The 72,089-nt window shown below is 35.4% G+C and overlaps 6 protein-coding genes across 6 annotated transcripts; 5 read left to right on the forward strand and 1 right to left on the reverse strand.

Annotated features, from left to right (window-relative positions):
* The first annotated feature begins 15,612 nt into the window (after window positions 1–15,612).
* Window positions 15,613–18,372, forward strand: tmsb2 (thymosin beta 2). The gene is made up of 3 exons (XM_056472210.1): window positions 15,613–15,814; window positions 16,410–16,514; window positions 16,945–18,372. Exons 1-3 carry the CDS (start codon window positions 15,628–15,630, stop codon window positions 16,980–16,982), a joined length of 330 nt encoding a protein of 109 aa, XP_056328185.1. The 5' UTR covers window positions 15,613–15,627; the 3' UTR covers window positions 16,983–18,372.
* Window positions 18,373–21,302: 2,930 nt separating this feature from the next.
* wnt8a (wingless-type MMTV integration site family, member 8a) lies at window positions 21,303–23,510 on the forward strand. Its single transcript, XM_056472523.1, has 6 exons — window positions 21,303–21,388; window positions 21,508–21,541; window positions 21,655–21,793; window positions 22,477–22,602; window positions 22,699–22,841; window positions 22,944–23,510. Exons 1-6 carry the CDS (start codon window positions 21,318–21,320, stop codon window positions 23,508–23,510), a joined length of 1,080 nt encoding a protein of 359 aa, XP_056328498.1. The 5' UTR covers window positions 21,303–21,317.
* A 797-nt stretch (window positions 23,511–24,307) lies between these two features.
* Window positions 24,308–26,592, forward strand: LOC130240863 (protein Wnt-8a). The gene is made up of 6 exons (XM_056472524.1): window positions 24,308–24,375; window positions 24,473–24,506; window positions 24,644–24,782; window positions 24,870–24,995; window positions 25,169–25,311; window positions 26,038–26,592. The coding sequence occupies exons 1-6, from the start codon at window positions 24,308–24,310 to the stop codon at window positions 26,590–26,592; spliced, it is 1,065 nt and encodes a 354-aa protein (XP_056328499.1).
* Window positions 26,593–30,387: 3,795 nt separating this feature from the next.
* On the forward strand, window positions 30,388–39,357 carry lcp2b (lymphocyte cytosolic protein 2b). Its single transcript, XM_056472472.1, has 15 exons — window positions 30,388–30,627; window positions 31,057–31,119; window positions 33,347–33,393; window positions 35,187–35,252; window positions 35,364–35,392; window positions 35,486–35,520; window positions 35,608–35,806; window positions 35,914–35,987; window positions 36,073–36,136; window positions 36,703–36,780; window positions 36,859–36,913; window positions 36,989–37,055; window positions 37,339–37,413; window positions 37,601–37,756; window positions 39,047–39,357. Exons 1-15 carry the CDS (start codon window positions 30,559–30,561, stop codon window positions 39,170–39,172), a joined length of 1,203 nt encoding a protein of 400 aa, XP_056328447.1. The 5' UTR covers window positions 30,388–30,558; the 3' UTR covers window positions 39,173–39,357.
* A 1,464-nt stretch (window positions 39,358–40,821) lies between these two features.
* Window positions 40,822–41,255, reverse strand: syce3 (synaptonemal complex central element protein 3). The gene is made up of 2 exons (XM_056471753.1): window positions 41,147–41,255; window positions 40,822–41,032 (listed from the first exon to the last, which is right to left on the reverse strand). The coding sequence occupies exons 1-2, from the start codon at window positions 41,253–41,255 to the stop codon at window positions 40,848–40,850; spliced, it is 294 nt and encodes a 97-aa protein (XP_056327728.1). The 3' UTR covers window positions 40,822–40,847.
* Window positions 41,256–43,180: 1,925 nt separating this feature from the next.
* foxi3b (forkhead box I3b) lies at window positions 43,181–45,348 on the forward strand. Its single transcript, XM_056472325.1, has 2 exons — window positions 43,181–43,933; window positions 44,288–45,348. The coding sequence occupies exons 1-2, from the start codon at window positions 43,339–43,341 to the stop codon at window positions 44,842–44,844; spliced, it is 1,152 nt and encodes a 383-aa protein (XP_056328300.1). The 5' UTR covers window positions 43,181–43,338; the 3' UTR covers window positions 44,845–45,348.
* The last annotated feature ends 26,741 nt before the right edge of the window (window positions 45,349–72,089 follow it).

A 72,089-nucleotide genomic window follows, 5' to 3' on the forward strand; every position in this document is an offset into this window, starting at 1 on the left:
AGCAATCTAACATTAAAAAAATGAATAAATAAAAATAAGAGAGAGAGAAAGAGAAAGAGAACAAAAATATGCAAGTCAGTGGTTAAACTGTTTGGTTACTACCCTAAATTTGTGGTGGAAAGAGTACTGAAAATCATACTCAAGTAGAAGTACCATTACTTGCCTAAAAATGTAGTGCGAGTAAAAAGTATCGGTTGTAAATATTACTTAAAGTAGGAGTAAAAAGTAGCCCTTTCAAAAGTACTCAAGAGTAGCGAGTAGTGAGTATTACGCTGTTAAAAACCGATGCGTTTACATGTAATTTGTGGATGTGTGTAAACGTAACATTCTGTAGTGCATCTAACTATTGCCCAGCAGGTACACAACAGCATAAGACATTGTTATTAGGTTAGATTTAGGTTGTGATATCAGGTGACCAAAATTCAACGTCTAGCCAGCGTCTAAGGACAATTTTATTTTGATGTCAAATAATGACGTCAATAGACGTTGATATTTGATTGATTTTAGGTTGTTAGAATGTAACCAAAATCCAACATCAACCCAACATCTAAAACCAACATCATATTGACGTCAAAATACTGACATTTATTCATCAGGTATGGCAACCAAAATCCAACGTCTGATAAATGTCAATAGTGGTAACGTTCACACAACGTCAAGCTGTTACATCATTAGACGTTGATATTTGGTTGGTTTTAGGTTGGACATTGACGTTGGCCTGATGTTGAGTTCTGACATCAACTCGATTTTCATTTCCAAACCAAATGCAACGTCCCCATTACGTTGGGGTACAGCGTCATTCTGACATGATGTTGACGTCTTGTGCCTGCTGGGTGTTTAAAGCCATTTCGTTCATCATACAGTAAACAGCAGTCATCTTCTCATCAGTAACATGCATCTAAACAGTCTCTGGGTCAATCCGTGTAAAGACTTTGGACATCTTCTTGGACACTTTGAATACTTCTAAACAGTTTGCTGCAATTATAAATTGCCCATGTCTTGAGGTAGTTCATTATGATGCAATTTACCTTCTATGTGTGATTAGATTGGACTTGCAGGACCGATTTTTCTAATCCCCATAGACAAGAAAAAAAGAAAAAAAAAAGGGAGGTTGCAGGTTGATAGAAAGTAGTGGAGTAAAAGTACAGATACAGCATAAAAATGTACTCAAGGGAGACTAAAAGTACACATTCTTAAATCTACCCAGTAAGTTACAATCCCATAGAAAAACTACTTACAGAAATTTGAGTGTTTGTAATTAGTTACTTTACAACACTGGCAGTCAATGAAAGTCTTCTAAAACATCTAAAAATAGGCCAAAACTAGACTAGTCATCAAATAAACAGAAATGAATGACTACACAAAGTCTGTCTTTTTGACGGCAAGTCTAGTTTTGAGCTATTCTTCGATGTCTATTAGATTTTTACTGACAGCCCAAGTTTAGCCTTGTTTTAGCCAAGCTGTCTACATTTCGATGTCTATTAGATTAAACACAAACTTGTTTGCTGGGAAACATCTTTATTGTTTAGCAAAAGGAACAAACTTGCAGTTTTAGAACAAGTGTTGGGTGATTACATGATGACAATTTTCATTTTTGGGTGAACTATTCCCATAGTATGATGGCAGAGAGAGCTCAAACACACTGAAAGTTAAGAAAACCCATGCATAAACAAATTGATAAAAAAAAAATTCAATGACAACACGCACATATTCTCACAACACTTGGAAATACAGAAAAGCAAAACCAGGCTGCTTCCGATTTAGAGTTGGCAGTTCATTTAACAATATTGTGCAATTCGTCTTATTTTCTTTTCGGATTAGTTCATTTATTAACAGGGGTCGCCACTGCGGAATGAACCACATATGTTTAACAGCATATGTTTTACGCAGCGGATGCCCTTCCAGCTGCAACCCATCACTGGGAAACACCCATACACACTCATTTACAAACATACACTACGGACAATTTAGCTTACACAATTCACCTGTACCGCATGTCTTTGGACTAGTGGGGGAAACCGGAGCACCTGAAGGAAACCCATGTGAACACGAGGAGAACACGCAAACTCCACCGAGAAATTCCAACGGACCCAGCTGAGGCTTGAACCAGCAATCTTCCTGCTGTGAGGCGACAGTGCTACCCAATGCACCATCCTTCGTCAGATTATTACGGCTAAAATTTATAAACGACAAGGAACCAGATGACCAGGACGCTAAATAAAAAAAATAAAATAAAAAAAATCCTCACCTATCAGATCTCCAAAAACAAAGTTGACTCTGAAGAGGAAGCAGGCCCCTGTTCTTTATGTATGTGTTTTCTTAACTTGCAGTGCATTGCTTTATATATATTATAAAATATTAGCGATATTTTCTGTTTGTTAGTATATTTATATTTGCTATCATTTTTTTTTTATCCTGCAGCATGTTTGAGCTCTCGTCTTGTCAGATGTGAATAAATCAACCTATACACTTATATTACATTTAGAAAAACATTAATAATGACCAAAAAAAATTACAGCCCAAATAATAGACTGGTTTTAACAGGATAACTTCAGCTCTGCAATGAATTTTATTTCTTTTCCCAAATGATGTTTAGCAGAGCAAGGAATTTTTTATTTCCTATAATATTTTTTTCTTCTTGAGAAAGTGTGGTGGCCAACAATATGGCCACATAAGACTGAGGATACCAGAGGGTGCAGTGGAGGATGACTGGTGAAGCTGTGGTCTGCTGAATTGGCTGACGTGTTTACTGGCAAAGGGCTGATTCGCACGTGCGTCAAAGATTTATTACTGGGCGGTCCCACGTGGCAGAACCAACACGATGTAATGATATGGAAATTAATTTGCAATATGATTTGTATATTGTTTTGTTTATTTCATTTAAATTATATGTTTATTTTGATCAATTTTTTTCCTTTTTGTAAGCGTCTTATTTAGAACTAGTTTGATTAGTAAATCAAAGTAAAAAAAAAAGTATTTACTTTCATTCAAAAGTTGTATTTTTGTTTAGTTGGCCTCAATTTGTTTTCCAACTACTATTTGTGTTGGATTCAAATTATTATTTTGAGCTAAATAAATATTTTTGTCCTTAAATTTCCTGTGTCCTCATGCTTTACCACTGGGCTATCTCACAAAAAGTCTTATTTCGGCTAGAATAAAAGCAGTTTTTATTTTTTTTTAAAACCATTTTAATCATTATACAGTGACTTGCCTAATTACCCTAACTTGCCTAATTAACCTAGTTAAGCCTTTAAATTGCATTATTAATACGTTTTAAAAATATCTAGTAAAATAGTATGTACTGTCATCATGGCAAAGATAAGAAATCAGTTATTAGAAATTAGTTATTAAAACTTATGTTTAGAAATGAGGTGAAAAATATTTTTGTTAATCAAAAATTGAAAAAAAATAATAATAATTATATATATATATATATATATATATATATATATATATATATATATATATATATATATATATATATATATATATATATATATATATATATATATATATATATATATAAATATATAAATATAAGGGTTAATAATTTAGGAGGTTTAAATTAAGTGTCTTTTTTCAACATTACACATGGTATTGAATCTGGGAAATTAAAAGTTTAAAATGTGCACTGCCCATCCTGCATGGCACAATCCTTTCATTTTGTTCTTTCATTGCAGTTTTTTAAACAGCTTGGCCCCTGCAGTGCCAATCATTTATCCACAGTCCACGTTAGAGCACAGCACCATTTGTACTACATCGTTCTAACCTTGAGCTTGACAACATACCAATGAGCGGAAAGAACACCTACATACAGGGCATAACAATTGTCCAACTGCCACTTAATGTCAGTTTTCCAACACTCACAACGCAGTAAGTATCTAGGCTAGAAATGCACAGAAAAACAGAGCATTTCTGCGAAAGAAAGTACATTTATGTGCTGTTATATAACACACTCAGGACTTTTTAAATCCTTCAGTTGAAAATAAGGCACAATAAAAAGTCCTCAGATCCCCTGTGAGACTCCAGGGCCTTTAATTCATTCATCCTTATGCACTTTTATTGACTCCATTTGCAGTTTACGAACATATTGTGTCGCCATTCATAATTGTCTTTACAAAGGCTTTATCAGGTCAACAGATAACAAAACGTGCATATGAGAGGTCACAGACTGCACTCACTGATGTGGGAAACATTGCTTTGCTCCAAATCTTCGCTTCAATGATCCCAGCAGTGGAATGCCATGTAAACCCGGGGTCAAAAAGCAGAAAATTGAGGGAAACAGTGAAGAGCGAACAGGAGAGGATTGTCCATTGATGTGTGGGGATGTCTATAATCTCTTAAACGCTGCCAGGCTTTTATTGTTTCTAAACCTCATGTGTAAATACCAGTGGCCTTTCTCCATTTCCACCGTAACCTTCACTACTGTCAGGTCAGCACATCGTAATTCTCTTAGTGGACACAGCCTTGCAGCAATACACGGTCTAAACATAGGGCAAAGACTAAAAAGTTTAGCTGAAAAAAAAAATTACTTTTGCACATAAGAGTCATTTTACTTTCGATTTAATCCACGTTCTGACAAAATAAAAGCCTAGTTCACATAATAAAATGTAATTTGACCTATTCAGATACCCAAAAATGGGCTTTCTGATTCTGAATGACAAAACAACCATCTGAAGTTAGTGCACTAGATGACTTAAAGGTTCAGTTCATAAGTACATGTGTATAAGTGTTCATGTGTATAAGTGCATAGTGTGTCAATCAAAAGAATGGCTAGGTTTCAATCCACCAATTTTTATGAGCATTTTGAAATGTGGATAAAAATTGCTTAAAAAGACATACTTTTTATCTGGAAATAGAAAGTATGCACAAAACAGTTACAGAATAAACTCCAGCATTCCCATTTTTTTGACAGATTATGTAATAACGAGGTGTCACGGTGGCGCAGCGGGTAGCACGATTGCCTCACAGCAAGAAGGCCACTAGTTCAAGCCCCAGTTGGGTTAGTTGGCGTTTCTGTGTAGAGTTTGCATGTTCTCCCAGTGTTTGCGTGGGTTTCCTCCGGGTGCTGCGTTTTCCCCCACAAGTTCAAAAGACATGCACTATAAATGAACTGAAAAGGCTAAACTGTGTGTATGTGCGTGAATGCAAGAGTGTATGGGTGTTTCCCAGTGTTGGGTCGTGTAAAAGATATGCTGGATAAGTTGGCGGTTCATTTCGCTGTGGCGACCCCAGATTAATAAAGGGCCTAAGCTGAAAAGAAAATGAATGAATGTAATAACAGCAGCACAATGGCTCAATGGTTAGCACTGTCGCCTCACAGCACGAAACTTACTGGTTCGAGTTTTAGCTGGGTCAGTTGGCATTTCTGTGTGGAGTTTTCACATTCTCCCCGTGTTCATGTGGGTTTCCTCCAGGTGGTCTGATTTTCTCCACAGTCAAAAACATGCATTATAGGTGAATTGGGTAAACAAAATTGGCCGTAATGTATCAGTGTGTGTGTGTGTGTTTATGAGCGCATGTATGGGTGTTTCCCAGTACTGGGTTGTGGCTGGAAGGGCATTCGCTGCGCAAAACATATGCCGGAGTAGTTGGCAGTTTATTCCGCTGTGGCGACCCCTGATAATCAGAGACTAAAATAAAGGAAAATTAATGAATTAATAAATTAATGAATATGTAAACAAAAACATGGGCACAACATTGCACATTGCACAACATCTGAAATATTGTTTTGATAATTCAAAAAGGTCCAAAGTGGCTTCACTTACAACAGTATAAACATTTTTCATTTTTGATATTTGAGGCCAGTTTGTCAGGAAGTGACTATAATGTTCTCTTTAACTCACAGGATGGAAATGGTGCTTTTTTAAAGAGCCTATATTATGGGTTTTTGAAAATGCCCTTCCATGTAGTGTGTAACATAGCTCTAAGTGAAGTAAAATATCCAGCTAAGGCTTAAATCAGAAAGTGTACAGTGTTTAAAACTATTGATTCATCTATAAAAGAGTCGACTCATAGTGCTTCAAACGAGTCGTCTTGATAACGAGTCATTAGGTGTTTCGTGATGACGCGGCTACGAAACACAAGTAGTTGCGCGCAAACCCGGGACATTTGAAACCTGCGGCCCCGCCCACTAACACAAAAAAAGCCCCCCCTCCCCCCCCACACACACACACAGAGAAACACACAGTCACCGGTCGAATGAAGTCACGCTGTGCAGATGGATATTATTGACAGTTCCCCCAAAGATGAAACCTCAGCAATATAGTCTAGCCTTGAGCAGTTCAGTGCTTCTGGAAACTACATGCTTAAAAAGAAGACTTCATTGGTTTATAAAAGGAAGGATCAGTAAAGACTGTCAGAACATGGATCAGTGCATCATGGATCAGTTTCTTTCCCCATTTCACAAGTGTACGTGCGATTAAAACTGTTGCCTCGTTTACTCTAGCTTGCAAATTATGTATTTAGTTGTGTTTTGTTACTTGTAACAGCGTGTACTGTATCAGGTTAACTCTTTATTTTCTCATATCGCGTGTAAAGCCACGTTGAAAACGCGAGCGTGCCGCTTTGTTTACGGATCGCCAGCTATTCCTACACACATGCAACAGTCAAGTTTCAAAATATTTCAGCTCAGGTTCGAGGGAGCTGTCTAAATTGCACCCAGCAAGCTGAACTGACGCTCTAGTCTAGGCGAACGGTGTGTGTGTGTGTGTGTGTGTGTGTGTGTGTATGTTGCGCAGGGCCGGTTCAGCAAGCTGAACTGCCGCTCTAGGTTAAGGACGATCACGCCACCCTCAACCCGAATGTGAAAACGAAAGTGACCCGTTAGCAACGTAAGGACCCGGGGGTGTCGCAGATATAACCGAGGACGCGGGTGGTGAGGGAGGTGTCGCGGACGTCTCCCTCTCTATTGGTGTTGTGTCTTCTAAGGAGGAGGAGGAGGTGTGTGTGTGTCTGTGTGTGTGTGTGTGTGCGTGCGTGCGTGAGTGCGTGAGTGTGTGTGTGTCTGTGTGGAAAGAGCAGGTGACGTGCTCCTCGCCAGTTCTTGGAGTTTTTGCTATAAAATAGTTTGTCGTCTGTTTTTTTAAGTCCATCGTCTGTATTTACATTCACCCACTGGCAGCCAAAATCGACACCTTACACTATGAAGCGTGTATGCACTGTGACTACTTTTATATTGTTGATTAGCTGCTGGGCATTTCACTCTGTCTCACGCTGAAGGCTGTCAGTTTCGACCAATCACAACAGGCTGTCATCGGTCCAATCAGCGCAGATTAGCTTCGCGCTGAGGACGGGTTTGGGTACAAATGAACCGCTGAACGATTCATATGGGAGTCGCTGGGATAATTAGGTAAAAATAAATGCAGATTATAAGACCATGAAAGTGTTGTTTGACCTTGCATGCATATTAGATTGTTGTTGGAGACCCTTAAAACCTAAATATGACCCTATTTCATGTATAATATGGGCTCTTTAACAAAGGTTTTGTGAAATTTCAGTTTTGCCCACAAATCTAATTTGCATCCAGAGACTATTGCAAAGAGGAGTATGTATAAGAGCTCATAAATGTCAAAATGACTGAGATTAAAGGTGTTAAAATAAAACAAATAAAAGGTGCTGGGCCTGACTCTTTACAGACAAAGCATAAACTCCAGTGCGACTGCTCAATTTTTAAAAGGCGAAAGAGTGCGAGGTAAGAAGTATCTAAACATTCATTTAGCCCACTGTGACAACATAAATGTAAAACAAGCAAGTACATTATCCCATAGACATTTCCATTACATGTCACCTACGCTATTGTTGTCTATTTGTAAGGAATGCGTCAATAGACTAAATAATTTTAGTACAGTGTAGCGCTCCTTTGAAATGAATGAGAGACCAAGGTGCAGTGGAGGACTGGCCATCCAGAGCCAGAGATACATACATATAAATCTATGATCGGGAGTTTTCCTGGTGGTCAGTTCGCAAATATATATATTTTTTTAAATTACGAAAATTATAATTTTACATAATTTTTTCCACATTGAGGGCCATTGTTGACAAAGAGCATGTGTTTGTGTGCATGGAAATGTATTATTCTCTTAAATTTTAATCCGTGCCCTGAAACACACTTCCTCTCCTGCTTTCACTTCTAATGCTAACGGAGAGAGCGATTCGTTTATGAATGAATCTCCGTAATGAACAACTCATTCACTTGACCAAGTTTCTGGCACCGCAGCATCTTGTCATATTTCATTTACATGGTTTGCAGATTTTATTCGACAAAACTAGCATAAGCCGAGTATTTAGTGCAAGTTGGTGCTACTTTGCCTTATGGGCAGTAAGAGACTGTATCATCGTCAATAACGTTACTTGTTTAGCACAAAAAGTCGTAACATACAAAAACGTAATAAATTAAATCGTACCTATAAAATTCTGCCTTTATGCTTTGTTTGCTCATTACTACACCCGTACACAGCGCTAAATTCCAGCATCTTCAGATTGGCTTTAGTCTTGATTAGTGCAGTTGAGTGACATTTGTCTTGAGAGCACTGTACAAATATGGCGGCACCATAGTGTATTATAGTGCATTTATCTATGGCATTATACTGTGATACAAACTACGAGTGTTCTTTTCACCATTTACGTATTAATTCACCAAAAAAATGTATTGTCATTCACCTTCAGACCATTCAAGATCAAGGTGACTTTTTCTGTAAAACATTTTGAAATTTTTAAAAGAAACGGTTCATTAAATGCAAGTCAATGTCTACCAGCTCTTTGAGAGTCAAAAAAAAAATAAATAAATAAAATAAATAAATAAATAAATAAAAATATTCAGGCAAATTCAAATTCATACCCGTGAAACCTGAGAAAATTCACTATGGGAATATGAAGTGTAGGGATCAGTCTGGGGAAGAAACCAAACATGATTTACCACCTTGCGTCACCTTTTAAAATGTGTCCATTTTAGCATAAATTAAATTGTATGAATGAGAACTAATTAGACTCTTTTCTGTAATTATTGTAATAATTACTTTTTCATTAGATCAGACTGGTTCATGATAATCCAGAGCAAGAGCTCCTTGCTCCACTGATGCCGCAGTTTCAGAAACAAATCTTTAATGTTCTAAAAATCCTGGAAGGCATGAGGCTGAATAAACTAGCAGTAAATTAATAGCTATTCCTCTATACAAAAAAATCCTTCCTGTGATCCAATGCATGTCATAAACAAAAATAAAACGAGAGAATAAGAAAATAACCTTAAACTGACAACATAATACCATAGAAAAAGCTCCTTTGAGGGCATTCATGAGCAATGCATTTAACAGAGCTCTTCAGTGCTGCCTCCGTTTGAGTGAGCTCTTTGTACAGAGACGCCCACTGCTCATGGGGATTGATGGCATGCTGTGGGACTTGGTTAGTACAGCAATTACATATGATTTTGGGTGGCTGTTTAAGAATCCATCTAAATAAGGGTTTACATGCTGGAGAAAAAAGTATTCAGGATTGATTATTAATATTACACTTTGTTCATAACATCACATTCAGCAAAAATACCTTTTGAATTACGGCAAAAGTGAAGCTGATGTTTTTCATTTCATATGCTAGTGCTTTTTGTTCTGTGATTGTACGGTTTTTACCACATAGAAATCTGATATATGGCAATATCCAAATTACATATAGACATACACATTCACATTTGGATTTCAAATATTTAAAATCTCATATATGCATTTTAAATATTGCAAAAATACTGCTTTCATTCACACATACATACATGCATGCATGTCCAACTGCTTGTTAATAATTTCTAAATCAGCCAATCACATGGCAGCAACTCAATGTATTTAGGCATGTAGACATGGTCAAGACGATCTGCTGCAGTTCAAACTGAGCATCAGATTGAGGAAAAAAGGTGATTTAAGTGACTTTGAATGAGCATGGTTGTTGCAAAAGTGCCAGACAGGCTGGTCTGAGTATTTCAGAAACTACTGATCTACTGGGATTTTTAAGCACAACTATCTCTAGGGTTTACAGAGAATGGTCCAAAAAAGAGAAAATATCCAGTGAGCAGCAGTTCTGTGGGTGCAAATGACTTGTTGATGCCGAGGTTAGAGGTAAATGGCCAGACTTGTTCAAGCTGAAAGGCAACAGTAACTAAAATAACCATTTGTTACAACCGAGGTATGCAGAAGAGCATCTCTGAACACACAACCGGGTGCCACTCCTGTCAGCTAAGAACATGAAACTGAGGCTACAATTCGCACAGGCTCACAAAAAATGGACAATAAAGATTGGAAAAACGTTGCCTGGTCTGATGAGTCTTTATTTCTGCTTTAGGATTCGGATGGTAGGGTCAAATTTGGGATCAACAATGAAAAAAAAAATGGATCCATCCTGCCTTGTATCAACAGTTCAGGCTGCTGCTGGTGGTGTAATGGTGTGGGGGATATTTTCTTGCCACACTTTGGGCCCATTAGTACGAATTGAGCATCATGTCAACACCACAGCCTACCTGAGTATTGTTGCTGACCATGTCCACCCCTTTATCACAGTGTACCCATCTTCTGATGGCTACTTCCAGCAGGATAACGTGCCATGTCAAAGTAGAATTCATCTCAGACTAGTTTCTTGAACATGACGATGACTTCACTGTACTCAAATGGCCTCCACAGTCACCAGGTCTCAATCCAATAGAGCACCTTTGGAATGTGGTGGAACGTGAGATTTGCATCATGGATGTGCAGCTGACAAATCTGCAGCAACTGCGTGATGCTATCATGTCAATATGGACCAAAATCTCTGAGGCATACCTCTAATACCTTCTAATACCTAAAGGCAGAAGGGGGTGCAACCGGGTACTAGTAAGTGTACCTAATAAAGTGGCCAGTGAGCGTATATACATTTATACATACATAAATTTATATTATATTTCCCCCCAACCATTGGAATTACAAATGTGTAAGTGTTCAAATATTAGCTGGAATTATGCGTTCATATATGAACATATATGCATATACATATGTATTTTTATATATGTAAAAGCAGCCATTTTTGCAATATCTGAAATATATGTCGTATGACATCTTATAAATGTAAAATTAAAATCTGAAATGTTATGTGTAATTTGCATATATTTACATGTATGAGATTTATTTATGGGTTGTGTCTGAAAATCCAAAAATAACTGAATAAATATATAAAAAATAAATTAATAATTCCAAGTATTTATCGTACATACTAACAAACTGTAAAAGAAAGTCAATAGATAATATTTCACAAGTGACAACCAAGAACCTTACACTTTTTAAAAGCTCGACACACCTTCTAGCCACATGATTAAGATAACTATACTTACACTGCCACCATGTGGTCATATGCCATATAATCGCTTACAAGAAGTTACTCAAGTGCACTTCTAATTTGAGAGAAGTTGATATGAGCGAGTAACGTAGCCGTGAGTTAGTGTAAGCTGACAAAACACTAAAGACAGGGAGATTCTGTTGGTTTGTTCTGGCCTTTTCATGAGGTAAATTGGATGTCTGATTGACCTTATCAATGGACTCTGGCCCCAAATCTCCAAACCGCTAGCATTTACAGCTCAAAGGTTAATGGAAGGAGCTGGAGCCAGACTGAAGGTTATGGATGGAGCTTTTAGCCTCCTGCCAGCTCAGACTTTAGACAACAAGCGGGATCTGGCACGTCCTGATGTCTCCAGCTTAGAGGAATTGCAAACTCCCTAACTGAGAATTAATGAGACTCGCAAGAGGATATGTATTCTCGAATTTGCAGAGATACATGGGATAATAGTATACACAAAAGGCATTTAGCTTGATAACTAGCTTTAAATCAGATAATAATCTGTCATTAATTTTTTGTGATATTTATTTAGTTTCATTTAAATCCAAAGCAATTGTTTACATTTAACATGCAGTTATTAGTTTGGAAACAGAACTTAACATAAAAGGGATTAAACAAAAATGAACTCAAAATGGATTTTAGAATCTGTAAATATAGTTTGGAATGGATAAAATGCCAACAGATTAGTACACAAACAGGTCATGCTACAAGTTTTAAAACCTTCACTACACATTTAGCACCATTTTCATCAAAACAATTTCCAAAAAAAAAAATTTTTAAAAAAGTTTATTAGTTTAGTAAGGGAATAGGATTTTGCGAATGCTTTAATAACGGAAATAAATGTTTTAAATTAATATAAACTACAGACAGACAGAAAGAAAGAAATTCATGTTTAGGTAATTTTGGATCAGAATCATCGTCCAAATCATCTGAAATTAAAAAGTTATATTTCATGACTTTTGATGTTTCTTAAACACCATATTTATAAATAAAATGGCACGCAACCATCAATTCATTCCAGTTGCTAAATAGTTCATTTTGACATTGAAAGAAAACTATTTCATAAATGTAGTACATATTGATCAAAAAATATGGTAAAAATATAAACCTTATGAAATATTAAGAAAAGTACATTTTTTTATTTTTTTATTTAATAGGGGTTTGCACAAAAATACATTAACCTCAAAAAGGAAAGATGCGTTGTGCCAGGTTTTAGCAAAGTAGCTATTTTTCACCTGCAGTCCCCGGACACATAAATCTTAATAAAATAATAATAATAATAATAATAATAATAATAATAATAATAATAATAATAATAATAAATAATTTATTTAAAAATAAAATAAAAATGTATTTTAAAAAAAAAAGATACAAAACATACAGACTAAACAGACAAATTAAACATAACACTCGGTGTGTACAAATTTGTTTTGACAAAAAACATCTCCTGGTCAGGCATGAAAACGTCAGTCTGTGCATGTGATCAATTCTGTTGGAAGAGACTTGTGGCTCTGTAACAAAAGACAATTGGCCAAAAGAGGTTTTACTTCTAGGGACAATACATTCCCGTCTTACCATGGAACGTGTCGCCCAAGATGTTTTGTCAGATCTTTTTTTCTTAACGTGTCATTATTATTCAGTAATCCCTATAAAAATGATTACACATACACTTTTGGTCAAAAGTTTGGGGTCAGTAGGATTTTAAAATAAGCTTATCCTGCCCACAAAGGCCACATTTATTTCATCAAAAATGCAGTACAAACTGTAAAATTGTGAAATGTTATTGGACTATAAAATAACTGTTCAAAATAGTTATGAGAATACAATTGACTTAAAGTTGGTATATTGTTAATTTGCTCATTATATATGGAAAACTTTTTATTTATAAATATATGGGCAGTGAAAAAAACTAATATAACTCACTTTAAAATAGGTCATTACCTACCTACAATAAAAGAAACTAAAAATACCAAAGCAAGAAGAACTTAATTATTATAAAACGATAAATATTCTCTTTAATATAATTGTTTTGTTTTTTTATATTGTATTATTTTGATGTGAGTTTAATGTTATGTTATTGCCCTTGTTTGTTCTGTGTTCGAAAATTGCAATAAAAAAAAAAAACTTTTTACCAGTAGTGTACAATTAATATATTATATATAATTTATATTATATTTTATATAATAATTTTTAATAGGAGTAATATTTAATAACAGGAATAATGTAGTATACCCATGCTAAAAACAATAACCTTTTTTTTTTAATTCATGCAAAGTTGCTGATAAGATACAAAATGGGTTACGCAGAAATGCACTGAACTGCGCTATGCTGCTGAAATGAAATATCGCCATCTTCTGGTCTAGTGTCACACCGTCATCTACATTGGACCTTGATCAAAACACAAGTGCATACATGTATTACCTAAAATGGTATTTTCAGTACAATTTTTTTATTTGTATTCTTTTTTAGACACATGTAAACACATTCTTGTGGGAAAGAAAGAATTTGTAATTACAAAATTGTATCTACACAATCCTATCGAGCTTTGGAGCTATTGAGTTCCTATATCAAGCTCGACTGCAAAAGCTCAAACAATATCTAAAGTTTTAGCATTCTCTCAGAACAGATGAACAGAAGATGAGTTTATGGCAAGATTATTGTAAAGAGGACAGGCAAGTGAATTGACAAATAAATGCAGGAAAAAGATCTGGATTAAACTTATGTATTGGACAAATCAAAACAATTAACAAATGGGACTGGTGTAAAGAATACAATTTAGCAAATATACTCAAACTGTAAGAACAAAATTAATGTTAGAGTCAAATTTTTAATTTACAATTGAAAGATGTCGGTTCATGAATGTCTGCAAATAAAAGTAAACAAAGGGTGTTCAAGTATCAAAAAAATGATAAAATGTCAATCATTGTAACTCTCTCATACTCTCTTTGCTGACGTATTTTATATTTTAATAAGTAGGGATGCTCTAATCAGGATTTTTGCAGCTGATACTGAGTACCAATTCCTTGTCATAGTGATCGGCCGATACAAAGTACCAATTCTGATGCTTTAAGCTTTATAACGCATAAAGCACATTTACTCTTAAAGTATGATACTAAAATGGTGATCTCTCCTTACCTAAGAGAATCAATTAAAGATGTTGCACGTAACTCCTCTAACAGGTCTCTTTTAACCATTGAGTGCGGAAATGTAAATTGTCAGAAGCAGCTTTACAGAAAATAGGATAAAACAGATGGAAAAAATTGGTAAGGAGAAGAAAAAAAAAAATCACTTATCTATCTATCTATCTATCTATCTATCTATCTATCTATCTATCTATATGAAAAAATGTCCTTTTATGTCCTCTGCTTGTAAACTCGTAAACAAACAATTGTGATTGGTTCATTAGATCGGCCAGATTAGAGAGTCCCGATCAAGTGAGAATAATGTTGTTTCATTTTTATGTAAATATGTCTGTTACCCCAAGTGGCACTGGAACACCCACATTTGCACTTCATCCCCACAATTGTTATTGTAAACATTTTACCAGTACTTTATACACTTTTATTTAAAATGATCCCTCTGAATAATACAATTTTTATCATTATTGTTATTATCATCATTATCATTAATAAATAAAACACTAATTAAAGTCTCATCCTTGACAAAAAAGGGTATCAAAGTGGTATATATATTTAATCAAATATTTTTAAAAAAGTAAATTTTTTACAATCAAGGCGGCTTACAATAAAAACTAATAAATTAAACAAACATATACATAAAAAAACATTAAATTCACAAATGAGCTATACTGTTACATATATTTATCATAAATATCCCTATATATCCTGTATAATTATAACACTATGTCCTTCCCTAGGCTGACTGGTTTTACTGAAATATGAATGATGTCACGCTTACGAAAGACCTTATGAGTATGTAATCACTGACCAAGCATAAGAATATGGTACCATTTCACCCTCAGGCATGCATAGATGCATCTCATAATACTTTACCACTTAACTTGATTTCCATCAATGATTCATTTCCAAGAATTGTCATTTAATCATATTAAAAAGGAAGTAATGTTAAAACAGTAAAACAGTGCTCCCCCTCGGCTCATGTTAAAACGAGACATGACTCAGGGTCAGTCTGACATCCCAACCCCCATCAGACAGCTGTGGCACAAACCATGCATGCAGTCCTAATGTCCGCACTATTGGTCATATCCCATCTTTACTAATTCATCACAAAGGTGCTGTATGTCTGAAGCATGAATGTTTACTAATGATACAGAAAGGACAGGCTGACTACATCTCTTCAGCATCCCTCCCTCCCTCTTTTCCTCTCTCTCCTCATAATTCCACGCCCAAGCGGACACACAGACACCAGCAGACGCAGTCTAATCTCAGCAGACACGCCGTCCTCCTCTCTTTCTACCAGCCAGTGGATACAGCCACTTCTGTGCCCTACGGTAAGCCTTTTGTCAAGCTTAACAAAAGCTAATGCATGTGCTTGTGGGTTTAGTGCGACTAATGCGACAAATGGAGATGGCAAACTAGCACTGGCTGTAGGAAAATGGATGGCTATTCTTCGTGCGTAAGACACTGCAGTGTAGCATGTGGGGGGGAATGGCTGGTATATACTAAAATGGATGAAATCTGGAAGAGAAAAAAACAACAGCAACAAAGATATAGATCTAATAAAGGAAGGAAGGAATGGAATATGCTGGTGTGCATGTTAAGATGCATGGCTAGGTGGGCGGTTAGCAGCGCTGCATAACACACGTGTGCTACATGCTACCATCACACATGTACATGTGACGGAAATATTTCTTCCTGAAGCATCCGATATACTTTCCTTAAAAAAAAATATACCATTTAATGCATCTTGTATGTTACGTAACATGCTATTTGCATTAAAAATATATGCAATACTTAATCAGAATGGGAACCGTGCTAAAATATTGTGTTTAAAAACACAGAGCAAGTTATATCCTCATGTAAGAGCACATAAGAGACAAAAGCAAGGTCAATGCACTAAGTCATATCTGTCATCTCTGCTGGCAGCAAACATGTCTGACAAGCCAGACCTCACAGAAATCGCCAGGTTTGACAAAACCAAGCTGAAGAAGACTGAGACAAAAGAGAAGAACCCTCTTCCCACCAAAGAGAGTGAGTGTGTGTCTGTGTGTTGCATTACAGCATACGGTGTGTCCACTCATATTGGGTGTGGTGTTGGTCTTTTTTTTTTTCTCTCTTCCATCTGCCTTTTATTTCTCTGCAGTGTTCTGTCTTTATTTATCAATTTGTTGCAGGCCCCTCTGCATTCCCATTTCCTTCTCTATTTTTCTTGCACTATCACACTGCCTCTTTTTTCAGCTTCTTATGTCAGCAGATGGGTGTCAGCTCAAAATCCTTCATCAGCATTGCAGTGCAGCCCTAAGCCTGCTTGCAGAATTCCCCATGTGAATAAGCATCTTATTTGCAATAATGCCACAATCTTTGGCATGACCATCCTTCTAATACATCTCCCTTTCATAAGAAGCTTTACATTCACAATAAATACAATAATAAGCATTGTTTACATTTAATCTGTTTTCAGCTATCGAACAGGAGAGGAAAGGAGATGCTACTCCGTAACCTAGGAGACGAGGAGAAGACAAGCACAATACATGTACTTCTGACATGGCAGATATTACAATCCTTATTTCTGTTTAAAGGGTGCTATTGCCCCACGTGATGCATGGTTAACATGGCGATTGGAGTCACTGGGGCTTATGAATGGGTGTGTGATGAAGGGGGAGGATGTGAGACAGGGTTTAAAATAGGTATTTTACCAAAATCTGTTTAGTGCATTAGTTTTTTTTTTTTTATAATTTTTAAAAAGGGTTTCATCATGAAATAAAGACAAGTGAAATGTAAAACAAATAAAATGCCAAATATGACTTGTCTTCTTAACAACTGATATTTTAGTGTTTCTTTTTAAATGTCTCTTAAGCTCACCAAGGCTGCATTTTATTGATCAAGAATATGGTAAAAACATGTGAACCTTGTGAAATATTATGAATTTAAAATGTACATTTTTTTCTGTTAATGTTTTTTTAATGAGTCATTATTATTTAGTTAGTATTATATATTATGTACTTTGTATCACACACATTTATGTACATATATACACACAACTAACAACTATGGATAAATAAAAATAATTTTTGGCAGAAATATATAATTTAGCAAAAACAAAAAAAGGACAAAATAACCAATTGTTATTGTTGCAAAATAAAGATGCAACAAAAAAATAAAACATTTATTTTGCCATTTTGATCAATTGTGATGTTTCCAAAACAATTAACAGCCTTTAAACAAATATTAACACTTTACTCACACATTTCTAATAAATCCTGGAATGCCAGAGAATCTGCCAAATTTAAAGTGATCTCTTAATTTTTCCTATATATGCATGTGAACTGATAGTTTTGCATCAATGTAAACAACTTTACTGTTACTTTTTGATCAATTTAATGCATTCATGATCAATAAAAGTATTCATTTCTTTAAAATGTATATCTTCCGGTCAAAATATGACATTATTGTACACACAATTCATTTAATCTGAAAAAAGAGGAGCAAGTTGTCCCATATAGGGTAAGTAGTAACAATAATTTGAAGAGGTTCTCATACAATCACAAAATCAAGTCACAAATCCAGTGGCAACGTGTCTGACCAGACATTCATGGGAAAACATGTCTAGACAATGGAAGCAGTATAAATCGTGAACTGAACATGACTTTTTCAGACTCTATAAAAATTGACCATACATTTTCCACACATTAACTATTCAATGATTTAAAGAACGAATTTACAATATTATTAATGCTCTCACCCCATGAATGTTGTAATTCATAATATGTCATGTAACATTAGAAACCCCAAATATCACGTGTTGCTTACTTGGGACAGAAAAAGAAATGACACATACCTTGACTTGTGCATCCAACAAAGGTGGAGATAATAAAAATCCATGAATTAAGTGCTTGTATGATTTCTGCAATGAAAGACAAGATTAATTAGTTTTTAACCTAAAAAATACATTAGCTTTTTTAGCTGACAAACTTAAACATTGTACTAATAACAGTAAATAAACTATGTGTGATCTAAAAATTGTCCAAGCGTTTTTGCGCGGTGTGGCCAGCGGGAGCGCCTCGAAAAATAATAGCACCTGAAGCCACTAAGGTCATGAGGTATATTTGTTCACACATACACACATAATTTTTTTTAAATGAGATACCTCCATCCAAATTTAGTCCAATCCATGGTGTGTTTAAAAAATAAAAATTCACGTCAGGTCATAGCCTGCAGCTGGAATGATTGTCCGATACTACATGCATTTAACTGGGCTATTCTTGTTTTTATAATTAACATCTGCTGATGAGGTGCTAGAGGACGCGCCTATGGTCTCTTTGAACTTAAGTATATTCGAGATGTTATTGAGAAGCGCGGCTCAAGTGGCGTCGCTGTTCCTGCCACCCATCAACCGCACTGCTTCTCCAGCCCTTATCGTGTTTTATGACTAACTTATCACTCTGGAAATCTGACATAACTAAAACCAATAAAGTTAACAGAGTTTAAAAACAACACAGAAGGTAACGAGTGTATAATTAGTCTGAACAATCCAAGTTGCTTAGCAAACACTTAACTTGTCTTTTCTGTATAATAATGTGAATGTGTCAATGTCATAAAGCTCGTTTTTACCAAATAATAGAGCTTTCTATAAGCATTGGGATATCATTTTTTCTTTCTTAAAGAAATGACGGAACTTTCAGAATTCTTCTATGTGAAGACCAAATGTATAATCCAAAAAACCCCAAACCTTTAATGTAAAGAAGTTTCCGTTCATTTTAAAGGTTATTCGTGTAATCGTTGACGCTAAAAGTAAAGTTATATTTTTATCGCTATTTTTATCGTTAAGTTATACAAGAACCCAGAACATTTTTAAAACTCTTAACCTAAAAGGTTTATATTTTATCACCTCGGGTAGTCTTTTATTCACGAAACATGGCGATATGCCTTAACACAAGATGGCTAATGAACTGCACCTGAGCTTCTGTGAGTGGCTCGTCAAAATGGATCATCTGTGCAGCAAGGTGAGTCATGATATACCAGTAAACGCTCTGGTGATGGTCTTCTAGCCAGTTTTAAGCCTTACTTTCTGATTATTGCCCGTATTTGTAAATTACGTGCTTTCAGGCGTGAGAATAAGCGATGTCATTGTAGTGTTACTCCATAAAATCATTCTGCGGCCGTTTATTGCACGACGGCTCCGCTTAGGTTAGTTCTCCGAGCGCAAGATCATTGTTTAATACGAGTTTGTTTTGTGACAAGTAGGTGTGGGAATTTGGGTTTCAGGCAGCTCGTTGACTTGATGATGTCCAATTAGTGGGATTATCCTCACTTGCGCGTCCCTCCATTGTCTTCCACCCCGCAGCATTGGTTAAACCATTTTCCGACCATTAAAAAAATGTTGTTTTGAAAAGGGATTTTGAGTGGCTGTGGTGGTTGATTCGAAGAGGCCAATACGTGGTTTCTACAATTAATCTTCCACGAGCAACAGTATATAAACTGACATCTCCATATGGCGTATTAATTAATCGCAAATGTTATCGAAAGTAAAATGATGAAATATAATCACCCTCATGATTATCCTTTTGTTTACATTGCTCAGCTGTTGATCCCCTGGTGACAAATAATAACTTGGTGTAAATTAGCTTATCTGTTGAATTTCTTATATGGCACATAATTTAATTTTGTTAAATCATCACTAAACACTAACTTATGAAAACTTTTGTGACTCATATGGAGTTTGTTCTTGTTACTTTTTAATGAATAAGACAAGTAGTCTGTCTACATATGACTAAATTATTGAATAACATATGGCAAACTGTCCATTCTGACATATAAATAGTATTGTTTATTATTTTTAAAATATTTTTTTATTTATTTACTTTTTTTGCAAATAAAAAACTAATCCATACATCCGATGCGATTACATTTTAGACATGTTTCACACCAGAGCTGTTCCCAGGGGATCAGCTGGTCTTCTATTAACACCAGAGTGTCAGAGGCGTAGACGTGTTACATGTTATTTGCATGGCCCTTAGCGAACGGAGCCGAATCATTTTATGGCTTTTTGTATACAATGTAGAGCATCCCCTTACATTCCAGTGTCATTTCCCGGTGAAAACTATCCTAAGAGACAAATAAAATCTTAGTTCAAGAAACCAAACTAAATCATCTGAAATTTCAAATGTTGTGACGATGCAAATATATTGTGTATTGGATTGTGTATTATTTCTGAACTTTTTTTTATATATTGCTAATAAACTCTTAATTCGAGAAGGGAAATAAAAGAGCTATTCTGATGCAAAAATGCATGTCCAGTATACATGTCCAGTACGGAATCAACAACCTGCCCATTCATGAATACACTACACCATCAACGGCCAAGTCTAATGAAGGGTTATTAACTAAACAGTTGATGTCTTTCGGACAGTTCATTTCAATCTGTCTACGCAAACGTTAGCGCATTAAATTGGCAAAATAACTTTGAACGGATGCAAGTAGGCATTTAAATATTTTTTTATTTCTAAACATTTGTCGAAAATCATACTAAAACATAACATCCCCAGGAAATATATAGTGTAATGAAAAATAGACTTAAGGGCTTAGTGGAGAGTGCTAATTCTTTGAAGTGCAATTAAGGCTGCACAATTTCACTGTCGACCTCGAGGTCTTTTCACAGCGAATTGTCAAAGCTTGGGAGATCCCTGTCACTCAAAGTTGGCGACAGGTATAAATGCCTTGCTTATTCAAGCACTCAGTCACTTGTCTTCTGTCTCTTCTGCGTATCCATCTCAGTGTTTGTGCTTTGCATCTCAAGAAGGGAGGATCGAGGAATCAGTGATCACTCAGGCAGCAATGAACCCTTGCCAGATTTTTGCGTCGTTGGTGATGTCTATATGCTGTCACATACTGTCGACAACAGCATGGTACAGTCATATTTAATATATTTTTATTTATTACTATTATTTTATTCATGATTTTTTATTTATTTTGCTGAACCCATGTTAACCCATGCTTCTTTTTCTTGTTCTTTTGCTACATGTAGGTCCGTGAATAACTTCCTGATGACAGGACCAAAGGTAATTGCATTTTTTACACCTGATTCTTGTACAGCAATTTGTCTTATTTCATCTTTAAATAAAGATGTCTAAAACGCGATGTCTAATTAAAGCTCATATTTTACATCCACCAGGCTTATCTCACATACACCAGCAGTGTACAAGCTGGGGCTCAAAGTGGTATAGAAGAGTGTAAGCATCAGTTCGCTTGGGACAGGTGGAACTGCCCGGAAAGCGCACTGCAGTTATCGACACATAACGGCCTGCGGAGTGGTAAGCTGTATATTCGTCCTATCAAAAATACGCTTTAAATATATTCTCTAAAACGTTTATTTTAAGATATAGAGTTCTAGCTAGAATCTCAAATCGTTTATCAGAGTGAGAAAAAGTTTAGACTTTCAGTAGGTCTACTGCTACAGACTACAGTATACTTATTTTTGCACCGATTTTTTTAAAGTTCATTGCGAGGGTTAAATGATCCTGTAAAACTGGTCACACTTATACTCCTAGCGGTCAAAACAAGACTACATAAATATTTTCACTCAAAGCCGAATAAAATATTTTTTGTATTTATTTTATAAACGTAAACTTTTATACATACATTTTATTTAACATTTTTACCACTTCAAGGATAATCTCACAGGTGTTTTAAATCGTAATACAGTCGTCAGCATTTTAAATGGATCAAAAATTATTTTCAAAGTTGCCCTATAACAAGAATGTTGTTGAATATTTTTAGAACATTTTTTCAAAATGTTTTGATCCCCCTCAAATGTTGACTACTGTAGGTCTGTTTATCAGGTAATAATTGGTAATATATATATATATAAACTGAAGTAGTAACTTTTAAAATGCAAGTCGGTGATTATTTTTTTCTCCACGCAAGGAGAACCAGATTGTTTAAATTTGACCTAAATTTCTTTTAAACATTTTTGTTCGCTTGTTTGTTTCTTTAGCCACCAAAGAGACCGCATTTGTACATGCTATAAGTGCTGCTGGAGTTATGTACACTTTGACGAAAAACTGTAGCATGGGAGACTTCGAAAACTGTGGCTGTGACGACTCTAAGATCGGAAAAATTGGTAAGATCAATTTATTATTATTATTATTATTATTATTATTATTACGTATAAGTAAGTTTTCACACCAATAACGTGAAACTTTTTTATATTTCGAAGGTGGTCGTGGATGGGTTTGGGGAGGTTGCAGTGACAATGTTAACTTTGGAGAAAGAATTGCTAAACAATTTGTAGACGCGCTGGAAAATGGTCACGACTCTCGCGCCGCGGTCAACCTGCATAACAATGAAGCTGGTCGACTTGTAAGTACCTTTGAGTTTGTTCATTTCAATCTCTACTTTAACAAAATAACTCATTTTTACAACGCATGTGCATATTTCTCATGTATTTTTAATGTATTTCAGGCTGTCAAAGCAACACTCAAAAGGACCTGTAAGTGTCATGGTTTGTCTGGAAGCTGTAGTATTCAGACATGCTGGATGCAGCTTGCTGATTTCAGAGATATTGGCTCCTATTTAAAAATCAAACATGATCAAGCACGGAAGTTGGAGATGGATAAAATTAGGATGAGGGCAGGCAATAGCGCGGACAACCGTGGCGCAATAGCGGACACGTTCAGCGCCGTTGCGCGCACAGAACTCATTTTTATGGAAGATTCACCTGATTACTGCGTGAAAAACCTCAGTGTGGGACTACATGGAACTGAAGGCAGGGAATGTCTACAAAGCGGGAAGAATCTTTCTCAATGGGAGAGAAGAAGCTGCAGGCGGCTATGCCACGAATGTGGCCTGAAAGTGGAAGAGAGGAGGATTGAGACTGTGAGCAGCTGTAACTGTAAATTTCACTGGTGCTGCACAGTCAAATGCGAAACATGCACTCAAACCGTCACCAGGTATTTTTGCGCAAAAAGGCACAGAAATCGCAGGCCGCACAACCATTCACGTAAAAGACAACACACGCGTCATGGATGAAGTAATCCTCTTTACAAATGTGTAAAGCTGTACATTTCTAATGTAAATATATTTTATGAGATTTTAACAAATGTTAATTTTCTGTATATTTCTACAAGCAAAATGTAAACTGAAGCCCTATATAAGACACAGGGGCTTTCTCGTTCCCACTGTCAATTGAAATTATTTAAGTTCTAATTTTGAAGTTCATTATTTGCACTTTTTCGTTCTCGACATTAGATCACAGATTTTGTTGCTTACAAAAATGTTTGTATTTTTTTGCTTGCGCAGATCACTTGACAGTGTGCAGTGTTTCACGATGAGGCTTAAGTGTTGTGTTTTTATGGAACTTATTTAAGGCAATTATTTTATATTGTTATTATTTTAAAACGCACATTGTTTATATGTAAATATTAAATTGACTTATTTTTTAGTGGGAAGCACATTAAATATTTAAAACGAAAATCACCATCTCCGAGTTGTCAATTTAATTTGGATGCCATTGGTTAAAATGTTTATTGGTAAATTAAAGGTGTAAAATCTCACCTAACCACACTTGAATAATGCATCTGCCCCAGCAACTTGGGGACCATGCCCGCAGAGGGAGAATCATCTGTCGTGTATTAGCATCCTTTGAAGTTCTGGAGGCGTTTCCTTGACTTGGCTGTGAAGTATGGACCAATAGCTTGACAGGAATCCTGCAACAATAGGTATTCTGCCTTCTGACCCCCTTTGGAGGAATATAAAGTACACGACGGCGCGCGCATCACTTCCTCGAATCAGTACATTGCCTGCCTTCTCAATTTGGATTTAAAATAATGGCTTACTTCTTCCTTTGGGCCTTTCTATTTCTTATTTTGGACAAAGCTATCCTTGGACACACATGGTAAGTGTGCATTAGTGGATCATCAACTGCGATAATGTAAACATTTTTGCTTTTGTTAACGCGTTTTTTGTTTTTGTTTTAACTTTTCCTTTTATAGGACGATGAACAATTTGCTGATGACTGGGCCAAAGGTAAATTTTCTTTAACTTAAAAAAAATACGACTACCTTAAATTTAATATACGGAACAAAACATGTCGAGCACCAGATCATTTGATTTGTGGCGAAGCGTGAGTGTCAAAAACCCCATATCTTTTCCTATCTTTCCAGGCTTATCTTACCTATGCAAATAGTGTGCGGGTTGGGGCACAGAGTGGGATACATGAGTGCAAACACCAGTTTGCATGGGACAGGTGGAACTGCCCGGACAACGCTCTGCAACTCGCTACTCATAAAGGCTTGAGAAGTGGTAAGACATCCATAAGTGTATGCTGTATACCTCTAAAATTAAAAACAACGCCTGTAAAATAACAACATGCCCATATTGCACCTCTAGCAACAAGAGAATCGTCATTTGTCCATGCAATAAGCGCAGCCGGCGTTATGTACACTTTAACCAGAAACTGCAGTCTTGGAGATCTAAACGAATGCGGGTGTGACAGTTCAAGGAACGGCAGACTAGGTAAGAACATTATACTTGGTAAGAACTTTTAATAACATTATTAAAACATCCTAATATAGTCAAGCCTATTTAATTATAAACAAAAAAGACGACTAAATATTCAGTGATGGAATTAAAGCTGGCTGTTTACTGTATTCATATCAGTCACGACGCATTCATCTATTTACTTTTAGGGGGCCGTGGCTGGCTATGGGGAGGATGTAGCGACAACGTGGATTTTGGAGAGAGAATTTCTAAACAATACGTGGATGCGCTTGAGACTGGACAAGACTCCCGAGCAGCAGTTAATCTTCACAATAATGAAGCTGGACGTTTGGTAAGTAAGGGGGGCATGAGTGAAATTATTTATAAGTTATACCTGAATCTGGATAATTTTACTATTAATAATAATGTCAATATCATTAATAATAAGCTATTAGGCCCATACAAGCATATAGCCCAATCCGCTGGGGGGCGCCAAATTTGCAATGTGTACTTATTTTATGTAGGCTTGTTTAATCAAAAACATAAAGCAGTCTTCTCCTAAATACGATCTGCTTATAATAGCCCTGTTAATATATTCTGACTATTCTGACTATTAGCGCTGTCTATCATTTGGAGCTCTACAGTTCACGTAACTTCTCAAATCAAACTGAGAGAAGTAACTCCTGCTACAGTGTCTCCTATAAGAAAGCAGGGTTTTTATTAACCAGAGCGCCAGGTTACACACCAGCATCTTTAAAGCAACGGTTCATCTTACCATACCACATTGATAGACCCTACAAAGGGAGATAAAAGTTTTAAAAACCTTTTTAAAGACACCATAACAAATCAATACCAACAATTGTGATTTAATTGTACTGCGTAAATCTATATAAAGGTGAAATGGTCGATTGTATTTGGTGATGCGTCCATCCGTTCTTTACCTCAGGACCAGGCCATTTCTTTTCGTGACAATATAATTCTTAAAACCACTTTTGTGGCTACTGAAACGTCGTGTGTAAATGTTGTTTTTTCTACGCACAAGATGTGTAAAATAAGAAGTCTTCTGTTCCTGTTCTAGGCTGTAAAAGCGACAATGAAGAGGATTTGTAGGTGCCATGGCATGTCAGAAAGTTGCACAATGCAGACATGCTGGATGCAACTTTCAGACTTCCGTGAGATTGGCAATTACCTGAAAGTGAAGCACGATCAGGCCCAGAAACTCGAGATGGACAAGAGACGGATGCGCGCAGGCAACAGCGCAGACAACCGCGTGACCATGACAGACGCGTTCGGCTCCATCGCCCGAACAGAGCTCATATATCTGGAGGATTCGCCGGATTATTGTGCCAAAAACCTGAGCCTTGGACTTCCTGGCACAGAGGGTCGGGAGTGCGTGCAACACGGGGAAAGTTTGTCTCAATGGGAAAGGCGAAGCTGCCGCAGACTGTGCCATGAGTGCGGTCTGCGGGTGGAGGAAAGGCGCACGGAGGTTGTGAGCAGCTGCAACTGCAAGTTCCACTGGTGCTGCACAGTAAAGTGCGAGAACTGCTCCCAGGTCACTGTCAAACACGTCTGCACCCGCAGACACGGAAGCCATGGTCATAACAGGCGTAGACCTCGAGGACCAAAGTAAAACACGCCTAAAACTGTTATTCGAAGAACACCTGCACTTTTTCTTGTTTGCCATTTCTGTACATAATGCTATATATTAAAATATTCTAAACTAATCAACTTGTTCGTTTATGTGTCTTATTTCTTATGTAGTAGGCTATGGTCTGAAAATATAAACAATTGTAACATAAGTGTGTTAATTTGATCAAATATAGAATGAAAAAATAATACTGTGAAGTATTAGCCTATTAAAAAATTTAAATGATGTGTGTGATATATATATATGTGTGTGTATGTATGTATGTATTACGGTTTAAAATGTAATGTAAAGCTACATTTTTCAATATTCGTTGATAAAAGTTAAAGAAATTTATGATTTTTTTTTTGACAAAAAAAGTGTTACTATTGATCAATTTGATGTGTTTAGTTGAAGAATAAAACACGCACTTTAGATTGGTAATATATTATGGTTTTCACGAAAAGTATAAAGCAGCACGACTTTTTTAACATGTGTAGCAGATAATTTTATTTTTATATTAATTATTTCTCAATATTACTGTTAATTGTATGTTTAATCAAATAAATGAAGACAATGCAGATACTTCTTAAAAATATAGGGTATTAATTCATTTTTCCAAACCTCGTACACTCAGAAATACGGAGCTGTCACTGGCAGTACCTTTTCTAAAGTACATATTTGTCATAATGGCACCTCAAAGGTACTTTTTAGGTACATTGCGCTAAAATGCACCTTTGAGGTACCACTTTGGACTCTTTAGGTACAAATATGTGTCTTTTGAAAAGGTACTGCCCCAGTGACAACTCCACCTTTATTTATGAGTGTACGCTGCAAATGAGAATGAAAATAAGGATGGAGTTTGTCAATATGCAAACAGAAATATAGGAGAACGAACTGTAATTTGCTAATGTATAAAACTCTAAAGTGAGCAATACGAAAATATAGTTAAGACATATCCAACCTAAGCGTGTGTATGAATGAAACGTCGTCTTCCCATAATTTCTGTGGTGCCTGGATCTGTTTATGCAGAAAAAGACTTCATAACACTCATATTTAGGCTACAACAAATGTACAGCAGTGTATGAGGATATCATTACCACTTCTCCTTTGGCGTGCGTCCTGCCTAACTTAATTAAATATTTTGTTTAGCAAACCAATGTCCGTCGTGCTAATTCCCTATTGGCTGCAAGGTTCATGAATATTAATAAAGTTGCAACATTAACTCAAAGACCGCAGCTGGCTGTTCACCCGCTGCTGTACAAAGGTTACAAACGGATAAGCAATAGTTATGTACCTCGTGCATGCAGTCAGAGACAATAAAAACTAACATGTCCGGGAAACGAACAAACATAGATTTTAAGTAATTCAAATGATTGTGTGTATATATATATATATATATATATATATATATATATATATATATATATATATATATATATATATATATATATATATATATATATATATCACAGACACGCGCCGCCAGATTAAAACGCGTGAAGAGAAATGAACGGGATCTCAATTAGTAGTACACTGTATAGGCGTTTATTTAATAAATAAACTTAAAAGGATTACCTCTGTCACACTCAGCACATCGCATTAGGCGCCTTTCTTGCCTAGACTCTGGCGCACTTTGATATGCGGACAGTATGCTGTCATGATGACAAAAGTGTAGACAAAGCCGTAGGAAACACACTACTGCTGGAAGGTGTTTGGCATGTTAATCCGCGTTACCGCTGTGTTGGTGTACATAGTCACACCTGCGGAAGCAACAGCGATGAATGTAAATAAATCAAAAGGAAGGATCTTAATTCTATTATTAGTCATGTTACGAGGTTGTAAACCGCTTTAAATAGTAAAACCTGTCTAACGTGTTGTGTGTTAACTTCAAGTGATTAGGTTTTGCCAAAATTATGACCTAATCCTGCATTGTTTTGATATACTTTATCAGCAGATTTCTCACTTAATTTGCCAGTTCTAGATGCATAGTAAATTTACTCGGTGGGAAGTGCCATAAATCTGCCAAACTGTCTGGCTTGATGAATGATGGGATATTGACTCCAGTGGGGGTCTTGGCTCACAGCACAGGGGGTGGGACACTCCGAATAAAGTATGTCACTGTGACTTCATTTGCTTCCCTTGAATTCTTCCATGTTAAAAAACAACAACACGAAAAAGACAGAGACTTTAAAGGGATTTACCCAAAACCAGAAATTAGCTTTTAAAATTACTCACCCTCAGGTTACCCAATATGACTTTTTTCCTGCAGAACATTATTATTATTTAGTTATTTAGCTGAAACTGTGGGCTATCGCAATACATAAAATGCAGCTTTGTTATAAATTGAATGGCTATCAGCACTTTAAGAGTAAAAATAAAGAAATGAAAACGTATATAAACTTAATTAATACCAATGGCACAATGAAACAAAATGATATTTCTGAGTATGAAACTTAACATCATACACATTATCCACAGTCGTGAAAAATTTAACTCAAAATACTCCAGTCAAAAATAATAAACTATTCACTCCCCACCGAATGCCTGTTTGCCTTTCAGGATGCTATGTTTTTTCCCAGGCCACCCTGCTGAGCTCTGATGAATAAGGAACAAAGTGGCCATCCCCTCAAATACAGTACCATGTTGTTGTCATCTCAGCCATGACCCCCGATCCCATCCCCTCCTTGTCTCTTATTTTACAGACCTTTCATATGAATAGAATCAGGTTGTAATCACAGTGCAGCCCTTTGGTTTACCCACTTCAAAAACTCAGCAATAACGGTGATCCCAGTCTGTTCCGCGCCACAAAAGACCTATTTCCTTTTTGCTGAAGGATTCCACTTGCGCATGACAAAGACAGGGAATGCCCTGCTTCTTCATCTGAGGAATTGCGACACATTCTCAATCAAGCTAAGCACTGACTCCCTGATTTTTTTTTTTGTCACGAGACGTTCATTAGAGGTTATTCCACTAGTTTATTGGTTGTCTTTCGCTTGACAGGTCAATATCACTACTTTCATTATTTAGTTAATTTGTCTTATCCCTGTTCGGCCTTTATTTAAAGTTATTAAGTGAAAATAAAGCTGCAAATAAAGAAAAGCGAAACAGAAAAACTTTAGAAGATAACATCATGAATAAACCTAGCACGCCTGATAAAGGATCTGACCATAAACTGCAGCACAAAAGCATGCGTTGAGATATCTTTAACACTTGAAACATCCTCCAACAAAAGTTCCTTCTGCTTTTTACTGGCTAAAACACAAGCTATGCAAAGCCCCCTGGTGAAACTACATCACTTTGTCAGTCCTGTGGTCGACTGATGAGTGCCTTCAACTCTCACCTTAGTGGTAGATAAGGTGCTGATATGCTGTCTTGTTCCTTGAGGGATGTTTCCTTTTGCATTAGGATGCATTGATCTACAATGGTGAAATGCATTGCATTTTCAGTGTCTTATGTTTTCTGTCTCATCAGTTGTGGTCATGGCCTAGTTATTACTGTAGCTTGTGCTTAGAACATGTGAGAACTCTTTGCATTTGAAGTAATAGATCTATAGTTAGTGTACTTCTGTATATCTTGCAATGCTTATAAACACATGCAACTATCAAACACAGACGAAAGATCTACAGTATGCCTTTGACACATTAACATTGAGGCATGGTTATGTATAAATATATACTATGCAAGTTATGCTCTGTAAGCCTCTAAACTTTGGTTTTCACATCTTTGGTGATGCGGCACTTCCTCTAAATAAAGTTACAGGAAACAGAGCCGACAGCCTGCCATTCTGCGTCAACAATGTCATCGCACTCAGTCTTAGACCAACTAGCCACAAGCAAGACAAGCACCTTGAAACAGTATAATTCAAAAACCATTACCAAAGATAAACTCTAAAGCACAGTGGCAAGAAGCATCTGCAACTACAGAACAGCCAATTCCCACTTTACTGGAAAGACAATCATTCCAGTAACAATGAATCTGCCGACTAAGTCAGAGGTGATGGGATGGAACTCTGGAAACTTGGCTGACTATCTCAAAAAAGTGAGTAAAGAAGTTTATGATGTTTTTCTTTCTTTACAAAAAGTCCAAGACTCTAAGCATTTAAACATTAAGCATATATTATTGAGCTTTGGTAATAAAGAGGCATTTGGACTTAAAACATCCAATTCAAAATTACACTGTTGCTATACAGTTGCAGCACTTCAATTGTGACTGACTGAACCGTCTATTTGAGACCAGTGTAAATTTAAATTGTTTTTTTAAAGTGAGATATAAAGGTACTGTAAGCATACTGTTTTTAGTCATTATCAAATGTGAGCTTTTTTTATTGGACTAATTTTTTGTTATTTTGTAACTGAAGACAGACTTTTTTATTAAAAGCATTAATTTCATTAAAAGCATAGAGTTTATTAAGTGCAAAGTGTGACTAAAGATCAGTTTTCAGGAATCACACCTTTTTTCTGTTTTCAGATGAAACTGGTGGGGTGTGACCGAACAGTGAAGAAAAGCAATATGAGTGGTGCAAGATTCTTGGTAAATGTTCTAGTCTCTATAACAACATGCTTAATTTAAAACTAATATATATTTTGATTAAATTGTTTGTATTCACATTGCTGAGTCCGTCTGGGATAACATAAGGAAACAGACTAAATTAAGGCTGCACGATACTGAAAAAAATCTAGTGTTGCGATATTTTTTTCTTTTGTAATATATATTACGATATGAATACAATTTCACCAGATAACTTAAATATCTCTATTTGGAAAGAATTTATAATGTTAGATAGATTAGGATGATTCTGCAGTGGGAGTGCACCTTTATAAAATCTAATAAACAATGTATAAACTTTTCGGGGTTCCACGACACGTTTTCGTTGTGGTCTGCGCTATTTGCAGTGCATTTCTGTATTTGCATGTGTTGCGAGTATTTTCATAACAATCTTAACAAGCATAACAATCTAGAAAAAGACTATATAAAGATTGTATAAATACAATCAAGAAAAATATTTAAAAAGTGTTTTATCATTTCCCGAGTCTAACAGTATTCAAGTACAGTAACTGAATGATAAAAATAAAAATAAGTCAATAAAATGAATTGTTGTTAAAGTTATAAATAGTACAATTTCTTATGCGTGAATGCTTTTAAGGTCATTATACAATCACAGGCATCAAAAGCACATGCAAATTATAATCCAGACACAGTATGCTCGCGATGTGACTACTGTGAATGATCACGTTGCGATATCGATGCTGAAACAGTATATTGTGCAGCCCTAGACTAAATACATAAGTACATTTAAAAAAATTTGCAAATAAATGATAAAAATTATGCCATCATTATTTTTCAAATGTACCTAAAGCATTTTTAACTGTTCTGTTACTTAAAACCCAGATCCCAGATATACAGGATGACTGTAAGATTCGATTTCTGTCTATTGTTGGACTTCTAGTGCATAACGAATCTCAATTATCACAATTTAAAAAAGTAACTAAATTTAAATCTAAATAATTTTCCTCAAAAATTCTTTAGGCTGAAAATCTAACATGATTGAGATTTTTGCACAGAAAATCTTATATACAACCCTAACTCAGAAACGATAGGGACAGTATAGAAAACGCAAATAAAAAAATAAAAAAGAAGTGATTTTTAAATTTACATTGACTTGTATTTCATTGCAGACAATACAACAAACATGATTTAATGTGTTCCTCAATTTTTAGCGTTGCTTTTTTTAAACACGCATTCCAATTTTAAAGCATTCATCACTGTAGTGTTGCCATTCCTTTTTACAACACTTAAAATATTTTTAGGGACTGAAGACACCAAGTGGTGAAGTGTTTTATGTGTAATTTCGTCCAGTTTTTCCTGCAAACAAGTTTTAAGATGGGCAACAGTATGTGTCTTCATTGTCGCATTTTGCGCTTGAAAATGTAGTATCCCCTTTCTCTGCAACCAGGACTTTGTAATGTGAATGTGGGTTTGCATTGTCTTTTTGAAATATGCATGGGTGTCCCTGGAAAAGAAGGCAGCATATTGTGCTCCAAAATCTCTATATACTTTTCAGCATTGATGGTGCATCACAGAAGTGCAAGTTACCTTTGCCAAGGGCACTGACGCAACCCTTGTTGCTGGTAACAGTCTGGATGATTCTTTTCTTCTTTGGTTCATAGCACATGGCGTCCATTTCTCCAAAAAAATACCTGAAATACTGATTCATCTGACCACAGTACACTTTTCCACTGTGTGATGGTCCATACCAGATGCATCCAAACCCAGAGAAGGTTTTTATTATGTTATGCACTGTTGAAAGTGAAATATCCACATGTCTTCCTATCTTTCTTTGCGGAACATCAGAGTGATCCTCTGCCCATTTTTGCTCCTAAAGGACTACACTTTTCTTGGATACTGCTTTTGTACCAAATCATAATTACAATCAACTGTTTCAAATTACATCATTATTTAACCAATTTACCTAATTACTAGCCCTAGCCCTAATTACTGTTTTTTTTTTTTAAATATGTTGCAAGAACCAAAATTGGAATACGTGTTTATTTAGAAAAAAAAATAAAAATAATAATGATCATTAAATAAGGTATGTTGTATTGTCTGCAATGAAATTTATAAATCACTACTTTAATTTTTTCACTTGCGTTTTCCATACTGCCCCAGCTTTTCCTGATTTGGGGTTTTACATGCTTTGAAATATGACATGCCAGATTGCAATACGGAACGAATAATTTTTATTTCTATCTTGTTCTAGAATATGACTGATAAGGAGCTTAAAATGTTTCCTACGCCACATATTCCGTAAGTATTAAACTCAACAACTAAAACAAATATTTCTTAAAGATGGCAAAAATGTATAAACTAAAGAGATTGATGAGAAAGAGGATGCACCTCCTGGCCCTGCTCTTATTGATTTGGTAGACACTATTTCTAACCAATTTGCAAAACAAGTTCCATTTCTGAACCATGACTTTACCCTTGCTAGCACCCCACTTTAATAATAATAATATAGACCTATTGATATTCATTCATTCTTTAATTTCCTTTGGCTCAGTCCCTTTATTTATCAGTAGTAGTCACAGCTGAATGAACCACCAGCTTATCTAGCAAGTTTTACACAGCGGATGCCCTTCCAGCCACAACCAAGCACTGGGAAACACTCATACACTCTCACATTCACACACATACACGTGTGTGATGGTCCATACCAGATGCATCTGAACCCAGAGAAGTCTATGTCACTTCTAGACATTGTTAGCATATGGCTTCCTCTTGGCATAGTACAATTTTAACTGGCATTTGTGGATGCAACTATGTATAGTGGTACTTGACAAAGGTTTGCCAAAGTAGTCCTGAGCCCATGTGGTGATATACAGGTGAAGACAGAATTATTAGCCCCCCTGTATATTTTTCCCCCAATTTCTGTTTAACTGATAGAAGATTTTTTTTTCAACACATTTCTAAAAATAATAGTTTTAATAACTCATTTCTAATAACTGATTTATTTAATGTTTGCCATGATGACAGTAAATAATATTTTACTGGATATTTTTCAAGACACTTCTATACAGCTTAAAGTGACATTTAAATGCTTAACTAGGTTTATTAAGTTATTTAGGCAGGTTAGGGTAATTAGGCAAGTTATTGTATAACGATGGTTTGTTCTGTAGACTATCAAAAAATATAGCTTAAAGGGGCTAATAATATTGACATTAAAATGGTTCATAATAATTAAAAACTGCTTTTATTCTAACCGAAATAAAACAAATAGGACTTTCTCCAGAAGAAAAAATATTATCAGAAATACTGTGAAAATTTCCTTGCTCTGTTAAACATCATTTAGGAAATTAAAAAAAAAAAAAATGAAAAGGGGGGCTAATAATTCTGACTTCAACTGTATATGAATAACGATTCTGGATGCAGTGCAGCCTAAGGGATCAGAGATTACAGTATCTTAGGCTTGAGCACATACATTAAGGCCAATTTAGCCTTTTCAATTTATCTAAAGCTCATGTCTTTGGACTGTGGGGCAAACCGGAGCACCCAGAAGAAACCCACACGAACATAGGGAAAACATGCAAATTCCACACAGAAATGCCAACTGGCCCAGTTGGGACTCGAACCAGCAACCTTCTTGCTGTGAGGTGACAATGCTAAGAAATGCCAACTGGCCCAGTCGGAACTAGAACCAGCAAACTTCTTGCTGTGAGGTGACAGTGCTAATGACTAAGACACCGTTCGCCCCGGCCTATTGATATCTAATTCAAAACTCTAATAAGCCTACAGATCGAATTCATACAAAACACCTTAAGATTATTTACATAATGTATCTGCACTATATAATGCTCGAAACATAAATATTATTTTCACTTGTTCACATAAATTATTTTATGTATAGGCCAGAATATTTATTTTTATGTTACACTGACTGATAGCGATAATTTTAGTTTCACACAAGTTATTTGAGTGTTTAAATAGCCAATTTACCTCCATTTAATATGCTTTCTCCATGTATAAAATCACTTTTATTGCTACCTCTTGGCTTGAGCTTGTAATGATCTGTTTTGTTACACTGACTCTTTTCTATGTGGAAGATTTATCACAAAAATCTGCAAAGACATTAACCAGAACAACAAAGAAAAGAAGAGTCTGTTTCATAGGTAAGCAAGATGACCTATTTTCTAATTACTGTTTGGCTATTTATAAAACACAAAACTGAAATGCCTCCACGTGCTTGAGTTTGTCAAGTTATGAGTCTTTGTCTCGACTAGATCAGATCATCGGAAGCCTCCAAACCAAGGTAAATTTTGTCAAATATAAACAAATGTGGTTTTGGACCCATTATATGCACAATCTAAAATGTTTTTATTTGATTTTCATTGTACAAATGTAGAACCTACTCCAGGAGGTTGGGATTCTGATGAATTTGTAAGTCTCGGTGCAACAGTTTTTAAAAATTCTTCACGCCAAACATTTTGACAATGATAATTAATAATAGTGCATCTGTTTCTCTAGGACCAAGAGGATAGTGACAACGACTACGAGGAGCCAGATAATAATGAGTTTGAAGACAATTACATATGTGCAGCCTCAGGTGACACTGCAGAAAATGTAAACTCTGACGATGACTATGAAGCGCCTCCTAGTGAAATACCATCAGAAATACCAACTCACTTTCGGGCTGCCAAGCCTATGGGTGATGGTGATTACATAGGTACTCCACGATCCCAACAAAAAAAATCACTCAACACATGAACACATCCATCCATGTATTTAATTTAGAAATATTAACTAACCATTCTGTTGTATGGCTTTGTGTAGACAGTGGCCCACGTGGTTCTGCAAGACCACCCCAGGACAACAGTTCAGGTCGGCTTCCCAGAGGGCTTTTGAATGTAAGTAAAAATGTTTTAGTATACACGCTCGCTCAAAACTCTTTCACTGTAAACTTATGCACAAGATAACTGTCTTTACTTATAGATCTCGAAGCCTCCGTCAAGACCAGATCCTTCTCCACATAGACCTTTCATTCCCCCTAATCAAGGTAAGTTCTGGTTTAAATCCCTCTTAGCTAAATGTCAATCTCACGGACTTATCTGTATTTCGCTGACTAAAAAGATTAATTTTCTTCAACCATAAGGTGCAGTTGTGCTTTGCATAATTAAAAAAAAATTGAGATTGAATAAATATTTTTTGATTGATTGTTTGATTGATAAAATAGCCATTATTAGAGAAACAATCGATAATTTACCTCTTATTTTAAAAAGAGAAACAAGTAAACCCAATCTAACACTCTTTGAATTGGTCCTTTGTAACCAACAACCTTGAAATGGTATTTTCCTGACATGTTTGCCTTAGTTAAGAGGTACGAGTGAAAAAGGAATAAAATGGCATTGAACAAATAGACATAACTAGGCAAAATGTCTAAAACTATGTGATAAACAAAATTTTCTTTATAATTCATTATTTGGACAATAAATATCGTAAATTCTCTGAATTTCTATTTCTTAGAAAGACCTTTTAAAATTGCATGATACTCCAGAAATGTCATGATCTGCAGGAGCCCCTGTGAAGCATAATGTCTAAAATGTTCTCCAATCACATCCACAGCCAAACCTACTCCAGCAGTGCCAACAGTAGATCGCAGTAAGAAACCTGGCTCATCAATAAAACAAACTGAGAAATCAGGTACCATTCTGCTTTTGTGCTGGACTTCGATTATGTATGAACATAAACATATTTTTAACTTCCACTTCTTTATCCTAGCACCTAAAAAACACACATCAATGGCTACAAAACCAGCAACATTACCTACACAAAGGTGAGTATATCTATCAACAGCGTGCATTCTGGTTTGTGAAATAAGTGAGCTTACTTTAGTGAATCTTCAATACAGATTTAACATGCAACAGATGGATGACTTTCCTCCTCCACCTGTAGAAGTAAATGAGAAGATGGAGCAGGTGAGCAAAATCACACGACAGTAAACATCTCACAAGCATAAAAAGAAAACAATAACCAAACTCCCAAACCATGCAACTTGTCTTGACAACCACAAGATGGCACTGTTGTTACACGTGGGCCTGTTTTGTTCGCAATGAAACTAAACCAAAGAAATCTAAGCCCACATGTCTTGTGCATCGTTTTCCCAACACAGAAACTACAATATGTTTCCGTCTATATTAATGTTGGTAAATGCATACTGTGAACCACATTGTAAAAGATGCATTTTTGTTATGCACTCAGGACATGGATCCACAATGGTATGTGGGGCAAATATCACGAGGAGAGGCCGAAGTCTCACTGAGAAAAGTGAGAAAAGTGAGTGATATCACATTATTTTGGATTTATCCCAAATATATACCTAATCTCAAATAATAATTTTATGATAGAATTAGCTAGAATTTAAAGCTCCAATAATAATAACACTCTATATATAAGGTGAAAGAGAATGTGCAGGCAAAATAAAGACATTCACATACTCAGTGTTGGATATTATGTGTTTTAGGATGGCACTTTCTTGGTAAGAGACAGCTCAAAGGGCTGTGAAGAACAGCCTTACACACTCATGGTACTGCACCAGCAAAAAGTGTACAACATCCAGATCCGTTTCCTTGGAAACAAGGATGGCTATTCCCTAGGAACAGGACTAAATGGCATCGAGGTAATGGCATCTGTTGATTCTGACAGAAACGTTTATCTTGAATATGTACTGAACACTCCTTTAACATCTGACATGTAAAGCAAGCCTTTACAAATCAATTTTTTGGAATGGAACCATTTATCGAACCTTCGAATGAAACACTATGCGGTTTTGTTGGGGATTGTATTTTTACCTTTAGGACTTTAATAAGATTATGTGGACCCTTAATTAAATTATTCCCTCACTGAGGAGTACAGACAAAACTATACAATAATTCGCTATATTCAAATGTTAACATTATCTACACTACCAGTCAAAAGTTTGGGATAGTTTCGTTTTTTAAGAAAATTATTCTTCATCAAGGCGGTATTTATTAAATGTAAAAAAAAAAATTGTTAAATACTTATTTATTACTTATTGTACATATTTTTAAATGAAATGATTAGTTCAGTCATTATTGCTTTTATTACTATTACCATTAATAATAATAATAATAATAATAATAATAATAATTAATACTAGAGTAATTTCTGATGGATCATGTGACTCTGAAGACTGAAGTAATGAAGCTGAAAATGTATCATTAAAATCACTGTAATAAATTATTAAATTAAATTATAAGCTACTTCTGAACAATTATTTTGCAGTGCAATAACATTTCACAATTTTTACTGTACTTTTGATTAAATAAATGCAGCCTTGGTGAGCAGGATAAGCCTGTTTTAAAACATTTAAAAATTGTACTGACCCCAAACTTTGGACCGGTAAGTGTATGTTGTTTAACATGACCAATAAAAAATATATAGCATTTATTTATTTTAAAGATTTAAAAATTACTGATGTACAGTATTATTAAATTTACCCAACTATGATGACTAAGAAAGTAAAAAAAACAGAAATGTGAAAAGGGTCTGTTGCTGACATTCATATAGTTCAAAAATAAGATATTGTGATCTTTGTAAAAGAATAGCAGAAATATACATGGGCCTTAATAAATAAAGGGTTCTTTAATTTATTGCAATTTTGATTTTAGTGTACAAATAAGCTATTTCAAAAGCCTCATTCAGTTTCATTTAATACTCACACAAACATCTAGTAAACCTAAGTTGCTTTAGTCCATTGTTCAACTTCAAATATCACAAAATATGTCATTTTTATTTTTACTTTATCAGAAATTCAAAGGAAAATGTTTTTAGATACACTGCTGTAGCTGTTCATTCCAACACTGTGTTTAGATTATCAGTTGCATTAGCTTTTTGTTTCTGTGAGATTGTAAGTTCCTTCACTCAGTTGACTGCATGTGTGTCTCAGAATTACTCCAGTGTTACGGAGATGATCATGCACCACATGAAAAACCCATTGTTTCTGATTGATGGACTGGACCGTGGAGCTGGAGCTCAGAATCAGTGCTGTCTCATGCACCCAGCTGGTTACTGACCCACACAGAAGAAAACCAATAAACATTATGATGAACAGAACTTTTATGAAATGTAATGTTTCCATTGTGTAACAGTTTATTTAATCACTCAACTCTCAGTTAAAAAAAAAAAAATGAATAAATCATATTCAATATGATTCAATCGGACAGGACTGTCTACACTTGTTACATTTAAGATAAATATTTAAACAGTTTCTGAGACATTTTTACACTCAATGCTATCTAGAGGCACTTTTACTTTTAAACTGCATATTTGTGTTAAATTAAATATTGCTGATGCTTTTAGTGTTTGATGTCAATGTTGCTTATTTAATGAAATTAATTACAACTTTTTTTGAGTTACATATTTAGTCCCCCATCATCTGCGGGCAGTTTAACCATGCTGGGGTTTCCACGTCATTCTGCAGACAAGCCATTTCATCAGGGTGTGTGAAGCACATGGTCAGGTTACACTGCACCAGCTGGATCTTTACTGAAAACAAAGACTGTAGTTTAACATACAGCGAGAACATAAGAGACCCCCTCATTCTATTCTGACTGAACTAGCACAAACAGGTTATGTTTACTGTAATCAAAGTACCTAAATAGAAGCATTCTGTTATGTATTATTAAAAAGAATACTGTTAACGCACAGTGCATAACGCAGGAAAATCGGTTCATTATAATTTAGCAGTAATCAATCAAAAAATACGGTTATTGCTAGTCTTGATAATCCACAAAATGAGCCGATAACACAGATGGACATAACTGTTAAAATATACGGTACAACACCGCTTAGTTGTGCTTAACTGGATATGCAGGGCTCAGCAATAGATACAGCCAACTTTTGTTCTTGCCAAACTTAATGACATAATCAAATGTATTATTGACAGCCCTGGAGGACTTGCAGGATATTCTGAGTGCTGATATGTTTATGTTAGACAGAGGGCACAGATTAATGTCTTAATGCTAGCGTCTCGTTAACTGCCACCCTTGGCAAAGATGCCATGTTTTCTTCTTAATTTGTTCACCAAAATACCCATCTGAAAGCCATCAGACAAATTTCTGCCAGCCCTCGAAAAAGAGGAACTATTAAACTGCCAGTACAATTCAGAATTTCCAAATCAAAAGTGGCTTTTCAAATGGCACATTGTTAGATTTCATACTGTAGGATTATTGTACAATACTGTTGCAGAATCTAAGAAAATAAGTATGGGGGTAATTTGGCATAATTTAGTCTTTACTATGCTGAAAAATAACTTTAACAAGTTTACCTTCTAGTTCGTCCATAAGTTCTGACATTAAATCCAACTGCTTCAAAATATAATCCAGGCGATCTGAAGCTCTGTGTTCACTGTTTTCACTGGAATGTCCTTCAGAATCCATCTGAAAGTCAAATCAAGTTTCAAGTGCATAGACAAACACAATGATTAAATTCATTAGTAAGAACGCTGAATTCAAACGTTTAGAGAAAAGCAAGAATATTCAAAAGCCAATTTTTACCAGTTTAATAAAATGAATCAAACGCAGTCCGCATGATTATGTTTTAATATTTTTATTAACTTGTGTAAATGCATAAACAATGTTTAAAATCACAGATCCACATGGCTGCACTGAAAAACTCTGGCTAAAACAAGAAAAAAGTGCAAAAATTAACAATATCAAAAGCATATGTTCTACAATGAATCTCTAAATTTAATTATTCTTGGGAGACACTTGTACTTCATCAGCAGAATGACCTTTTACTTCTTGTCCATCTGTGAGTCCACTGAGGACAGCTTTGCACTTCTGGAACTCATTCTCCAGGTTCTTGAAAGATTCAGCAAGATCTGGACTGGTGCGGAGCACAACCATGTCATAGGTCATACAGGACAGCTTCACTGAGGACCAAGAAAAAAAATGGTTATCGACAGTACATATATTCCTTTACACTCTTCATTACAATATTATCATTATTATCATCATCTGTAATGCACTATTTGATCGCTACCTACCTGACAAATCTTCCATTTGTTCAGTCATTTTCTCTAAATGTTGGTTGAGTTGCAAACTTTCACTACTGAAGTCCTCGTATAACTGCACACCAGACAAATCGCCAGACATCTAAAAACCAGCAAACTTCGTAATTGTTGTTCGTATTGTTGTTTCGTAGTTTAATGAGTCATTTCACGATATTTTAAGTAAGATTTTTTAAGTAAAGTTTTAGTCTAATACAATCGGTTACGCTTGTTGTTCGTCGTCCCGTTTCCTTCTATTGATATAACGTTATAAGTTAACGCTACGTTACCTCAAGACAACGAGACGTTTCTAACGTTAAAACAATGAATATACATTAACTGTTAGTAGAAGTTCATAACTTAAGCAGATTACCTTGACAGTGAAGCGAATTGTAGACAATTGTTTCTCGTATTATGAGAGCTGACAGGAACTCCAATGCACGCGAGTACTCAGGTGTAACCATAGGGTGTAACGGCTCTCTCGCGTGCACGCGCACGTACATGGTGTGGAATAACCTTACCTATAAATAAAAAGCTTGATTATAGAGATGAACACCGATTTATTTTCGCGCATCGGCTCTTTAAAATAAGTTATATATAAAAAAAAACGATTAAAACGAGTTATAGATTATTTCACGTCATGACCTTCTCGCTGACGTCATGACAATGCAAAAAGAAAAGCAGGCAAAAAAGCAAATTGATAGAACTTGCATTTACGTTAATCAGTTGTATAGTTTTAGCATGCTTTAATAACATGTTATTACTTCATTGGATGATTGTTCTACACAGAATGGTTGAATGACAGGAATGTAGGCTATCTAAGCCCAAATGAAATTCACAATCAGACATTTTCTCAGAATAAATCAGTTCTGAAGTTATTAAAATGCCAAATAAATAAATGAATACAATAGCAATTGTAATACAGGCTTATAGCCAGCCTGGTGAAAAGGGTGGTTCTGTTTTCTCAAAAAGTGGACCTTTTTGCAGTTTTTCGCCTTATATTCTATTTAATTATGAGGTTTAAATACTGCATTTTAGTGACATTTTAAGCACAATTTTTAGCTGGATTAGTCATCTGGATGGTCATCATAACCACACTCTTTGAGGTACTAAAAACATTTGCTAAATATATAGAGTAAAGAAATATGAAAAAAAGACTTATTTTTAAATTTCAAAATTTATTAAATCATATATCATACTAAAAAAGGAATTAAGTTTTAAAGAAATAATAATAAATAAATGGTAGCCTATTGTAATTTATTGAGCAAATAACAAACTGGCCAGCACATTCAATATTCCTCAGTCAGAATCTGGCCATCTGAATAATCAAAAAATAAAAATAACAATATCAACAATGTAGAGCTTGGTGATTTTTCTAGTCTGTTTTGTAAAAAAAAAAATAATAATAAAAAAATTTAAGTTAATGCCAAAAAAAGCCTAATTAGTATTAAAATTACTAATTTAATAATTCCCTAATTATTATTAGCATTATTAGATTTAAAAATATAAATCGGAACCAATCATTACCAATAATAAGAACCCTTAATCATCACTGAACATCAATAACAACTGATAAAAAGCAGCAAATCAGCATATATTTGAATGGTTTCTGAAAGAGTGCATGTCAAACAGGACTGAAGAAATGATCAAACACAAGAATGAAATACATTTTAAAATATTTTCACATGGAAGACTTTTGGCTAGGTTATTATAAACTGTAATCAAATAAATGCAGCAGGTGAACGTCTTTCAAAAGAAAAGAAATGTAAATTTTTCCACACTTTTAACTGGTAATGTATCAGGACTTTCAGGTGGTTGTAACAGAAAATTCCAGTGTCAGCTCAACTCTGTGAATGCCTCCAGGTGAATGCTGGTGTTGCTGGTTTGTGTGGAGTGGATGGGTGGGTGGTTATAGGGGCTGTGTCAAGAAGAGCCTAAACACGTTGAAGGTTTCAATAAGGTGGGACTGAGGCGGTGCTACATATGCATAAATAAAACAGGTGCAACAAGTGACAATGTTGATACAGCAGAAGAAAGCACAATAGCACTGATAGAGGACACAAGCAGGAGCTCTTGAAAGTATTCTTGGGGATAACATAAAGGAGAAGGTCATCAGAGGACAGGAGAAAAAGAAAGCATCTAACAGACATTTTTTCTTATGCCAACTGGAGCACTATCAGGATCGAGCAATGACATCCTATGAGTCTCAAGGTCAGTCTCCGACAAGATGTGGGCCTCAGTTCCCTAGCCTAGGACAGGAACCTCCAGAACTGAGTCTATACAGCGACAGCTACTATCCGCCTCCTTCCCTTCCGAGTCCACAGAGAACCAACCCTTCTTCATATGAACTCGGAGACTATGCCGCATCCTCGCCTAACCCCTACCTGTGGTTCAACAGTCCAGGAATGAACAGCGCTCCTTATCTGGGTGGAACGCCTGGCCCTGCTGGACCTTCTTTTGTTCCCCAGCACTACGGCATGCAGAGGCCCTATTTGGGACCTGGGCCACCGGGCGGTCCTGGTGGGGAATTGAGCTGGTTCTCCATGCCATCTCAGGAGGATCTAATGAAGCTGGTCAGACCACCGTATTCATACTCTGCTCTTATTGCAATGGCAATACATGGTGCCCCAGAACGCCGCCTGACCCTCAGTCAGATTTATCAGTATGTTGCAGACAACTTCCCTTTCTACAACAAGAGCAAAGCAGGATGGCAAAACTCAATTCGACACAACCTCTCACTCAATGACTGTTTCAAAAAAGTTCCACGAGATGAAGATGATCCAGGTGAGTGTTTTTTATTTGTTTGTTTGTTTTTGGAAGGGGAATTGTTTATTTATTAAATTAGGATAAAAACTCAAAAAGATAATACAAATAATAGTTAGTTTAAATTGAAATATGTATATATATTTTATTATTCGATATTAAAATATGATGTAGAATAATTACAAAAATTATGTTTTTTATAGTTAGAGATTATATATATATTTCTACAATGTATAATATATTATAAATAAATAAACTGTAACTTTTTAACACTATTAATAATTAATAGAAAATTAACAAATAATGTATTTTTAAAAATTCAATCATATAATAATGTATTTATCATGCTGCTATTTTATCTCTCTGATTTTAAAGGGAAGGGCAATTACTGGACCTTAGATCCGAATTGTGAAAAAATGTTTGACAATGGCAACTTCAGACGCAAGAGGAAGAGAAAGTCTGACAGTCTCCCAGAGAAAAGCAGTTCTGGAGGGAATGAGTCAGGAGACAGTAATGGCAGGGGCAGCCCGAAAAGTCAATCCATTGACATTTCCACTTCACCTGAAAAGGGCCCATCACCCGCATCCACGGGTCCGTCGCCATGCTTGAGCAACTTTCTGACTGAGATGTCTGGAGTTGCGGCCGGATCTCTTGACATGGAAGCGGATCCCCTGAGTCGCCCCTTTACACTCAGTCTGCCAGTAGACGGAGCACAGAGAGCTTCACAAGCCACAGGTTTTTCCACCTTCACTCCAAGCACTACGGTGTCCGATTGGGCTTCACCTCTGCACCCACCTCCACCCATGTCCTCGTCACCCTCCCACTCCACTTTAGCTTACAGCGGGCCTGCTCTCAGTCAGTTTAATGGCCATTTCTTCCCTGGTCTGAGCTCCACAGGTATTCTTTACCCTCGGGAAGGCACAGAGGTGTAGGATGGGAAGCAGACGACAGACAAGCTGATCAACCAATTCATGCTACAGACTATGGGGGCAAGAAAAAACACTGTTGTTTTCCTGAAACTATACACTGCTATTGGCCTAACTGAACTCCTCTGAGTTCTGTGGGCACAAGATACGAATGAATTCCCACAGGAATAGCCTAGTCAGCAGCAGATATGACAGGCTGACTCCAGCAAAAGGCCCCTGCTACCAGCAGCTCTGACCCGAGGTCAGCTGCTGACATCAAGCCATTCTACACACCCATCTCATTCCTAACTCATATTACTGTCACAGAATGCAAACACCTGTAACGAAACTGAGCAGATAAGGCAGAGAAAATGCATACGGTGTAGCAGATTTTCTTCTTCTGCGGCATGCTGGTATTGTCATATGATACAGTCTGCCTTTGTATTTTAACTTGACTAATTTTGTTTATGTATATTTGTTGTATGTGTGAATGTTGGAATTTATTTTATTTTATTTTACTGAGGTTCCTAAAAGGTGTATATTGTTACCTTTTTTTAATAAACATATTTAAAATAAAACTGACTTGGATGTTATTCAATTATTGTTATTGAATATTGTTATATTTTAGTATTTTGTACTACATGTGTTTTTTTAGACGTAATCTTGACTTTGATTTAGATTGTCCAATGGAAAAAACAAGATGACCTTGAAAGATCAAGAACTTGTTTCACCAGGTCCTTCTAACTGTCGTAACTTCATTCCCCCCCCCTCTTGACACTTTCTCTTTGTAGTATGTAGGATACTGCTGATAACACAGTTTTCGGCAGTGCATTGATTATACTTATTTGTCAGCATTTGTTTTCACGCACCAATTACATGGGAGATAATATTTTATTTAGTTAACAGAAAAGTTTGATACAGTGTCTTATAGATTCAGATTCATTTATGTTCTGTTCTGTTATGATTCCCTCTTTCATCTGTATTTACTGAGGCAAATAAAATTATTCTGATTATTAATGGCTTCAGAAACGGCTAACAAAAAGAAACTAAACAAAAATTCAAATTACATTTATATTATATTAAATATCACACAAACTCTCAAAACACTTCATATTAAATCTAAAATTGAACACTTTCTGCTTTTCACACATGAAGTGATACATGTGGTTATTCTGCTAAAATATACTGCAGATTAGAATGGGATTTATTTATTGATTATTAAGAAAGGATCAGTGGACTTGAAAGTGGGTGACACATTTTTTGTATATATTTAACTCACTTTTTAATTAAGGTTTTGTTTTTCATGCTGCAAAGAGGGCCAACAGTCACATACAGTTTTTTAACCCACCTGTTTATTTTTTTCACCAATTTCTGCTTAACAGAGAGAAGATTTTTTTCAACCCATTTCTAAACGTAATAGTTTTAATAACTCATTTCTAATAACTGATTTATTTTACCTTTGCCATGATGACAGTAAATAATATTTTACTAGATATTTTTTAAGATACTTCTATACAGCTTTGTGACATTTAAAGGCTTAACTAACTTAATTAGGGTAACTAGGCAAGGTATTGTATAATGAGGGTTTGTTCTGGAGACTATCTAAAGAAATATATAGCTTAAAGGGGCTAATAAGTTTGACCTTAAAATGTTTTTTTTTTTTTAATAAAGACGGATTTTATTCTAGCAGAAATAAAACAAATGATACTTTCTCCAGAAAAAAAATATATGATCAAACATACTGTGAAAATCATTTGGGAAATATTTAAAAATAAAAGGGGGGCTAATAATTCTGACCTCAAATGTATAAACTGGAAATTTTTGTGTGTGTGAATCCATTAAATTGTTCTGAGTCACACCCAAAAGTGTGATGCCTGAAACTGAGTCATAACAACTGTGATGGCAATACGTGGGATAAATAAATGAGAAAATATTAAAATAGATATGTGCATTTTGTTACTTTAGAATTTGACCCTTTTAAAAATAGGTTTATTAAACAGAGAAATCTTGAAAGAACACATTTTGTATTGTATTACACTTAATAACTAAAAGAATATACAGTATATGATATAATAATAAAAAGCAAATAAAGTGAACTAAAACATTTACAAGAGTTTTGCTATAGTTGTGTCAGTCAAGGAACAGAAAATCAAATATTCTATTTCAGAATTTCTACTTCCAAATTACATATTTATTTTAATATTCTACTTGTCTTTTCTTTGTGAAATGTTTTAGCTGATTTCTAAGAGTCTAAAAACTCTTTCTACACAATTTTCACAAATTTCCACTTTTTAAGAACCAAACAGTTGAAGCATTGACTGCCATTTCTTCTTTTGTGTTCATACTAAGAAAATACAGGAGTAAAACAAATGGTGGTTGTGTAAATGATTGCAGAATTTTTCATTTTGAGGCAAACTATCCTTTTAATCCGCTACAAAATACCAAAGACATAAATTAATCATATGATTAGGTAAAAAGTCAGCCTTTGATTCAGACAAACTAATCTTTCAGAACAGTTCCTAAGACTTAATTCTGTTTGAACAGTCTACGTCCAGCAGCACCAGAGCAGCAGCAGTACGTGTGTTTGTACTGTCAAGATATCCATTAGAAAAATCCTAAAACGTCTACATGATGGAGGACTTTGTTTGGCAACTTTCACCAAGGTCACCAACAGACACATTCTATCAGCAAATCAGTTATAGTGACAGAAATGAATTCATTTGGTTTTCTGACAGCCTTTACCTGACTTAAGGTGTACCTGGAAGCAGGCTCAATTTTACCACGAAGACCTCAGCTCATATAACAACTGTTTTGCATAACAGTTCACAACACACCCCAGGAGATCACGAAACCGCATTTTTTCCTTAAGAATTAATCAAATCTGGGTTTCATCTTTATTTCCCTTCTTACTTTCTGTTTAATGTGTGTGAACAGAAGCACAAACAGATAAAGAATGAGCCCTCGAGACAATCCATGCCCTAAGGGATTTGTTATTTCAGACAGGGAAAACTGATATAGTATGAAATCTGTGGATTTATCACTAAGGCCATTCTTTAGTTAATGTAACATGCAAAAACATACCATTATTCAGTCATTGGAACCATTGGATTCATCTGGGAGATGAGTTATGATATTTCTGTTGGCCTGTGAACTGCAAGAAAAAGAAAATATAATCATTATTTACATTAATAAGAATGGTAGAAATTGAAAGATATTATAACATTCTTATAACATTCTGCTGATGTTGTACTTGCATATGACATATATGTTTGCTTGTTATGCTGCAGTGTATATATTTCATGACATATCATATATTTCCATGCCAGTCAAGCACCAGACGAAAAGTAGCTGTGGCAGGTGAAAGTAGGCGAGAAGGACTTGTTCTAATTTGTACCGTCTGATTCAAATGTGCCAAAAGAAACAGAAGGAACACTCAGCCCTACTAAAGCTAACAATAAAGCAAATTTAAGGAGATTTGGCTTTTGGTTGAAAACTCTACACCCTCTCACTGAACTGTAATGATGCAAATTACCAACTGCTTATTTTGCCATTGAGAAATACACCTTTCTTTTTGGCACGTCTATAAGAGTATTTAGTGGCTGTTATTTTCCACCCTGTGTTCATGTACTGACCCCTACTTGGGATTTGAAATACATTAAATAAATGGGATTTTAAATGTATTTTTCTCTATGAACATGTTGAGAGCGTTATATGTTAAGTTGCAGGTAATACAGCAGTATTTAGTCATTTATCAGACATAATTTTATTTACAAATAAAAAATGCTTGTCTGTTGAAGTTGAATTTACAGTTGAAGTCAGAATTTTTAGCCCTCCTGAATTATTAGCCCCCCTATAAAGTTATATTCAAAGAAAATATTTTATTCAACACATTTCTAAACATAATTTTAGAAAGTTAAAAAGTTTTATTAACTAATTTCTAATAACTGATTTATTTTTATTTTTGCCATGATGACAGTAAATAATATTTTACAGAATACCTTTCAAGATATAACATTCAGCTTAAAGTGCAATTTAAAGGCTTAACTAGGATAATTATTCAAGTTAGGGTAATTAGGCAATTGGGTCATTGTATAAAGATAATTTGTTCTGTAGACCAGAAAAAAAATATTGCATAAGGGGGCTAATAACATTGACCTTAAAATGGTTAAAAGAAATTAAAACTGCATTTATTCGAGCCAAAATAAAGCAAATTAGACTTTCTCCAGAAGAAAAAAAATATTATAGGAAATACTGTGAAAAATTCCTTGCTCTGTTAAACATCGTTTGGGAAATATTTGAAAAAGAAAAAAAAAAATTATAGGAGGGCTAAACATTTTGAATGTATTTTTTATATTAATACATAAATGCATATTTAAAGCCACCTCATCATCCTTTAAATCATAGTCACTTGTTTTAGTGTGCATTAATAATAATTAAAAAATGTGAAAGCACATGTTTAATTTAAAACAGAATTTATTTGTATTATTTTTGTTCAGATTTGGCTTACAGTCATTAATTGAAACAATGATGACAGACACACGTGACCAAAACAAAAATATAAACATATACACCATAAAACTACAATTATTGTTTGTTATTTTAAATTACTCAATCAAATACAAGAACAAAACAAAGCAAAAAATCTGTAGACTATAAAAAAAGCTTACGGGGCTAATAATTTGGGGTTTTAAGTGGTTTTAAAAAAATTTAAAACTGCTTTTATCCTAGCCAAAATAAAACAAATACGACTTTCTTCAGAAGAAAAAATATTATCAGACATACTTTGAAAATTTTCTTGCTCTGTTAAACATGATCAAAGGGGGGCTAATAATTCTGACTTCAATTGTTTATAAGTCAGAATTATTATTATTATTATTATTATTATTAGTTATTATTATTATTATTATTATTATTGAGTTTTTTTTTCTTATTTAAATATTTTCCAAATTATGTTTAACAGAGCAAGGAAATTTTCACGGTATGTCTGATCATATATTTTTGTTCATCATACAATTTGTTTTATTTTGGCTAGAATAAAAGCAGTTTTTCATTTTTTAAAAACCATTTAATATTTTAAAAATAAAATATTATTTACTGTCATCATGGCAAAGATAAAATGAATCAGTTATTATAAATGAGTTATTAAAACTATTATGTATAGAAATGTGTTGAAAAAATCTTCTCTCCATTAAACAGAAATTGGGGGGAGGGGGTGGGAATAAACAGGGGGCTAATAGTTCAGGGGGGCTAATAATTCTGACTTCAACTGTGTGTATATATATATATATATATATATATATATATATATATATATATATATATATATATATATATATATATATATATATATATATATATATATATATATATATATACTTTTTTTGCTTGTTTACATTATTTAAGATGAGCTGAAATTCTTGAGATTACATTGGGACAACTTAATTTTTGAATGTTCAATCCACATAAGTGTGTTAAGTGTTATGTTAACTTAATCAATTTGAGTTGGGACAACATGGATGAACTGTGTGGAACCCTGCATTTTGTACAAAACCAGAGTCAATCTTTAAAGACATCAATTAGTCTCTTATAGCAACATGTCTGTAATCACTGGATTATGACAAATGTGCATTTGTGTTTGATAAATTTGCTCTGTATTAACTTATAATGCTCAATCCACCCTGAATATACACTCCTCAACCACACTTTTTCCTGTAGCCTTGGGGCAGAATTATTGCTCAACAGTATAATGTGATTAAAATCTATAAATCTTCTGTTGCACCTGCAGCCTGTTGTATGGCACACACCTGTCCCTCAAACTGAATCCACCAAAACAATGTGCTTGAGATGCCGCTGCTGTATTCCAAGAACAGATTTTATGACATACGACAAGTCATAAACAGTCTAAAGCCTCAATGACTTCTAGGAAATCTACAACAAAACATCATCGTCTTGACGTATATTATTTACTATTATCTTAGATAAAAAGAAAGTAAAAAGAAAGTTCTGTTTTTTGGAGTAGCAAGCAGGAAATATTTGTCTAAATTAAGCATGAATGATTATAGACTTTTTAAACAATAAAATCAGTAATAACATACAATACAATAAACTGTAAAAAAAAATACAGTGATACAAAAGTTAACATCAACCAAAGCTAATATTAAGAAGCTAAATATACTTAAATATGAAATATTATGACATGCAAAGAAAACAGTTTATACACACATGATTCTGTGCATCAATAACGATTCATTTAATGCCTTTGCATTTGTAACAAAGTGTTATATACAAAACATTTAGGTCAATAAAAATTTACTTTTATATTTATATAATGCTAATATAGAATATTTACATAACTCCTTACATTTATATAGCTCTTTTCTGGAGACTCAAAGCACTTTACACATTAATGGGAATCTCCTCATCCACCAGTGTGCAGCATCCACCTGGATGATGCGACGGCAGGCATATTGCACCAGAGCGCACACTACACCTGAGCTGATTGGTGGAGAGGAGACAAACTGATGAAGCCAATTATCATATGGGGACGGTTAGAAGGCCATGATGGACAGAGGCCAGTGTGCAAATTTTGGCCATGATACCTTACTTTTTCGAAGGACCTCAGTTTAACGTCTCACCTGAAAGACAGTGCTCACTGAGCAGTATAGAGTCCCCTTCACTATACTGGGGCATTAGGACCCACACAGACCACAAGTTGAGCGCCCCTGCTGGCATCACTAACACCACTTCCGGCAGCAACCTAGTTTTCCCCATGTGGTCTCTCATCCAAGTGCTTCAGTGGACGTCCATGTGAGAGTTGCAGAGGGCTAGGTGGCAGCGATATAACAATAATAATAATAATAATAATAATAATAATAATAATAATAATATGATATTTTCATTCATTCATTTTCTTTTCGGCTTAGTCCCTTTATTATTTAGGGGCCACCACAGCAGAATGACCCAACAATTTATCCAGCATATGTTTTACACAGCGGATGCCGTTCACATTCACTCACATACACTACGGCCAATGTAGTTTAGGGGGGAAAGCCACGCCTACACGGTGAAAACATGGAAACTCCACACAGTAATGCCAACTGGCCCAGCTGGGACTCGAACCAGTGACTTTCTTGCTGTGAGGTGACAGTGGTAACCACCGAGCCACCGTGCTGTCCTTATAATATTTCATATTTTTCAATAATAATAATAATATGATATTTTCATTTAGCAAGGATGCATTAAGGTTATCAAATGTGACAGAAAAGACATTGATAAATTAGTTAATTATTTGCATTTCAAGCATTTTTCTGTTGGACTTTCTATTCAGCAAATAATCCTGGAAAAAAATAATTATTGTTTTCATAACTTGAACATAGACAACACACAGTTTTATTTATGTTGATTTCCCATAGACGTAAGGATTTTTTTACTGTACAGACTGTTTATTCTATCCTCTTTACCACACCCCTACCCCTAAACCAACCCTCACAGGAACAATCTGCATTTTTACATTTTCAAAATATTTCATTTTATGTAATTTATGAAGAGTATTCCTCATGGGGACGTTTTTTTGGTCCGTATGAGGAAAATGGCTCATAAATCACACAGAATCAAAATTTACAACTACTTGTGGCGATATTTAGTATACAATACAAGGAATACACACACACAATTTAGTTTAGTGAATATCTATCTGTCTGTCTATGTGTGTGAGTGTGTGTGCTTGTGTGTCCCCCTAGGAAAAAGGGGTCATAAATCACACAGAATTAGGTTTTTTGAAAAAGTAAAAAGGCAAAACGGGCTCAGAGGTTAGCACTGTTGCTTCACCGCAAGAAGGCCACTGGTTCGAGCCATGGCTGGGTCATTTTCCGTTTCTGTGTGGAGTTTGCATATTCTCCCTGTGTTCATGTGGGTTTCCTTTTGTTTCCCCCACAGTCCAAAGACATGCAGTATAGGTAAAAACATATGCTGGATAAGTTGGCGGTTCGTTACGCTGTGGCGACCCCTGATGAATAAAGCGACTAAACTGAAGAAAAATGAATGAATAATTGAATGAATGAATGAATGAATGAATGAATGAATGAATGAAAAAGGCAGAATGTTTCCAGTGAATGTTGAGTTTAGGGGTTTAGGGGAGTTTAGGGAGACAGAATATACAGTCTGTACAGAATAACAATCATGTCTATGGGAAGTCCCCATAAAGATAGCTGTGGTAATATTTTGAAAATGGGAAATTTCAAGTGGTCTTGCAATCCTGTCCATTAACAAGTGTAAATAATCTATAAAAAGAAAACAACTGTTTAAATAACTTCTTAAATGTTACGGTGGTATAAAATATGAAATGAGGACGAATGTTCTGTACTCGACTGTTATAGAAAATTTACCCAATTTTCATTTCATCATTTTAAAAAGCCATTATACTGCTTTGTGAAATATCTCTCTAAGCTTTGTTTTAGACCTATGTTGATTTCAAATATGCTTAATCATTCTTTAAGCCGTATAAGACAAAGTGACGAATACTTAGAACAACCGAAAATAGTCTTTTTCATAATATTTCCTTTCAGTATTCGTGTAGGCGAGGGTTATATGAAGGATGACATTAAGGCTGGTTCATTCCAGCTGGTTCTGTGTATTGTTGATACAGTAAACTCCAAACAGACATGAACAAATCCATCAGGACCAGGACGTTTTTTTTGGAGGAGGGGGGTTGATGAACTGAAATTGAACTGCTAAAACGTGATGGCAGGACTGATAAGCTACAAGCATCAAAACTGTTGATTTTTTTTGGGTGTGTATGTCAATGCATTGTATTTTAAACGGGGAACATGGTACAAACTCCCCTAAAGGGCAACGCACCCTGCTGCCAACTATTACAATGCCTAAACCAAAACAGCAACCACGCGCTGCACTGTTTTTAGCTAAACAGTATTGGCTGATTAGCGATGTTTACTAAACTCAGCCTGAAGATGTCAGGCAGAGAGATGGAACTCTGATTCACTGTATCAGGCAGGAGAAAGACCATACAGTTCCAGGTTATTGTTGTGTGTAAATACACATACACACTTCAGACACATGCTAAGGAGACGCAGGAAAGAGAGACCGTCCTTGAATTATTGGCACACATTTACACTGCTAACCTTCTACAAAGTCACGTTAATGTTCTTTTGACCTGATTAAGTTTAAATGATAAATTTCTTACTTTCTCCATCTTCTTATCTAAACACACACAATCATACTTAAAACACTTTAAAATCTTTAAAATATTTAAGCATGTTCTAAAAAATAGAAGGGAAATTATTTTAGTACATTTAAATGGATAAAAAATGCAAGTCAATATTGAAATATGTGACACTATGAAACGCAAACAATATAATGCAAGCATTTAATATACTTTCAAAATTCTGATATTTTACAAATTAAATCCAGTTCAACTGGTTTGAATCGAATTCATACATTTAAAGGTCCATAAATGCATCCACAATCATTCAAAGGAGGAAAAGCCATTCATACCACCTGGAACACAATGACTAAATTAGGAAAAACTAAAAATACATATAAAAAACAACAGAGCACATGCCTAAAAAAGGCACCATTTCCATCTTTTTAGATCTTAATAATAATAATAAAAAGAGTTGATACAATTGCAGAATCCATTATCCAATGTATGTATCCAGCAAGTAAAATAAAGCCAGCAATTATTCCAGATCTATGATCCAAAGTCCAATCCCCATATGAAGGCTAGATCCATTAGAATTGCTCCAAATGCAAACTATCCTCTTTATATCTGGAACCCAACAGCTCTCTAAATGAACTGACATGTACCAGGGTTTATATACAATATTTAGTGAAAATAGTGTTGAGAGACAACAAACACTTTGATGTAATAGACTGTTCTGTGTTATTTCTCCCTAAAATATTTGACATGTCAACATGACAAAAACAAAACTCCATGAGTATTAAGAGGCACTTGGCCCGGAGTCTGCAGGCTGCTGGTTTATTAGTTTCAACAGCTAACAGCGGAGATGTTTCATAAGCAAATACAATGTCCCACAGATGCATTTCCACATCATTGAGGATCAGGCTTATGGGTGATGTTGGATCAAGCCCTGATATTATCAAACCGTTTAGTAATCTGCTTTGAAATAACACATTCAGTAAAGACGGTGTTATATCCGGGTGGTGTGTCTAGTGCCCCCCCTAGTGGTTCGAATAGTGCACAAGATGGGTCAAGCAAATATATCTTCGTATGTAGGAAGTGTTTCCTGGCCGACATTTTCTTGTCACAGTGACTATTCAAATTAACGAGCAATGACCAAATGCAAATATGTAGTCATTTCTTGGATATCTGTTAGCATCTTTGCTGTTGCGCCTGTCCCGTTCTTAGGCCTACTAATGTAACAGGTTCACAATTTCAGACGGCTTTTTTTTTTTTTTTTTACATTTCCAACAATTATGTAGTTACGAAATCTACCACTAGAGGCTAAATGAACCATGCCTACCACCCTCTGCATACATACAGGTCATGATACGAGCAATCTGAGCTGCATCCAATGCTTTTTAATGCGCTCACCTAACTCCACCCCTAACCCTACCCGCCATTGAGTGCATTGTGTCTGACATTGCATCGCTGAGTGATGGAATCTCAGCTTGCATCATAAAGGCTGCATCCAGATATAGCCTATCTTCATTCATAATTCCCCAGGCCGTAGCTAGCCAATTGAAAGGGGTGGTTCTTTTTTCTTAAAAACTTTTTGCAGTTACTCTCCCAAATTTCGATTAAATTATGAGGTTCAAATACTGCATTTTTACATTTTAGGCATTAATATCTGCTGCATTAGCTTGTCAGATGGTGATCTTAAACATTTACAACAAAAATATTTCCTACAATTTTGTCAAAGTGCTTACCACAAAGTGTTTATTTAGAAATGTGCATTTAAACTACAATTTATTACAGCTGTATAAATAATGTTATGAAATAGGATTTTAATAAAGAATAAAGTATGAAAAAATACTTATTTTTAAAATTAAAAAGTTATTATAATGCATCATTAAAAAAACAACAACTACACTCTCAGATATGAAGGTACGTGAGCTGTCACTGGGGTGATACCTTTTCAAAAGGTACACATTTGTACTGAAAGGGTCCATATTGGTACCTCAAAAGTATTTTTTAGTACCTACAAATTTTAAGAGGAACACAATTGTGCTATTTAGGCACTAATATGTACTTTTGAGGTATTAATATGGACCTTTTAGGCACAATTTTGTACTTTTTGAAAAGGTACCACCCCAGTGACAGCTCGTATACCATTATTTCTAGAAGTGTAGGAATCTGTTAAAACTTATTAAAAACCAACTAAAAACATATTAAAAACAGTAGCCTGTAGGTAAATATCAAACTGGCCAGCTAGTCAAAATTTGTCAATTTGAATAATTAAAAATTAAATTTGTCCTAAAACCTTTTTTCTATCGGTTATTTCCACAATTTATGATGGCATACTGTCAAAAATGGGATTAATGAGCTCATATAGGGGCCAAATTCTGCTTGTCAGTGGGGGGGTGGGTGAGTCTTTTGAACCACCCAAACCCCTCTGGCTACGAGCTTGTTCCCTGTAGTTCTGTAATGTAGTTCACTTGAAAAGCAATTGAGTTTACAATTGATAGGTCTATTTACTTTCATTTAGCATGTTATGCAAAGATCCTTACAGATGAGGAATACAACAAGGGATTTATAATGAAGAAGCAATAAATAAATATTTTCCTTTTGCTTAGTCTCTATTTCAGAGGTTGCCACAGTGGAATGAACCACCAACTTTTCCAGCATAGCCAATGTTTTACACAACAAATGCCCTTCCAGCTGCAACCCGGTATTGGGAAACACCCATACACTCTGGCATGCACACATAAACATTCATACACTTTGGACAATTTTGTTTATTCAATTCACCTTTAGCGCATGTCTTTGGTCTTTGGTGGGGGAAACCGGAGCACCCGGAGGAAACCCACGCGAATAGAGGGAGAACATGCCAACTCCACACAGAAATGCTAACTGGACCAGACTCGAACCAGCGACCTTCTTGCTGTGAGATGACAGTGCTAACCACTTAGCCACCGTGCCGCCTAAAATAAATACATTAATGTGAAAGCATTTCATTTATGAAATCTAACAACATTTATTTACTTATTAAAAGTCATTAAATAATTTAATAAATGATAAACAGGAAAAGGTTTTTAATGGATGGATGGATTTAACTGTTACCGTTTTCTGGTGAGAAGTAGGAATTCATTTGACATGAACTGACCTTCAAATATCATTAGGCAGTAGTACATGTTACAGAGGTGCATTATGGGATTGAGTGAATACACTCACTATAATTTCCACTATCCTTCAAACACCACTACAAATGGCTGTGGCCTCAAGAGTGCCCTATTTAAGGGTAGAAAGCTATTTTGGAGTGCACTCTTGTTTACACTCTTAATGCTTAATGTGGTGTGGTATGGGATTGACTGAATACAAACAACAATGTCCCCTAGATTCAGACAACTACAAAAATGTCTGTCGTCTCAAAAAAATACCGTATTTTGGGCACAGCCCATTTCTTGTTATTGGTATCCTTTTATTGTGATGCCTTAAGTAAATGAATGACCCTGTGGAATTAAAAAAAACATATGCTGGTATAGAAATTGAGCCATAATTGCTGGTTTTTGCTGGTCATGTGCTGGTTTTAGATGGTTCTTTGCTAAACCTGAACAGCACATACAAAAAAAATCCAGCCTTAACCAGCACATGACCAGCAAGAACCAACTCAAACCAGCAGCCATGGTTCAAAATCTAATATCTAATCAGCAGTTTAGACAGAGGAGTGCACTCCAAAAGGTTTGAAGTTCGAAAAAACTATGGTTGTATACGCCACTGCAGATGGCTTCCCCCTTAAATAACTCCGTTTAAGAGTATGATTTATGACAGAGCTCAAAACTTGTGTACACTCGTTTTTGCAAAGCATTATGGAATTGAATGAGAACACTTGATGATGTCCGTTTGGGTTTCAGACATCACTACAAAAGGCTGCCCATCAAATAGTTCCCTATTTAAGGGTGAGCGATTTAGGATGCAACCTATCTCTAGTTTACACTCTTGTTATTCTGGTATGCTATGGGACTGAATGAGTGCATGTGATACCCTCCACTATGATTTTGGACATGGCTGTTGGCTCTGATGAGCACATTAAAAATAATTTTAGAGCAGACTTAATGAATTATTTCATTGTACAATTATGTACAATGACAAAAATATCCCAATTGACTAGACAATAACCTGTTTAGATATGTCATTTAATTAGCTTTGCATGAATTTCAATTATGTGAACCGATTAATTCATCATGATAAATACAAACTATTGACTGAAAGGGATAAACCTAAATATTAGCTAAATATTGCAAACCGAGTTCTGTTTTGCTATTAAACAAATAACTTTGCATGGAAAAATCACCTTTATAAAAAAAAAAAAGAGTCAGAATCATCTAGAAAAATAGCTAAAACAGTCTATTGATGGGAATTTAATTCTATGTGTATTAAAAGACAACTTCTTACATGTTGTCTTCACCCATGCATGTCGACCTTTAAATTATCTAAAAGCGTCATGAGTCCAGAAGCATGTATGCATTGATGCATGTTGATCAGGCTGGTATCCTCACTCTAGTGCACTTACTTAGCCTAAGGTAAGATGTGGGCACCACATACAGCATTCATCAGCATACACCAACATGCCTTAACCGTGATGGAACTGAAAAGGTCTTTCCTATGGAAATAAATGGGGTGCTTCTCCTAGACATGAGAGATGTCAAATAGATTCACACTGTCAGGTTGACTCTAAGCGCTCCTCCCTCATTTACACTTTACACAATTTACATTAGGCTTGACATGTGACTGGAAATGAAAATGAATGAGCTTCCTGAAAAAAAAGGTGATTTCATGCACAGCAACTAAACGACTGTAATTTTATTATTCATTAATCTCTAATTTGCAACAGTAGCTAATTATACAGATGAATAAATAACTTAAAAGTCGAAAATGATAAATGATAGGAAAAAAGTTCACCATCATAATTAAATAAATAAAAAAATGAAGATGGAAAATCCCTTAAATTAATTCATTATATGATCCAGCTAAACCAAAAATAAGGAGTCTTAAAGACAAAAACCAACCTACAAACACTAAAGAGGCAATACACTGCCTTATTATAACGTTATAGAGTTTTGCTACAGTATTATCAGCCATTAGTCATGGGTAACGCCACATTAACCATAAAAAATTTAATGGATTTAAATGAACCAAAACAACGCATGAGAGCCCCAGAGAGATTCAGTATTTCACAACCTACTAAATTAAACTGTCAACAAATGGACACGATTATGTTCTTTTAACCTTGTAGTAGCCAGGCTACTCTCTTATTCCAGTGACCTGGGTGGTAGGATACGTCCTAAGGGATAGGGAACTAGTATGTAGCAGATGACAGATGTGTGCAGGGCAGGAAAAAACATGTAAATGAAGCTGGTGTGCTTGATAATGAGGGAAACAGCAGGGAGGAGGAAGAACACATTTGTATGCAGGTGGCAACACTGTAAAAACAAACAAAAAGGCCCTTACTATTCATACATACATAATTGGGTGAACAAGTAATTAACTATTTTAAAACTATTAACTATTAAATAAAACCACTTGCAAGGAAAAACAACAAATAATGTTGAGTATAGCCCACACATTTCTGTATAATATGCTTCATTTGCGTGTGTTTTTGCTTCAATTATATAATCGATTTATTTTCGATGGCTTGAAAATGCTAATATCTCATCAGCCAACCATTTAGCAGCAATTAATTTTCAATTTAGGTATGCAGATGTGGTCATAGTCGGTCACACAGAGGGCTCATCAAAACCCCATGCATATTACGTACAGCATATTTTGGTGCTTCTTTTTGTTATGATGTTGAAGCTAGTTTTATACAGCTGTTTAAATTAACATAAAATAGAAATCTCTCAATTAATCAGCCTGATTTCAACTGGATGTTGTAATAATACAATTTGCTGTGTGAAGTATTTTACGTTTTGTCAGTTTAGTGGCTAATTCGTACAAATTCATACGAGTTCAGTCGTACAAAATTGTACGATTTTAAAAAGGAGGCGTGGCACCTAACCCCACCCCTAAACCCAAGCGTCATTGGGGGATGAGCAAATCGTACTAAATTGTACGAATTAGATCGTACGAATTCGTACGAATTAGTCACTAAATCAAAACGTTTTTTGAATTGCCGTGAGATTGTGTTGGAAAATCATACTCAAGTAAAAGTACCATTACTTGCCCAAAAATGTAGTCCAAAAGTGTAAAAGTATCTGTTGTAAATATTACTCAAAGTATGAGTTAAAAGTAGCCCTTTTAAAAGTACTCAAGAGTAGTGAGTATTATGATGTGAACGACTCAAGTCTTTACATGCAATTTGTGCACGGATGTGTACACGTAACATTCTGTAGTGCATTAGTGCATTAGTATTAGTGCATTGTTTAAGGGCATTTGGTGGTTTCAGTCCACATACAGTAAACATCCATTTTCTCATTAGTGACATATGCAGTCTATAAAGTCTCTCGATCATTGCGTGTTAAGATTTTATACATCTTCTTGCTCACTTAAATGCTTCCAAATGGTTTATTGCATTTATGAAGCGCCAATGTCTTGCGGTTTTTGAGTATGATGCGATTTACTTTTTTTTTTTCATATAATAATTTTTTTCAGGATTTTCACCTTTAATGGACAGGACAGTAGAGAGTGTTGAAAGGAAAGCGTGGGGAGCAGAGAAAGGGGAAGAATCGGCATAGGCCCTCAAGGCAGGAATCGAACTCAAGTTGCCGCGTTGTCGCACTAACCACTACACAACTGCCGCCGACGCGATTTAATTTTTATGTGCAATTTGTTCACAGGACTGATTAATCTACTTTAGCCAATGCCCAGAGACAAGAAACAAAAGACTGCAGGTTGAAGGAAAGTAGTGGAGTAAAAGTACTGAAAAGCACTAAAATGTTCTCAAAGGAAAGTAAAAGTACACATTTTTAAAACTACTTAGTAAATTACAATTCCTGATAAAAATGATTCCATTACAGTAACTTGAGTATTTGTAATTTGTTACTTTACACCACTGCTTATAAGACATTAAGAAAGTGCTTCATTACAAGAAAGACATTACAATGGTGTTATCTGATTTGTTCCCAACTCAGGAAGGTTTCATACGTCCTAGAGTCATGTTAAAACATGTATAACTTCTATGAAAAAGCTAAATTACTTGTACTGTTGACAGCATCTAATTATTTATTTGTATATAATGAATATTCATTCATTCATTTATTTTCTTTTGGCTTAGTTCCTTTATTCATCAGGGTTCGTCACAGCGGATTGAACCGCCAACTTATCAAGCATATTTTTTACACAGCAGATGCCCTTCCGGCTGCAACCCAGTACTAGAAAACATAAAATGAATAATTTAATTTAATTAACTGTTCAAATGTAGTTTTTTTGTCTCTCTTTGAATATGTAACAATTGTAATTCTCTTTTATTATGCTTATGGTTTTATTATGGTATCAGAGTTGCTATATGTGGCAAGAACATAAGATAATATAGGGCCTCGGGGGTTGGAATACAAATTAGTCAAGGGGCCAGAAACGCTAGAAAGATCTACCATATTCTCCTGATTCTGCAATGCAGAAGTAAGCTCTTTTCTGTGATTGTTTTAGGATTTCCTATTAATTTGCCTACATATGGGCAATCTTTATGAAGTAAACTGTACAAACAAGTCTGTATATGACAACACATACAAATAAAAATAACATAGTGAGAAAATACCAATATGTGTGGAATGAGAGTGGAAACAATCAAACAATTAGGTCTTATGGCTGCAACCACTCTTACATAAAAGAACAAGGTAAATAAAAAGGCCGGCGAGTGTACGGTATATTTCTCTATATACTAATATTGGTAGCAGCAGAAAGAAAATGCCTTTCACTATGCTTAAACTAAAGCTGTCTTCTGTATCGGTCAATTAAATTGTTCACTGGAGAGAGAAATGAACGAGAGAAATACTGTGCAGGCATCTCCTATATGCGGTGCTAATGAATGTGCCAATAGTGTGCCCAAAGTAGAACCCTGCTGCATTCATCCTTCCCAGCTCTTTAACATGACACACTTCCAGCACACTGCAGCTGAAATCCCACAGCACTCATTTCTTCACCTCTTTATTTACTGATGTTTTATTCATTTCATTCTCTCCGTAAGCAAATTCCTGTTCCTTGGGCATTACTGGGAGTCAAAGGAACTCTGACGTCAAAAAATCTTTTAACACATCCCTCAGTCAAAAGACAAGTCATGCATCTGAAGTCTAAATTGACATGCTTCTGAACAGCTAAATTGATTTGGTAAACTGTATACCCTTTATGGTGGCATGCAGACACACTGAAGATGAGTAAAAAAGTAGGATAAAGGAGAAAAACCCTCAGGGGAAATGATTTGTGAAATGTCCAGTGGGGTTGGTTTGTTTACGCTGATGTAAAATCCCACTTGCCTCGTCATTGACAGGAGGGAAGGACTCATCATCTGATTGGCCAGTTCAGCTCTTTGGTCACTCTGTAGAGATTTGAGCGCTGTTCATTCTGGTTCACTGTTTATTTATTCAGGATATGTCACCTGTTATAAAAAGGAAAGGTCCGCAATTGAAATGGACATCTAGATATAAAATATTTATTAACACGCCCTCCCTCAGCCATGTCCCCACACAGATCTGTCCTTACACAATTCCAGTGGATGTAAGCAGATTACTAACCTCTTATCATATTTTTTTTCTTTCTCTTTGCAGATCATAAGATAAAATGGAATTTGGGTCCACACTTTGTTGAGATCACAAAAAAATAATGCTGTTTGGCTGATTTTAAATTCTAAAAATCCTATAAACTTGACTGATTGAAAGCCATGTGGTCGAGTCTTGTCATACAGTAGATCAAATCATGCTAATGTTAATGTACTCATCCACATCATCCCTATGTTGGCACGAAGACAAGAAATGCTCTCTTTCCTCATAGAAAAACAACAACACTAGAGTATGTCCAGCCTGAGAAAGGGTAAATGAGAGTGACGGAGTGAAAAAAAATAGGAAAAAGAGAGGGTGAGAACATTGAGAGAGAGAGACGGACGTGAGCACAGAATCTGCACATCCTCACAACAAGCAAACCTTCACACACTTTCACACTGGATTTAAAACCGAACTGAGAGAGAACAACAAAGGTGAGTAAAGCAAATTGTGTTTGAGTGGGTGAGAATTTAAGTCTGTCAAAAGAAAATGGACAGAAAGCTACAGCTTTGAATATATAAAGGGCTTCCAATGGTTTTAAGTATACTTAATAGAAACCGTTTTTTAATGTATTTAAGCTCTTTTTTATTTCATTTATTTATTTATTAATGATTAGAAGTTTTTAGGTTTCATTAAAATAGGTTATAGTACTTCTGGGGTCATCATAACATTTTGAATGAAAAAAAAAATATATATATATAGTGTACATGAGTGCAATAATGGTTTCAAGCTTCTAATTTAATTTAAAGTAGTACTGCTTTAAATTCTTTTCTTATTTATTACAATGCTGTTTTTTTCTGAGTGCAAAGTAAGACTATTACTGTCATGTTTTTACCAGGATTTACAGAAGGTGGCTTTTAAATATTATTCAGTAGATAGTCTACACAAAAATACTTATTAGGGATAACCCAAAAAGCATCAACCTATTCAGGAATTGTCATTTTAAAATCTCTATACTTTGTCATAGTATCCTGGGTTTTGTTGGTTTGTCAGCAATAAGTTGTTAATTACAATAAAATTTAGTATGGTCCCTTATTCAATTATATATATAGTGCTCAGCATAATTGAGTACACGCCATTTTGAAAATGAATACTTTTATCCATTTTTCAGTGAATACAGGCTATGTATTTTGGTGCATTTAAGCAAAACATATTTATTAAACATATATATTTATTAAAATAAGATTTTAGTCACCAAACATCTCTAGAAATGGCAAGATAATACAATTAAATTCAAGCAAAATATTGCAAAAAAAATTACAACCTACAAAATTTCAACTAAATTATTCTATTTTTTGCTTTCCTTGATTTTTCTTCTCATTTTTAAATTTGTATTTAATATTTTTCTACAACATATACATTTGAGTGTACTAGCTTTTGGATCATTATCATAAAATATTTTGTTAGATAAGCTCCAGATTTGGCTTTAGTACTGACTAATCAAATGTACCAACTTACATCACACATGACATCACACGGGTTCTACCGCGCATACCAGTTGCCAAAAAAAGACCGGTTTCAATAGCATGCACGTCGTGTTGTGCGGTAGGATGCCAAAATCGAAAGTCCAAAAATAAAAAAAACTTAAAATTTATCAAACACCACTCTGCTTTTAATGCCAACCGCAAACGTCTTTGGCTAACAGCCATCAGACGAGCTGAATGGAGTAAGGACCTAATTAAAAATGCTCGACTCTGCAGTTCTCATGTTATATCAGGTAAGTTCACGCCATGCTGAATCATACACATTACTCGTTTTTGATTGCAGCAATGATTTCATCAAAAACAGTTAAATATGGTTAATTAAACTGCGGACACTGAATGCTTAGAATGAAATGTAAAAATGTAAGTTCACATACCCTGACATACAGGTGCAGTTCACTGTCAGAATGCAGTTGTTTTGCTTGTTGATGATTACCCAGGCCTTGTATAGTTCTGTTCTTCCTTGTCTTTGGCAAGTTTTTAGCACTACAAAGTTTTGGATCTGGTAATCATGGAACATTATTCCTTGCACATGACCACACAGAACAAATTTGTAGGCATCCAAAGACTTGTAGGCCTTTAACTTCTCTTTTAAAATCACTTGGAGTTTCAACGAGATAGTTTTATATTTCGGGCTGGACGTGCTAGGGAGGGTGCTATCGCAAATGGACCTGTCAGACAAATGCTGCTCAGTTTAACGTCAATTTTGCAGAATAACTGTGCTTATGACTGGGTGACAAGCTGTTATAATACTGTACACTGAAAGCATTGTGTAAACAATATATAATATGTACTCAACCTAACTTATCTCTAATACAACAACAAACCCTGTACCGTATCGTATGTCATTCCCTAGCTGTAAATGATTGCATCCTGAATGTTTACAAACCGGTAATTCGCCTATATGCACAGATATAATATTGTATAGCTTCCTATTGAAAAGATTTGTAAGGTGTGTGTGTGTATATATATATATATATATATATATATATATATATATATATATATATATATATATATATATATATATATATATATATATATATATATATATACATATACACTGGGCACTGTAAGTTCAGAAGTTGTGTAAATTGTACATAAATTGTATCTGTTATGTTGGAAAGAATACTGTATATTGTGATGGAGACACATTTCATTCATTATTGACATTTCATTTCCTCAAAGGCTATATAAAACATTCAAGCAGACACTCGCCTGTTTGGTCTTCTTCCATCTCTTAAACATGACATCAGACATTCTGTAAAGTTCACTACACTTCAAAGTTGTTTGATTTCAAACTTATTCTGTGCAACACAAAGAAACACACACAGGTTTGCAATGAGACAAGTGGGTAAATGATGACAGAATTGAAAAAGACTCTTTCATAACATCTGACTGTACAAACCTTTTTAAAGGCTTTATTTTTAAGACACAGAAAAGCATGTGATGAAAGAGCTATGCAAGAATTCAAACCGGCTGAGCTGATATATTACAGTAACCTGCATGTAAAATGGCAGCCTGGTGGATTTATCTGAATGAATGTATGTCAAGTGATGACAAATGAGGTCATGAAGCATGCAAGATGTGATTTCAATTTTCACTCTCATGTATGAGCCATACTGCCATGTGGTTCTGTAATTACAAAACTGTCCAAGTGATCTACTAAAGCCCATGGAGAGGAGGGAATTAAAAGCCTGGGTAGCATTTGAAGGTCTTCACAAAAATAGATTATTTTTTTAAAGAGAACCTGGAAGTACAGTAGTGGCTAAGGATGAAGCAGTGGAGTTGGTAATCTGTCAAGTGGAATGTGACTGGAATGAAGGACAGAGGAAATAGCTATTCACATGCTTAGGTGATTGGTGGTGGTCATATAATTTTCAGCCATAAACCTCTCAGGTTTGATACCAGCATAAGTCAAGCCCTCAGAATGCTGGTCTAAGCGCTTCTGCTGGCACTCAAAAGTCTACCAGCCAGAGCTTGGTGTCTGCAGGACTCATGTGAAGGATGACAGTGGACGTTCTTTCATCTGGGACACACACCTGGTGCACTTCGCTCACAGCTGAGCTCTATTACCCTTGCAAATAAGCTAGCAAAGCCTGGAAGCTCCTTAAGCAGGCCTCACAAAAACAACACGAAAAAATTATCTTGCAGAGGCATCTTGGGGATGATTCAGAAACTGATATTTCGGTATAGTTGTGGTTACATTTTTGTTATACTAAATTACATTTTTATTGGATGTCTTTTGTAAATCATAGTAATATTGTCATTATATGCACTCATGTATGCTTTAAAAAAAAAAAAAGTACCTCCTGTAATTGCTGACCAGATCGCAAAAAGCATGCCTCCACTGGTATTTCTGCCCATTTATCTTTAGCGATGAGCTCCAACTCTCTCAGGCTGGAGGGTTTCCCCATACCATCACCCTGATCTTTAGCTGCCTCTACAGATTCTCAATTGGATTTGAGTCAGGGCTCTGGCTGGGCCACTGCAAAATGTATTGTATTTTTTTGTTTACTAACTATTTTTTCACCACTTTTGCTTTGTGTTTGGGGTTGTTGTTGTGCTGAAATGCCCACTGGTGCCCAAGGCCAAGTTTCTCTGCAGACTGTTGTTGTTGTTGAGAATTTTGATATATTGCTCAGTTTCCATTGTGCCATTTACTGTGGTTAGGTTCCCTGGTCCATCAGCTGAAAAACACCCCTAAAACATTAGGTTTTCACCACCATATTTGACAGTGGGAATGATGTGCTTAGGGGTTAAAGCATTATATGAACTTATTTATATGATTTAAAAACCAAAAAAAAAAAAAAGACTTGGCCTATTTACAAAGATCAAAGGTGTTTATACAAAGATAATTAACCCAAAGACACACATTTATTATTACCATTTTTTTTCTGCATTCAATTAGTGGCCAAAAAAAAAGGAAAATATAGACTTATTCTGAGTTTGTGCAGCCATTGAAACCGTAATGGCTTAAGCTATCCAGTCTCATTCACTTTCATTAATATTTATTCATGAACACTTTTTGTAGAGCAAGTTTGACTGTTTACTGACATTTATTATTCCTGGTCATTTTCCCCATACACAAATTAATAGGAGATCATAAAACAATGGCAGAAAATAGCTTACTTATGCACTTCTGTAAATATAAAACAAATATACGCCCAAATTCACGATATTCTTTAAAAATAAATAAAAGAAAATGATTCAGTGAGAGGGGAGCTATTCAAATGATGCCGGTACCAAATACAAATATAGGTTGTTTTCAATCAATTCAGATTTCATTTCAGCGTTACATGGCAGCGTACGTTATTTATATTCTCCTGAATATGGTGTATAAGTGTATTGTAAATGTATTGTATAAGTGTGGTGGTGTTTGCTTCTGATTTTAATACAACACGTTAACATATTTATACACATAGCTAGGCCTGTATATAATCTTTATTGGTGCTGTCAAACGAATTATTGTGTTCAAAAAAGGTTTGTACACTTGGATGTATTGAATAAATGTTGATTACATGCTGCCATTTCTTCTGTTTTTCAGCCAGTTTCTTTTTACTTTCGCCCCCTTTATGAGTAAAACTTTTGGAAGTCTACAAAAGCTGTTTGGCTTTTCTTATTTTAGCCGATTTAAACAATTATAAACAACATAAAACAGAAACATTTTGATGGTCTGATAGAGATTCCTATGTAGAAGAATCACTTCCTGCCCTCCATCTGAATTTCGTGCGTCATCAATGACGTCATGTGAAAACAACCTATACTTACCAATGCAACTAAGGTAAAATTACACAAGTTTACCTTTCCAAAAGGAACTGCTCAAGTGACAGTTTTGTATTGACACTCTTTCAGAGAGTTCACATGACAATGGCAACATAATAATGCAAAATAAATGCAATGTTGTCAATATAAAATTTAAAGTACACAGATCCATACTTATCCCATACAGGTTTATATTACATACGATTTTGATGGACTTTTATACACAATCATTAGAGTATGCAATTTTGAACATAGAATAGGCTCCCACCAAGCAATTTTGCATTTCATAGATGTCAAATAGACATCTAAGAATAGCCTAAATCTAGAGTAGTCATCAAATAGATTTCACGTATATTTGTTGACTAGTCTAGTTTTGCGCTAATGTTAGATATCGGTATTTTTTACTAACAGCCTACATTTAGACTTGTTTTATCTTTTCTGTTTAGATGTCTGTTAGACTTCCTTTAAAAAGAAACAATGCTTGCTGTATATACTGACACCTACAGCTGAGCATCATTAACCTTGCAAATAAGCTAACAATGCCTGCAAGCTTTATAAGCAAGCCTATCAAAAACAACAGCTTCACAATTTTGGAGCTGTGGAGGCGTCTTTCTTTCTTTTCTTTTTTGAGAAAGTTTTTCTTTTCATCTGATTTGCACCACAAGATAAACATTAATCCAAGAAGGAAACAAGGCTTCCCTGGTGCCAGAGAGCTGAGGTTATATAATTGAGCTTACTGAGGCGTCACCTGTGTGTCTCGGTGCTGTCAAACATTCATTTAGCCGTCGGTTTGAATCCAGCGCCTCTGTTTACAATGCTGTGTGGGATTTAGTGCCTGCAGACACTGTGAGGAGTCCGCTTTAATTATGGAGAGCTGGTCAGTCCGCAGGGGATTGAATAATGCAGGTCTAATGTCCCTCTGCAGCAGCTTTAAGTCTGAGTCGGACAAAAATATAAACAGAAGACTGTCTAACTAAAACGGATAGACTTTGATGGACATGCACAAGAAAAATTACTGTCAAATCGATCTGTTACTTGAGATACAAGGCACTCTAGCATGAGAATTAGCCCACGGTATTTGGGTCAAAGTAATGTTTTGGTGTCGTCAACAAATGAAAGTTATTTTAAATATGCAGGAAGCATTGCAAATGGTGTCTGCTTTTATGCTTTTAAATAACTTTTGTAAAGATATGTTAGGAATAATGTTCTGTCGTCATTCATAACATAACATACATTTTGTTATTTTAATTTTTATAAATGTATTTATTTTGACATACATTTAAAAAATATATGAAATAATGAGTGCTCCAGTTTCCGGTGTTCTTAGCATTGAAGGTTCATTTTTTTATGCCAAATGAAGACTACAAAATTGTGGACAAACCATTGAATTTTTGTTTCATCTGACCATAACAGAAGACCAGAAGTCTTGTCTGTCCAGATGGCCATTGGCATTTGTCCTCTTTGGTCTGCATCTGTAGAATCCAGCAGTGTGCTGTGTGCATTGGAATGTCTGCCTTGAGATTCATCAGGATGGCCTTGGTGGTTATCCTTTGATTCTATTTTACGACTTTCACTATCCTCCTGGCCAGCACAGGTGTCACCTTTGGCTCCCGACAATGCCCTCTGAGATTTTTTAAAGTGCGGATTGTTTTGTATGTCTTTCCTAACTTGTGAGCAGCCACAATGCACAGCCCAGGTTCTCACTGAGCTCTTTTGTCTTAGCAATTACTGTACACAAACCAACAGCAGAGAGCTCCTGTTTTTTCACTTGTTTTTGTTTTAATTAAAACAGCTGTGTTGATTAAAACAGCTATTCTCTATGAATCAGGTTAATTAGGATGCTTTAGAACAGCTTGGGCTTTTTGGAATGTTATAGAACTTTGCATTTTCCCCATAAACAATGACAGTCTGACAAAGGGTATGAATAATTTTGGACATGCCACTTTTTGTTCTTTTCTGTTGATTTTATGGTAAATAAAACAGAGATTTTTTTCCCCACAATGATGACTCTTGTGCATCACATCGTAATGTTATCTTTTTAGGAGAAGACTGTGCCATTTGCGGTAAAAAAACAAACTTTGTTTAAAAAAATAATTATATACATAATTATATATATATATTATTTGAAGAGGGACATTTAAGATGCAAAAATATTTATAAACAAAAGAAGCATTTAACTGATTGGGACCCGCAGAGGGCATGTCAGGGGATAAGGCACATGACCAACTATAAGGACTGTAAAATTACACCTGTTTACACTGATGCATTGCAGGCAGAAAAATTAAAAAATTGTCTTTGCACTTTAAAGAACATCAAGGTAGTACCAGGTAAAATACTCTCAGTATGTTCAAATGAGCTTTCAGGGATTCTCAGTAAGATTTTTAACTGTAGGTTGAATAACTTTAGGCTGATTGCTCTGACATCTGTGTTGACGGAGTGCTTTGAGAGACTGGTCTTGCGACATATCAAGGCCTGCCTTTTTCCATAATTTGATCCCTATCAGTTTGCCTACAGGGCAAACTGCTGCACAACCATTGCCCCCCACAATTAGACCACTGAGGAAACTATGTAAGGCTGCCTTTTTATAGATTATAGTTTAGCCCTAAACAGTATTATTCCTTAAACCATAATCAATAAATTGCTGCATCTGCAGCTCCCACATTCTACTTGTGTCTGGATACAGGATTTCATAACCAGTAGACCACAAACTGTGAAATTTGGCTCTCACACACAGCACCGGAACACCCCAGAGCTAAGTGTTGAGTCTGCTCCTGTATGCTTTCTATACGATTCTGTTCCAACCTACCCCACACACAAATTTATAAAGTATGCAGGCGATAAATGCCAACATAAATGCTCTGTCATATATAATGTTTATAATTAGCATTATATTACTGCATGGACGATTATGTTTCAGCTGGTAACAAGTTATTTAACCCTAACTGATGCACAGGGTAGATTCTCATTTCTAACAACCATGTTAGAAGACACATCTTGAAGTCATAGAAAAGATGTTAAAGTGATAGTCCACGCAAAGATTTAAATCCCTGTTAATTTACTCGCCCCCAGGCAAGCCATCTAAGATGTAGGTGCCTTACTTTCTTCAGATTTTAAGCTGAATCAGTGGTCTTGTGATTCTTATAATGGCAGTCAACAATGGTCTTTTGAAATTAAAAGTAAGCTCACAAACGAGTCCAAATCAATAGCTATGGCTCTTGATGACATTCTGAGGTCTTGTGAAGCTAAATGATCACTCCATCTAAGAAATTTAACATATACAATATTATAAGCTTAACGGCTAATAAACAGATTGACGCATGGGAATTTAGTCCAATTGTAGTCGTATCGCTTTGGCGACGAATGCACGAGGGCAGGCACTTGGACTGGAGTAATAATTGGTCACCAATATTGGTGATTGGCACATTTGCCAAAAACTGTTTGGCCAGACTGTAGATTAAAGCTTATAATAATAATGTTACACAGACCATTTGTTTCACTAAACAAGACTATCATCTTTAAAGAAGAAATGTGGTGAGAAAAAAAAAAACTTAAATGATTGAGATCATTTGGCAATCATTTTGGTGAAATCAAATCATTAAAAAAAAAAAAAAAAAAATCAACAGTAGGACTCATGGCCATGTTTAATAGTTAAAGAAAGAGCCTTTCCACAAGCACAATGTGAAGGGAATCCTTAAGAAAACCTTTTATCAGTGAAGCTAATTGGAAAAATAGTTTCAGTATTCTAGGGAGCATACAGATTGGACTTGGGAGCAATGGAAAAAGGTCATGTGGTGTAATGAGTCCAGATTTACCTTGTTCCAGAGTGATGGCGCATCAGGGTAATAAAAGTGGTGCACCCATCATGCCTTCTGTCTACCATACAAGCCTCTGGGGGCAGTGCTGTGGGAATACTGCAGTTTGTCTGAAAAAAAATTCTAAATAAAATAATGAAGTCAGCTGACTACCTGAATATACTGAAGGATTTTTTATTAACTTATGACACGGGCATATTCCAAAATGACAATGCCAGGATTTTCAGGGACAAACTGTAAAAGAATGGTCCAGGCAGCATAAGCCATGCTTTTTAGACATGGATTGGCCACCACAAAGTCCAGACATTAACCCTTTTGAGAATCTTTG

The sequence above is a fragment of the Danio aesculapii genome, chromosome 14 (genome assembly GCF_903798145.1).
Source record: "Danio aesculapii chromosome 14, fDanAes4.1, whole genome shotgun sequence".
Taxonomy (NCBI): Eukaryota; Metazoa; Chordata; class Actinopteri; order Cypriniformes; family Danionidae; genus Danio; species Danio aesculapii.

Excerpts from the sequence above, each read along its gene's own strand:
- wnt8a (XM_056472523.1), top strand. The coding sequence starts at position 21,318 with ATGAACCCTTGCCAGATTTTTGCGTCGTTGGTGATGTCTATATGCTGT. Across the intron at positions 21,794-22,476 it reads ACATAACGGCCTGCGGAGTG|CCACCAAAGAGACCGCATTT; the intron begins GTAAGCTGTATA and ends TTGTTTCTTTAG. Across the intron at positions 22,603-22,698 it reads CTCTAAGATCGGAAAAATTG|GTGGTCGTGGATGGGTTTGG; the intron begins GTAAGATCAATT and ends TATATTTCGAAG.
- foxi3b (XM_056472325.1), top strand. The coding sequence starts at position 43,339 with ATGACATCCTATGAGTCTCAAGGTCAGTCTCCGACAAGATGTGGGCCT. Across the intron at positions 43,934-44,287 it reads ACGAGATGAAGATGATCCAG|GGAAGGGCAATTACTGGACC; the intron begins GTGAGTGTTTTT and ends CTGATTTTAAAG.
- lcp2b (XM_056472472.1), top strand. The coding sequence starts at position 30,559 with ATGAATCTGCCGACTAAGTCAGAGGTGATGGGATGGAACTCTGGAAAC. Across the intron at positions 30,628-31,056 it reads TGGCTGACTATCTCAAAAAA|ATGAAACTGGTGGGGTGTGA; the intron begins GTGAGTAAAGAA and ends TTCTGTTTTCAG. Across the intron at positions 31,120-33,346 it reads TGAGTGGTGCAAGATTCTTG|AATATGACTGATAAGGAGCT; the intron begins GTAAATGTTCTA and ends ATCTTGTTCTAG.
- LOC130240863 (XM_056472524.1), top strand. The coding sequence starts at position 24,308 with ATGGCTTACTTCTTCCTTTGGGCCTTTCTATTTCTTATTTTGGACAAA. Across the intron at positions 24,376-24,472 it reads GCTATCCTTGGACACACATG|GACGATGAACAATTTGCTGA; the intron begins GTAAGTGTGCAT and ends TTCCTTTTATAG. Across the intron at positions 24,507-24,643 it reads TGCTGATGACTGGGCCAAAG|GCTTATCTTACCTATGCAAA; the intron begins GTAAATTTTCTT and ends CTATCTTTCCAG.
- tmsb2 (XM_056472210.1), top strand. The coding sequence starts at position 15,628 with ATGATACAGAAAGGACAGGCTGACTACATCTCTTCAGCATCCCTCCCT. Across the intron at positions 15,815-16,409 it reads AGCCACTTCTGTGCCCTACG|CAAACATGTCTGACAAGCCA; the intron begins GTAAGCCTTTTG and ends CTCTGCTGGCAG. Across the intron at positions 16,515-16,944 it reads CCCTCTTCCCACCAAAGAGA|CTATCGAACAGGAGAGGAAA; the intron begins GTGAGTGTGTGT and ends ATCTGTTTTCAG.
- syce3 (XM_056471753.1), bottom strand. The coding sequence starts at position 41,255 with ATGTCTGGCGATTTGTCTGGTGTGCAGTTATACGAGGACTTCAGTAGT. Across the intron at positions 41,033-41,146 it reads ACAAATGGAAGATTTGTCAG|TGAAGCTGTCCTGTATGACC; the intron begins GTAGGTAGCGAT and ends CTTGGTCCTCAG.